The 71,247-nt window shown below is 45.3% G+C and overlaps 3 protein-coding genes across 7 annotated transcripts in view; all 3 read right to left on the reverse strand.

Annotated features, from left to right (window-relative positions):
• Positions 1–30,070: 30,070 nt before the first annotated feature.
• LOC110289580 (large ribosomal subunit protein eL42-like) lies at positions 30,071–33,686 on the reverse strand. The gene has a single exon (XM_021155858.3). It carries the CDS (start codon positions 30,431–30,433, stop codon positions 30,113–30,115), a length of 321 nt encoding a protein of 106 aa, XP_021011517.1. The 5' UTR covers positions 30,434–33,686; the 3' UTR covers positions 30,071–30,112.
• A 116-nt stretch (positions 33,687–33,802) lies between these two features.
• Phyh (phytanoyl-CoA 2-hydroxylase) lies at positions 33,803–58,156 on the reverse strand. 2 transcript variants are annotated; one of them, XM_021182987.2, is made up of 9 exons: positions 58,005–58,155; positions 54,979–55,037; positions 46,528–46,638; positions 44,723–44,891; positions 43,317–43,398; positions 41,177–41,358; positions 36,411–36,560; positions 34,713–34,847; positions 33,803–34,224 (listed from the first exon to the last, which is right to left on the reverse strand). In XM_021182987.2, exons 1-9 carry the CDS (start codon positions 58,077–58,079, stop codon positions 34,171–34,173), a joined length of 1,017 nt encoding a protein of 338 aa, XP_021038646.1. In that variant the 5' UTR covers positions 58,080–58,155; the 3' UTR covers positions 33,803–34,170. The 2 variants fall into 2 exon arrangements, with proteins under 2 accessions (XP_021038646.1, XP_029329680.1); XM_029473820.2 differs by lacking the exon at positions 36,411–36,560 and having other exon boundaries at positions 58,005–58,156.
• Positions 58,157–69,257: 11,101 nt separating this feature from the next.
• Positions 69,258–71,247, reverse strand: part of Sephs1 (selenophosphate synthetase 1) — a 23,438-nt gene continuing 21,448 nt past the window's right edge. For all 4 annotated transcript variants that reach the window (XM_021153644.3, XM_021153650.3, XM_021153656.3 and 1 more), the window contains exon 9: positions 69,258–70,522. In XM_021153644.3, the coding sequence (XP_021009303.1) occupies positions 70,308–70,522 (215 nt within the window). In that variant the 3' untranslated portion in view covers positions 69,258–70,307. The remainder of the gene's footprint in view (positions 70,523–71,247) is intronic.

Below are 71,247 nucleotides of genomic sequence, written 5' to 3' on the forward strand. Positions count from 1 at the left end.
GGTGCAGCAAGGAGGAAGACTCTACCCTAGGCCGGAAGACTTTACCCAGATCGGCAGAAGACCAACTATGGCAAACACTTAAGGCCTATTTGGCTTGCTCAAGCCTCCCCCTTTTTTGTTTTTTAAAGATGAGCTGGATGGGGGCACAGACTTACTTGTTTTCCATAATCCCATCTAGGGTATAGAGTAGCTAGGTGGGAGTGCCCATCTAAGGTCCGTGTCTATATTGCTCATTCTTACCCGTCGTGGAGGATAAACACTTGTGCACATTTTCTAGGCACTTCATTTTGCTTGTTCTTTGAAATATTGCCTTGCTATGTAGATTAAACTGATCTCAGACCCACTCAGTAGTCCAGGCTGACCTTGAACTCACAATTCCATAGTCTAAGCATCTCGATTGCTTGGATTATAGGCCTGCATCGTGGTGCCTGGTTCCCATACACTTCAGGACATCTCTAGATTACTTATAATGTCCAATACAATGTACATGCTATGTAAGTAATTGTTATATTAGCCAAGGAGTAATTTGCTGAGGTTGAGATCAGATCTTTTGGGTTCAGACTTCATGTTAGAGAACCTGACCTAAGATTGAACTCAAGTTAACTAACAGGCTGGTACCTACACGAGTTTCCAGGTTATTCCCCAACAAATCTGCACCTCCAGGTTACAAGTTTACCCCTGGCACTTCATTTTCTAACAACCAACAAACAGGAGGAAAACAGAAGTTAAGTTTATGGTTTGGCCAATTATGTTAAAGGCCTTAATACCCTCCCCCACCCCCAATCAGTAGAAGCTGGGCTCAGGGCTGTATCTTCCCATTCTACTGCATTAAAGATGCTGGTGTGGCCCACGTTTTAGCTTAAATAAAGAGAGCTTAGTGAGACCACATTAAAATCAGCTTCTTGGTGGTCTTTTGGGGTTCACGAACACTTCCTGGCACAACAAGTTCACCTGCAATTTATTTTTATCTTATGTTTATGAGTGTTTTTCCTGAATGGAGGTCTGTGCATCGTATGTGTATAGTGCTCAAAGAAGTCACAAAAGGGCATCAGATTCCCTAGAACTGGAGTTTCAGTTGTGAGTAGCCATGCAGATGCTAGGATTCGAACCAATGTCCTCTGAAAGAAGTAATCAGTGCTCTAAACTGGGAGCCGTCTCTCCAGATTTCTACCCCCACACAGACAGACAGACACATACAGAGAGAGACAGGCAGAGAGAGAGAGAGAGAGAGAGAGAGAGAGAGAGAGAGAGAGAGAGAGAGAAGCACTGGCACACACTTTGCACACTTTGCTGAGTCAGAGTCTCAACTTGTAGCTCTGGCTGGTTTAGAACTCATTATGTAGACCAGACTGGTCTTGAACTCATACAGATCTGCCTACCTCTGCCTCCCAGTGCTGGGACTGATTGAGTGTGCCATCACACTCAACACACCTACAATTTTTAAAATGTATGTTTGAGAGGCTAGAATGATAGCTCCGTGGTTATGAGCACTTACTGCTCTTCCAGAGGACCTGGGATTGACCTACATGGTGGCTCACAACTGTCTGTAAGTCCAGTTCCAGGGGGTATAATGACCTCTTCTGGCTTTCCCAGGAACCAAGCATTAATGTGGTGGTGGTATATAGACACACATGCAAGCAAAATACTCATACAAATAAAATAAAAACTTTGCAAGGAAATATGTTTTGAATATTTTTAGAGTAATTGCAGATGCAACACTCTGGATCCAGAAGGTTAACTATATGTGTGACTTCTGGTTTCACCCAGGAATGTCATTTAGAAGGCCCCAAGATCCATCTTTCTGCAACAAAACTCGTAAAGATCCAACACTCCTGTCTCCCAGTCTCAGTGAAAGGGTAAATGCCTAACTTTAGAGTCATAAAAGTCAAATTATCACCAGGGGTCGTGGCACTCGCCTTTAATCCCAGCACTCGGGAGGCAGAGGCAGGCGGATTTCTGAGTTCGAGGCCAGCCTGGTCTACAAAGTGAGTTCCAGGACAGCCAGGGCTATACAGAGAAACCCTGTCTCGAAAAACAAAAACAACAAACAAACAAACAAACAGTCAAATTATCACACACAGATGTCCTGTGCTTCTCCCATGAGGCTCTTTAAACCCGTCCAGCACTTTGGTTTTGGTGCAGTTGCTTCAGGCCCACTCAAATGTTTCAATAGTCTTGAATAAAGACTAAAATTGTTGGATCCATTTTAGCTTTAACAATAACATTGACTCAGTATGCCATCTAATCCTCCAAGTACATTGGGCATAACTCATACATCATGTGGTGTCTTAGTCAGGGTTTCTATTCCTGCACAAACATCATGACCAAGAAGCAAGTTGGGGAGGAAAGGGTTTATTTGGCTTACACTTCCATGCTGCTGTTCATCACCAAAGGAAGTCAGGACTGGAACTCAGACAGGTCAAGGAGCAGGAGCTGATACAGAGGCCATGGAGGGATGTTCTTTACTGGCTTGCCTCCCCTGGCTTGCTCAGCCTACTCTCTTATAGAACCCAAGACTACCAGCCCAGGGATGGTCCCACCCACAAGGGGACTTTCCCCTTGATCACTAATTGAGAAAATGCCTTACAGTTGGATCTCATGGAGGCATTTCCTCAACTGAAGCTCCTTTCTCTGTGATAACTCCAGCTGTGTCAAGTTGACACAAAAATAGCCAGTACATGTGGAAATGACCCTAAGGGAGTTTGTCCATGAAAATGAGATGCCCAAATGCCCTGGCCCACCCTACCTATTATAAACATACACAGCCTTGTCTGTTCCTAATGTCATTACATGGAACATTACATGGCTCCTAATGTCACAATGCATGGCTCCTAATGTCACAATGCATGATTCCTAATGTCACAATGCATGGCTCCTAATGTCACAATGCATGGCTCCTAATGTCACAATGCATGATTCCTAATGTCACAATGCATGATTCCTAATGTCACAATGCATGGTTCCTAATGTCACAATGCATGGCTCCTAATGTCACAATGCATGGTTCCTAATGTCACAATGCATGATTCCTAATGTCACAATGCATGGCTCCTAATGTCACAATGCATGATTTCTAATGTCACAATGCATGGCTCCTAATGTCACAATGCATGGCTCCTAATGTCACAATGCATGGTTCCTAATGTCACAATGCATGGTTCCTAATGCCAACAATGCATGGTGTTCTTTCATTTTTCTTTATTCTTTTTCTTTAGTCAGGGTCTTACTGTGTACCCCTAGTTGTCTTGGAACTCAATCTGTAGATCAGGCTGGCCTTGAACTCAGAGACCCACCTGTCTCTGCTTCCCGAGTGCTGGGATTAAAGGCATGAAGTAGGAGTTGTATCACAAGAGGAATTCCTGACACTTATAACCAAGAAGTTTCCAGAATTGAGCCCTGTCTGGGAAGACATGAGCATCTTCCCTCTATTCTCCATGGAAGGGAAACATCTTAAATGCAAATGTGGGTTAGAGCTGCTTACTAGACTCGTGTTGTAATAAAGACATTATAAATTTGTTTTTGTTTTTGTTTTTGTTTTTTGAGACAAGGTTTCTCTGTGTAGCCCTGGCTGTCCTGGCACTCACTTTGTAGAACAGGCTGGTCTTGAATTCAGAAATCCACCTGCCTCTGCCTCCCAAGTGCTGGGATTAAAGGCATGCACCACCACGCCCGGCAGATTATAATTTTTTATTAATCATTTTATTTGACATTCTTTTGGAGCTGTGTTGACACAGATGGGTATGTAAAATGAGATCTCCACATGTCAGGACATTTCTAAATCCTACCTGGTGCCTTATCTTCCTGTGAAAGCAATCCATTTCCCTAAGTGCTGACCCACAGCCTCACAGAACATCTATACAGCACCTTTCCTCCATTCATTTCTTACTGTGATAAAATATCCTGACAGAAAGCAATTGACAGAAGAAGGTTTATTTTATCTTATAATTCCAAGTTATAATCTGTCTTCTTAGGAAAATCACAGTGGCCAGAGCCTTAAATAGCTAGTCACTACAGTCAAGAGCAGAGAGAATAGACCTGCACATTTATTGCTCAGCTAGCTCTTTCTACTCTTGTGCAGTCCAGGGACCCAACCCTGGTAATGAAACTTCTTATAATCAGATGATGTCTTTCCACACTAGTTAAGGTAATCAAGAGCATCACCCACATGACAGGTGGTGGTCATGCACACCTTTCATCTCAGCACTGGAAAGGCAGAGGCAGGTGAATCTCTGTAAGTTTGAGGCCAGCCTGTGAGTTCCAGGACAGACAGGGCTACACAGGGAAACCCTGTTTCAACTTCCCCCAAAAGATAGTCACCCTCGAACATGCCCACAGGATAACCTGTCCAGTCTCTCAATGGGACTGTCTTCCAGGTAACTATAGGTTGTGTCAAGTGGACAAATCAAAGTAACCATCACAGGACATAAGCACTGTTATAGCTACACAAGTTACTCATATATGAAGACACTTCCTGGCCTGGCAAGATTGCACATAGTAACTGCCACAACTCATGGGAGGCTATGGACGGAGGATCCTAAAATCAGGCCCAGCTGGGAAATTTAGCAAGAGTCTGTCTCAAGCTTGTTTATTATTAAGGGTGACCAAGGGTGACCCTTGGCCCAGCCTTTCAGAAAATTGCTTGTGCTTACAGAGAGGCTTGGTTCTAGATGGTAAATGTCTGTCCTATGCCTGGGAAGTATTTTTAATTTTTCTCTGAATTCACAGGGTCATTTTAGCATTCACAGTTCTCCTGAACTTGTCCTGTACATTTCCTGTCTCGGAATTTCTAAATGCTGTCTCTAAATTTCTACCCGCTGTTCCATCAACATCTCATTTCTTTACAAAGACTCACATGCAAGTTAGTCAAGAGCATCTTTATGTATGAAAATGCAAAACTGGAGACAACCAAGATAGAAGACCAAGGGGCACCCTATGGCATACCTACTTGAGAACAGAACATGCATTTATTAGAAATGTTCCCTCTTTCTCTCCCTCCCTCTTTCCCTGTCTTTCCCGCTCCTTCCTTCCCTCCCTCCCTCAGACACAGGCCTGCTTTCTGATCTCATGATAGGGTTTATGGGGACTAGACATGACTGTTGGCAGAGCCTCCAGAGGAGCACATAAATAATGTCTGTGGGTAAAAGGCATCTACCCAACTGACTAGCCCTGGCCTTCCAGGAATCCATGAATGTGTGGCTTATGCATGGAGTTCTCCTCAGATCTGGGCAACCGAGCCAGGGCTGTGTCTAGATTTTGCTAAGCCAGGTCCAGCAAGCAGGGAACTGAAGGAAGCCTGGGCCTGACTGAGCCATGCCAAGGGGAAGAAAAAACACAGGGTCCACTCTTCTCCTCCTGGGCATGGCTTTGAAGGCCACCCTTGTGCAGAGACTCTGCTTGGTAAAGTCCTAAGTGGACATACATAACCAAGGAGATTGGAAAATGGCCACCCTGACCCCTGATGACCTCTGAGTCTTTTCCCCTTTTAAAGGTCAAAGGCATCTTACTTGGAGAGATTATGTTCTATAACTTCCCAATTTCTGCTACCCTCCCCCTCCTCCTCCTCCTCCTCCTCCTCCTCTCTCGTACAATACATCCTGACAGAAGTTTCCCCTTGCTCCTCTCCTCCTAGTTTCCCCCACCCCACCAGCTCCCCTCTCCCCCAGGCCCACTCCCTCATTTTCCTTCAGAAATTCTTTCCCCAGCTCCCCTCAATAAGTGCAGAGGCTCAAGGATCCACTCATTGCTTTCTGGCCTGCCAGTGGCTCCTTCTCCGCCCAGGACATCACCCACTGACCCCTCCTCTCCGGTATCTCCCAAAAGAACAAGCAGCAAGCACGTCAGGGCTTTTCAACTTCTCTTTTCCAGTCACGACCGATGCCTCAGATTCCACATCTCCCAGCATTTAGATGTCCTGGACCTTGGACAACCACTGCCTCGCTCTGCTTGAGTGAGGATTAGAGATGCAGTCAACACAAAACAGATTCTAAAACGAAGAAGCCTTTAAATCTTGATTTTATTTATTTATTTCCTATGTGTGTGTGAGCGCACACAGACGTGCGGGTGGGCATGTGTGTGTCACAGCTTGGGTATGGGAGGTCAGAAGACAGCTTTCGGCCATCAGTTCTCTGAGCTCCACAGTGTGGATTGACTGCCACAGTTTTGTTTTTGAGTTTAAATTATTATAAATACTTTTAGCCATATCCTTGGTATTAACATTTTAGGTAAAATGGCTACATTGTAAATCCAGTGGACTCCAGACCCAGTAGTGGGTTTAAAGCCACTATTAGCCTCTTTTTTCCCCCAATATACATGAAGAAGGTATTTTTTAAAAATATTTTTATTAGGTATTTTCCTCATTTACATTTCCAATGCTATCCCAAAAGTCCCCCATACCCTCCCCCCACTCCCCTACCCACCCACTCCCACTTCTTGGCCCTGGCGTTCCCCTGTACTGGGGCATATAAAGTTTGCGTGTCCAATGGGCCTCTCTTTCCACTGATGGCGGACTAGGCTATCTTCTGATCTATATGCAGCTAGAGACAAGAGCTCCAGGGTACTGGTTAGTTCATAATGTTGTTCTACCTATAGGGTTGCAGATCCCTTTAGCTCCTTGGGTACTTTCTCTAGCTCCTCCATTGGGAGCCCTGTGATCCATCCAATAGCTGACTGTGAGCATCCACTTCTGTGTTTGCTAGGCCCCAGCATAGTCTCACAAGAGACAGCTATATCTGGGTCCTTTCAGCAAAATCTTGCTAGTGTATGCAATGGTGTCAGCGTTTGGAAGCAGATTATGGGATGGATCCCCGGATATGGCAGTCTCTAGATAGTCCATCCTTTCGTCACAGCTCCAAACTTTGTCTCTGTAACTCCTTCCATGGGTGAAGAAGGTATTTTTTACTGTTAAAAATTGGATATAAGCCGGGTGTGGTGGCGCACGCCTTTGATCCCAGCACTTGGGAGGCAGAGGCAGGTGGATTTCTGAGTTCGAGGCCAGCCTGGTCTACAAAGTGAGTTCCAGGACAGCCAGGGCTACACAGAGAAACCCTGTTTCAAAAAAAAAAAAAAAAGTTGGATATAGTTCCCTCTCTGTCCTTGATTTTTACAGCACACCTACTGTGTGAAACTGCATGTACCATGGTCCTAGGGCCTTTTTGTTCAGATTCTTCACACACACATACACACATAAACACACACACTTTTTTTTTTTTGATACAGAGTTTCACTATCAGTCTTGGCTAACCTAGAATTTACTATGTAGACCAGGTTGGCCTCAAAGTCAGATCTGCCTGCTTCTGCCTCCTGAGTACAGAACCATGTCTTTACAATTGTAAGTCGTATATTTATTACACTGTTGTGTGGCTGAGCCAGCATGCTTCCTTGTGGTCTCCCTTCCCCCCAGCCTGGAACCTGCCTGCTCTAGGGTGGAGCTACCGGCTCATTCGTCCTGCCACGCCCACTGCTGGAACCTGACCTTGCTGCCTGAAGGCACACACGTGTTCGTCCTGCTACTGGACCCTGAGTTACTTGGCGGGAAATTGGGTTCCCTCCCCCTTCCTTTATAAACTGAGTGTCTGGAAATATTAAATTGAGTCTTGATCCGAATGTTGTCTTGACTCCATTGTTTCTTCCGCCCTAACTAGTTACCTCTCTTTGCAGGGAACTGCCATTCTCAGTTGAACCGTTCGTGTTGTGGACCGCGGGCGGGCCGCAACAGTTGGCGCCAGAACTGGGACCTGAAGAATGGCAGAGAGATGCTAAGAGAAACGATTGCTGTGTGGAGCTCCACAAGAAAGGAAAGAATCGTCGTATCGGAGGAGCATCGGAGCAACGGACAGGTACACATGCTAGCGCTAGCCTAAAAAATTTCAGTTTTGTAAAATGTTGCCGGGGATGCGGTAGGATACGAACAAGTTTGAAGCAGTGCTGACCCAACACTGGTTCTGCTTGGGGTCAGCAGTTCGTAAATCGGAACTAGATACGGAGACAGGCGGTGTGCCGCAGTTTTTTTAGAAAACTGCTTAGGTGGAAGAAAGAAGGGTTCAAAATCATGGATCAGGCAATTGTGTTTAGTTTTCAGGAGTTGCTTAAGGAAAAAGGAGTAAGGCTTGAAGTACAATTAGTAAGAAATTTTTTAGATAAGATAGATAGCTGTTGTCCATGGTTCAAAGAAGAAGAAACGATAGATTGTGGAACCTGGGAAAAAGTTGGTGAGGCCCTGAATATCGCTCAGACAGATAATTTTACCCTAGGTCTCTGGGCGCTTGTAAATGATGCTATAAAAAATGCAACTTCCCCAGGGCTAAATTGCCCTCAGGCGGAGCTTGTGGTATCTCAGGAGGAGTGCCTATCAGAGAAGGCCTCCTCAGGAAAAGATCTTCTTAACTCAAAAATTGATAATTGTGGAAACTCTGATGATGGACTGAATTTTAACAAAAATCACTCAGATAGAGGAATGGCCCATTACCCTAATGAGAATTGGTCCTCTTGCGAATCTCCCGCTCCACCCACAGTCACCACTTCGGGAGGTGCTACGCATAGGGACACACGGCTAATTGAGTTAAAGTTTGAGATTAAGCTTCAGAGGCTGAGTCTCTTAAGATATTTCTAGTTTAGATAATGATAAATGTGGTTCCTATCCTAAATAGTAAAATTTAAGATAAGATATAAAGCAATGCCTCTTTATTAAAGCGTTTAAGCTTGCTTTAATAGGTATTCATAGGTATTAATTGATATCCAAACTTCGTAATATGATAGTAATGCTTCTAATATTGATTTTAACAGTGATAAATTGTTTTAAACATAGGTTTTGCTTTCCCAAAGTTGTAGGTATTATCCTAACCTTGCACAAAAACTTAAAAATTATGGTTAAAACTGCCATTGTTCCATTGACTGCAGCTTGCAGTTTGATTGCAAATTTAAGATTAATGCTCAGATTACAAAGTATTTTACCTTTGAGTCAATACAGGGCTCTGGGCAGCCCCAGAGCGGCTTGTGAACTTTCTTTTGTTTTGCAAACAATGCCTAAAAAAGTTTTTCCCTGTGTTCAAGAAAATTTCTTTTTAACAGTGTTACAGATCTATTCAGATGTTTAAAATAATGCTTAAATTCAAAGATTTTTGCTTCTAGTAAACTGGTAATCACTAGAAAATTTTGCCTCTACGTATGGCTAATATAGCTTTACATTATGTAAGAAAAATGTTTATTGTTTCTGCTTCTTTACGAGAAGCCAAAAGTTTTAATCTTTCAGTATATATTGTTTCCTAAGTGGAAAGTATTTTATTAACTAATGCTTCTCAAGGGAAGTTTACCTTAAATCCTTGCTCTCACCCAAAAGATTCAGAGACAGTATCCTTTTGTTATTTGGTGTTTTGGTTTGCTGCAAAAGGTTTTACAAAAAATAAAGAAAGCTTTTATAATTGTTGTTAATTGGTAATTAAAAATTAGTTGTGCCCAAGACAATTCTTTGGCCAGAAAAAAACATTATTGTAAAGTCATTTTTCTCATCCTCCCAGCCAATCGTTAGCCCACGTGGGCCCAACTAGCTGCTGTGGAGCGGAGTCTTAAGACACACAGTTGCCCCTATTCCAGCACAAATAATCTGGTTGTGTGCTGTAGATGGTGTTTTAAAATGCTGAACAATCAAACCTTAATTTATATATTAATAGTCAATAGAGCTATATCTCTGAGCTCATAATTACTTAAAATTGTTCGTCCCTCAGATACTACTAATTCTCAAATTTACAATTGCTTATACATATTTCTAGTTAATAGATAAATAAATTATGCACGTGTGACTCTTAATAACTTTTCTAGCCTTCTAGTTACAACCTTTCCTTAAGAAAAATAATTGAAAGTGCAATTAGTCACTGCCCCTTTACAGCCAAATATTTAAAATGTTTTGTCCAAAAAGTTATTAATTCAAAAGGTTAGATATTGTAAAATTTTAAACTTTAACCTCTTAAAAGACAAAAGAGAGAAATTGTATCCCCATATATACTATTTAGTGCATTTCCATGCACACTATTTAAAACATACCTTTATTTTCAAAATTTGAGATTAAAATATCAAATTTAATAAGTGCTTTTTAGTATCTTAAAAGGGTCTACTTATTGGCTTATAGATTGATCCTAAAACAGCTACCTTATTAGGAAAGGGAAAAACAAGTTCTCTCCACAGAACTCTACAGAAGCATATTGGTAATTCGTGTGCTGAGCTGACAGGTAAGTTAACTCAGTGTCCTGATTAAAAGGACTAAAAGATTAAATTCATGTTTTAGATCCATCCTTGCTTGTCATTTTTCCAGTTTAGACTAGCTTCTAGCCTTTTAACTTTATGGCAATAGTACATCAGAGACTGTATATTCAGACTTAGTAAAATTAGTCATTTAATAGAGTCATAATGATTTTTCACTCTTCTTCAGTGTGACCAGCCATTCTAACTCAATCTTAGACTGGTCTAATATTCAGTTCAATTATTAGAGATTCCTATATTCTAAATTACCTAGCAAAGTTAATTCAGAGCATTTCCCCCAAGGTCACCAAAGGCTCACCTTGCCTTTACCTTATTTGTCCTAAACTTTTTGCAAACTGACATTAAAGGTCAGTCTGCAGCGGAACGCCACAGGCCACCCCTTTTATTTTATTTTATTTTTTTGTTATCTAATGGGGGGAAATGTGGTCTCCCTTCCCCCCAGCCTGGAACCTGCCTGCTCTAGGGTGGAGCTACCGGCTCATTCGTCCTGCCACGCCCACTGCTGGAACCTGACCTTGCTGCCTGAAGGCACACACGTGTTCGTCCTGCTACTGGACCCTGAGTTACTTGGCGGGAAATTGGGTTCCCTCCCCCTTCCTTTATAAACTGAGTGTCTGGAAATATTAAATTGAGTCTTGATCCGAATGTTGTCTTGACTCCATTGTTTCTTCCGCCCTATCTAGTTACCTCTCTTTGCAGGGAACTGCCATTCTCAGTTGAACCGTTCGTGTTGTGGACCGCGGGCGGGCCGCAACACTTCCTCTGAGACAAGAATCCCTAGTATTATTTTCTTTTAGATTAGTTTGCTACTATGATTCATATTCATGTAAGCACTGATCAAAAATATAATTATTATGTATTTAATGGTGAACAGATAAATTATGTTAAATAATCACTAAGCATTTCTTCGTGAGACAAGCGTAGTCATCTGTGGGTTAGGTTGTGTATGGGTCCATGACCATTCCTCACTGCTAGACTGAGAAAGGATTGGGTGAAAATAGTTTTCCTAGTTTTTGTTCATGGAAGAGCCGAGGAAGCTTTTTCTCACAAGTTTGTAGACAGTGGAGCAAAAACTTATTATAAATAATGTCGCATGGTTTAGTTGGATTAAGTTTTCTGAGTTACACCCCTGAAATCTCAGTCACCAATCTGTCATCAAATAGTATTTGTAAGGACCTATGCCAACTGCCACAGTCTTGCTGGGCTTCTTGGAAAAGAGGGTCACAGTTCTCTTGTAGGAGGGGTGGGGAAAGTCATGGATCCTCACCTGAGAAGCCAGTCACTTCTCGAAACCTGTCCTATGAGATTCTGCCCTCATTGCATGTGATCCTGAGAGACTGGCTGAAGGCTATTGATGCTGAAGGATGAGGAGAGAAGTTCCACCTGGGGACAGCCCTAAGGAAACCACTGCCTGCTGGGTGCAGACCTTCCAGTGTGGCTACTTGAGATCAGCTCCTGCCTGTAACTCTCCCTCATGGCTTTGAAAGTAAACATAATAAACTTGTGTGGACTTTTGTGGAATTGTACCTCAGTTTCTCCTTGGAACCCACGGGGGGAAGATCTTAATGACAATCTATCAGTCAACAACTAATTAGGTCTTTTAATGATGAAGAAATAAAATAATTGAAAACAACATAGTTGAAAAAGAGTTTGCTACCTGTGGCTAAAATAATTTTCTTTGAGATCTTCTTGAATAAGAAGAAAGATGTCATCAAGCCTTCTAAAACTGGACTGGTGGCATAGCTCAGTGGTTACGTGTTTGCCTAGAAGGTGTGGGGTCCTAGACTTAAGTGTCAGTACAGGAATGGGAAGGAGAAAACTCCTCAAATTATTTACTAAACATTAATAAAATGAGCAAAAAAAATTGTCATAACCATGCCTTACATATTTCATCGAACACTGAGTTACATCATTTTTCCAGGGGCGGGGGGAGGAACCCAAGAACATGCCCAGCAGGCAAGTGCTCTGCCACTGAGCTGCATGCCCTGGCCGTTTCACTGAATAAACCTTGTCACCTAACCACACTGAAGAGTCCACCTTATCATAAAGTCACATCAACCCACTCGACACTGTCACCAAAACACAGAACGCATTTTTCAGGTAAAACAAATCTGCTCACCCATTTCTCATGACAACCGTCTTTTTCTAAACACTTCTTAGGAACCACAAGAGAAAGTACATGGGTCTGGCCAAGAGTCCAACCCCCGACCCTGCCTCTCTGATATGCTCTCTGCTTTCCTCTCAACGGACGTTCTCAGCGGCAGATACGCTTAGAGGGTTTTATGTCCCTGATGAATGAGTCTCACTGAGGTTACAGATTTGGGGCTGGAGAGACAGCTCAGCACACTGCTCTTACAGAAAACCTGGGTTCGGTTCCCATCACCTACATGGCAGCTTACGACCACCTGCAGCTCCGGCTCCAGAGGATCTCATGCCCACTTCTGGCCTCAGATGTGCACTGCACACACATAGTCCCTGTCCACACATGTACATAAAATGCTAAGTAAATAAATCTTAACCTCAAAGGTCCAGAAATTTAAAGGGACTCCTTATCTCTTTTTCCCTTTATTTTTAATTATGGCAAAATGCATATAAAATAAAATTTATCAGGACAGACTAGAGAACCAGTAAAAAGCTAAAACAACCTGGATTTTCCATCACTACTGAGCATCCCTTTTTTCTATAGAGTCTCCCTGTGTAGCCCTAACTGGCCTGAAATTCACTATGCAGACCAGGTTGGCCTCCAGCTCACAGATATCTGCCTCTACTGCTGCCTCTCCCTCGCTTGTGCTTACACTGGGACTAAAGGCATGTGCCACCACATCCCGCTAAGCGTTCTTTTTTTTTTTTTTTTTTTTTTTGGTTTTTCGAGACAGGGTTTCTCTGTATAGCTCTGGCTGACCTGGAGCTCACTTTGTAGACCAGGCTGGCCTCGAACTCAGAAATCCGCCTGCCTCTGCCTCCCCAGTGCTGGGATTAAAGTCGTGCGCCACCACGCCCGGCCCCGCTAAGCGTTCTTTATTCTGGCATTCCAGTTATATGAGAAAATACCTTTTCTTTACTGCTCAAGCCTGCAGAATAGATTTACTTTTGTAACTTACCACCAAAAACATCACTAAAGACTGAATACATTTTAAATGACTTGGCAAGACGTGACAACATTTTTTGTCAGCTGTCTCTCGGTGCTCTCCAAACACATGGCTGTCCTGTTTTCTCCTCTCCGGCACATCACATGCTGGCCATGAACTCCCTTCTCCACATACTTTGGTGAGCAACTTTCTCTATAAAGAAAAAACTTTAGCAATTTGCCGGTTTTTCCAAAGGTCCTTCTTTTCCATGCCTCTCTCCCTAATTCCAGGTAGACACCATCTTCCTTTCCTAGAACTCCCTCTTCTTCTTCTATTTTTTTTTTTTCGAGACAGGGTTTCTCTGTATAGCCCTGGCTGTCCTGGAACTCACTCTGTAGACCAGGCTGGCCTCGAACTCAGAAATCCTCCTGTCTCTGCCACCCAAGTGCTGGGATTAAAGGCGTGCGCCACCACGCCCGGCTTGAACTCCCTCTTATCTTTCCCTTTGTTCACACTTTCTTTCCTTTGTGTTTCTCCCCACAGCCTGCCTCTTTCTCTACACAAGATGTCATGGGGTTTCCCCAACCCTTCTTCCTGAGCACAGCCAGTCCTCATCCTGGTCTGCTGCTCCCAAGGGTCCCAAACGGTGCCAAACACGTGGTATCAGTAAATATTTGCTGGCAGAGATTGATCTGGAGACATTGGGTAGAAGCCGGGATAAGGGGAACTCTGGCCAGGCAAAGCTGGGGGACCGGGCTGGAAGCTGGTGTGTGGCGTATGCACACATGCCCGAGGAAACGCATGAAAGGGCGTCTGTGAACAGCGCAAGTGTTAACTAGGTGAGTGAGTGAAGGCTTGTGCGAGGCAAGCCTCCTGTGAGAGGAGGTATGAAAGGGAGATTGTTCGAGGGACTGGGGACGTCTTTGAGATGGTTGGCATCAAGACTCTGAGACTGGTCAGAAGCACGCCAGGAATGTACAAAAAAGTTCCTGGTCCCTCACCATTTGGACAGTCGGAGACCGTTTCCTTGGCTGGCTTTGGCCCTCATGAAACCCTCATTCCTAAACCGTTCATTATGCTTCTCCCCTCTCAGGGCTGAGCTCGCCACATCCCTTTCAAGGAATGAAAACTTACCAAGGTAAACTGTCCCAATAACAAGCAGGTCACCTCTGTGTGTGCAGCCCAGGTGTTCTTGAAAAATAAATGATGACTTTTCTGTCTTGCCATTTTAACATTTACTAGCATGTATTGATTACACACAGTAACATATTTCAATATGTTATTTTTATATGTTTACCTAGTGCAATTGTATTCATTCCTGCTAACCCTCTTTTGTCCCACTGAAAATCTGGTTTAACCTGAGGGCCCACAGATCTCCGGGTACCGTAAGACCCTTGGGTACTTGAGGGCATATAGCTTTGAAGGTTCCATCACAGCAATGCGGGATCCTACTTCCCATGGTTTAAAGTTTTAAATGGAGTTGTTACTGACATGGATAGCATTATATATTTTCACTGTGAGAAGGTCGGAGTTCTTTTGCTTGCTTGTAGTCAGGGTCTCCTGCACCTCAGGCTGGCTCCCAACTTGATATATGGCTGAGCATGACCTTGAATTTCTGTTCCTGCTGCCTCCTCCTCTCAAATGCTCAGATTACCCGGGCGTGCAAGAACCACCACCCTTCCCAACTTTCTGCAGCTCTCAGTAGCTTCTGGGTACACAGGAGGCCAGGAACCATAACATGCATCCCAGACCTCGCTGTTTCTCAACCGGGAAAACATGGGCTGGGACCCATATCACGGGACTGTGCTCTGCCTCTCCTAAGGGGGCACCTTGGGGCACCCCAAGGTGCTGACATGCATCTCCACAATGAACAGTGTAAGCTAATGTATAGCGCTACCCATTGGCAGGTGGGCAAGATAGTCTGGCTAAGTTATATGAACTAGCTAGAGACTGCCCAACAAAAGGTGGAAGCCTTAAACTTCATTAGCAGCCCCTGTGCCATTTATACCATTGGCGGGCCTGCAGAACTGAAAGATCCTGACAGAATGTAAAAGGTCACAGAAGCCCTGAAATTGGCAAGATAGATTTCATTGTTAGCAGAACTAGCTTTACTGATTTAGAAAAATAGAGGTGCACAACGCTCTGGCCACTCCTTGAACCTATGTGTCTGTGTCTTAGTCAGGGTTTCTATTCCTGCACAAACATCATGACCAAGAAGCAAGTTGGGGAGGAAAGGGTTTATTCGGCTTACACTTCCATACTGCTGTTCATCACCAAAGGAAGTCAGGACTGGAACTCGAGCAGGTCAGGAAGCAGGAGCCAATGCAGAGGCCATGGAGGGATGTTCTTTACTGGCTTGCCTCCCCTGGCTTGCTCAGCCTACTCTCTTATAGAACCCAAGACTACCAGCCCAGGGATGGTCCCACCCACAAGGGGCCTTTCCCCCTTGATCACTAATTGAGAAAATGCCTTACAGTTGGATCTCATGGAGGCATTTCCTCAACTGAAGCTCCTTTCTCTGTGATAACTCCAGTTGTGTCAAGTTGACACACAAAACCAGCCAGTACAGTCTGCCAAAGTTTTGACCGCTCCTTGACCCATGTGTGTGCCCACTGATGAAGCCCATTGCCAGGTGTTTGTGATATTGGTTGCTGAGAAAGAGTCAGAAAAATCTCCCCAGCAACCACAGCCCGGCCAATCCTGAGTTGCTACACCTGCACCAGACTCTCTCCTTGTACCCCTCCCATACCCATTTCTTGAGAATAGACATTGTTTAGATCTGGAAATCCCCTACTCCCTCCCTTCTCCTTTCCCCCCTGAGGGCCTATAAAAACTGGGACCCCTTTTCCCTCAGGGTCGACTCCTCTACCCCTGCGTGGGATATGAGTCGTCCCCAGAGCTCTGGCTTTTCCCCGAATAAAGCCTCATGTGGTTTGCATCAAGCTTGGTCTCTTGTGAGTTCCTGAGTGTCCGCTATTGTTCTGAGGCCTGAGCCAGGGGCTCCTCTCAGAGTCTTTCAGAATGTCCTGCTATAAGTTCCACATGCTAGGCAAGAGCTCTACCACCAATCTCCAGGTCCCAGACCCTATTAATTAATTAAAAATAAAATTGAGAGTTGGAACTCGGGGGTGGGGTTGGGGGTGGGGAGTGCTTTTAAAAGTGCTAGCCAGTGTGCTCTGGAACTTGCTGCTGCTTCTGAGCTTGCTCCCACCGCCTTTGGCATCTGTATCACCTCACCAGCATGTCCCAGGCTGACAAAGCTGCTGAGGAGGTGAAGCACCTCAAGACTCAAGTCAACTAATAAAGAGACGCTGTTGTCCATCTACAGTCCCTTCAAACAGCTGCTGTGGCCGATGTAAATACAGGCTGGCCGGGGCTGTTGGACCTCAAAGCCATGTGGGATGCATGGAACAAGGTGAAAGGGACTCCCAAGGAAAGCACCATAAAGACCTATGAGCAAAAGATAGAGAGCTAAACAAAATATAAATGACCAGATTTGGTGGCCACTCACATGTGTGACCTGTGGGGACATAATGCCTTGGGGTTGTTTTGTTTTGTTTGGCTTTTCTTTTCCTTCTTTTTTTTTTTTTTTTTTTAATAAGATTTATTTATTTATTACATGTAATGTAGCTGTCTTCAGACACTCCAGAAGAGGGCGTCAGATCGCGTTACAGATGGTTATGAGCCACCATGTGGTTGCTGGGATTTGAACTCTGGACCTTCGGAAGGGCAGTCGGGTGCTCTTACCCACTGAGCCATCTCTCCAGCCCTTGTTTGGCTTTTCAAGACAGGGTTTCTCTGTGTAGCCCTGGCTGTCCTGGAACTCACTTTGTAGACCAGGCTGGCCTCGAACTCAGAAATCTGCCTGCCTCTGCCTCCGGAGTGCTGGGATTAAGGGCATGCGCCACCACGCCTGGCTGGTTTTTTTCTAATGTAGACGATATGGCTCTGATACATTAGGGCCAGAGTTAACCACTGCTCTCCTCCCTGTGGAGGTTTTACCTGAAATCGATTAAAAGTACATTTGTTACCCTAAACAAAATAAATAAAATAAAATTGAGACCTCCATCTTGTTTTGTAGCTTAGACTGGCCTTGAACTCACTATTCTCCTGCCTCTTCCTGATGAATAGCTTATACTACAGCATGAACTACCAGACCAAGCCCGAGTTTCTAAAACAGTATATGTGGAAAAGGCCTACAAGGTGGCTCAGTGGGTGAAGGTACCCACATGATGGAGAGAACAGATTCCTGCAAGTCGAACTCCATGTGTATATGATGATACACACACACAAACACACATGCACACACGCACACTCACACGTGTGCACACACACAAATGAACAAATAAATGTAACTAAAAATTTTATAATAAAAATTTTGAAACGCAAATAGGTGGTAAAATACATGGAACATAAACTTGGCCATTTGCCCATATTTATGTGGAAATTTTCATGGTGCACATTACATTCACATTTCTAGGTGGCCAAGCCAACCACTTAATCTTCAGACCCCTTTCCACATGCTAAAACAGAAGTTCTGTACTCACGGACCCTCAGCTCCCACTTCTGCTGCTGTAACTCAGGAAACCACACTCAGCTGTCTCTCTGCACTATGAATTTGCTGGAGGGACCTCATATAAATGGACTCAGACCACTTGTGATCCTTGGGTGAGCCTGGCTTACTTAGACACAGACAGCAGCCTGTAGCTTCATCCAGGTGGTGGCATGGGTCAGAATTTCCTTCCATTTTAGGTTGAATAATATTCTATTGTGTGTATAGGTCACATTTTTGCCCCACTCACCCACCAAGGGACAATAATTTTGCTCTGCATAGTGAATCATGCTGCCATATGTTGCGGTATATCTCCTCCCAAATATGCCCGGGCAATGAAAACACGACACAATTAATATGAATACATGCTGCATGCCTAGATTGGGCAGATCTACCGCTACACTACCATCTTCCACCTCTATAAGACCCCTTAGAACTTGCGGTTTCTCCAGGCTATGTGCTTCTGCTCCACTTTTCTTCTTCTTCCTCCTCTGCATCCTCTCCCTGTTCAGATTTTCTCTTCTCCCTTCCACCTTCTGATCCACCTTTCCTTTTATCGGCCCAATCGTTAGCTCTCCTTTATTTTACAAATTAAGTTGGGAAGCAGTTTTACAGGAAATCACCTGAGTGCTGACTCATTCCTGTTTTGCAACGGAATTAACATAAAATATAATTAGCCCCAGGGCTATCCACAACAGCCATAGGTATGCAAATACCTTGTGTGCCTCTGACTTCAGTTCTTTTTAATTATCTACCCAGAAGTGTGTCAGGTGTCTTTGATCACTCTCTACATTTGGGGCGGGAGGGGGGGGGCGGGGAGGAAGGGGGGACAGGGTCTCTCACTGAACCTGGAGTTCACTGCTTTGCAGGGTGGCTGGGCAGCAAGCCTCAGGAATCAGCAAGTCTCTGCCTCCCTGACACTGGAAGCAGAGGCATGAGCCACTGTGCTTCTCTTACAAGTGAGTTCAGGGAATTGAAGTCAGGTCTTGATGACTGCACAGCAAGCACCTAAGCAACAGAGTCATCTTCGGAGACCTGGATCGTGTATTTTTGAGAGAGTATATAATCAGAGTGTACCAGGCACACCCTGAAACCAAACCAAAGTGGCTAATTGCCCCTCCCCTTTATGTTGTTCCCTCGGGTATTTTAGATACAGTGATAAGAAAAGGAACCTGGCTCTTAATTCTCCTTTTCCTAGTTGGCAATACATATTCCTAGTGGGATGATACACATGTCAGCCCGGAGGTTAACAATTCCAGCAACCTCAGAGGTAAGCCTTGGGGGTGGGGGTGGGGGTGGGGGCAAAGGCTCCAGTGGCAGCTTCAGAGTTCTGAGAGGGTACGCCATGTTATGAATCATGGCCTCTAAAATCCCTCACTGCCACATCCTAGAACCTTACTGCATTTGGAGACAGAGCTTTAAAAACTTTTGTAGTCCAGGTATTACTGCCGGAAGCGGGTGTGGCCGCATGGGCCTAGATGGCGCCCTGGCCCATTGCCAGGCCCACGAACCCCACTTGTTTTGTTAGACCTAGTGGGGAAACCCCCACCCCATTCCCGATTCGGCGTGCACCCAAAAAATCACGAAGGACCATCTCTTGCTGTAATTACATGAGGACGTTTAATTACGGAGCTCTGGACCGACATGCATCCCACACAGGAGATAACGGATGTCGGCCACGAGGCTCGAAAGCTAGGAGTTTTTATGGAGTAAGGGGCTTAGGGGTGTGGAATTCAGCATAGCGACACACTATTGGCTTATTCAAACATTAACAGAAGGATTACAGAGCAACAGGACTTTGTTCCTGTGGGCTGGGGGCTTATCTTTGTTCACATAGCAACCAGTTGATGTATGACTTTTACCTGGCGCCAAGGGGCAATAGACAGAGGGGGAGGTTCCGGCCAAATGGTGGGGACTCAGACAAGATAGCCTTGCCTGCGTCCTTGAATTCTTTTCATCTTCACAGTTAAGATGTTCTTAGGAATGCCTTAACAACAGCCCTGCCCTGGCAGGCCTGGGGGCTGTTCGCTTTGTTCCCAGTCCCAGGCCTGGGCAGTGGGCTCCTAAACAACTCACAGTTTACAATATTTTACCTTCCTTCATTCCCCTCTTCTTCTACTAAGTAATTCTAATCTTAGAATTTCAGAAGTCTATATCTCTGTGCGGAGAATACTGCATTTACTCTATTTTAACATGGGAACAAAAACAGAATAAGAAGGATCAGTAAACAGAACTAGGCAGGGACCCTTTTAGCGAGGCTTGAGGGTCTGGGCATGACACAGGTGCACGTAGATCAGATCTCTGGCTGGAACTGGTGAGATGTCCTTGGGGTACCCAGCTCATTCACTGTAGCCAGTTGTGACCAGACTTCTTTCTGTACCACCTGCAAGCCTTTTAACTTAGCATACAGATCATTATTATAACATAGGTTTAAACACATCATTTAAGACTATGATGGGCATAGGAGCCCCATAAAGGATTTTAAAAAGAGTAAGACTGAATCAAGAGGGAGTATTTCTAGTACGTTTAAATAGGGCATAGGGAAGGAGCACCAAGTCTGTGTCAGTCTCTGATTAATTTTGTCAAGGTCTGTTTTAGAGTTTTATTTATTTTTTTTAATCTGTCCTTAGCTCTGAGGTCTGTACACAATGTAATTTTCATTTGACCTCTAAATACTTGGCCACACCCTGACTTACCTGGGCAACAAAGGCAGGGCCATTATCTGACACTATTGCTTTTGGCACTCCGAACCTTGGAAAAATTTTCTTTAATAATCTTCTTGATGACTATGTGAGCAGTCTCATTTTTACAGGGAAAAGCTTCTACCCATTTTGAGAACGTTCACAAAAACCAGAAGGTATTCATACACATATTTTTCTCAGTAAAGTCTATTTCCCAGTTGATGTCAGGTCTGTCTTTCCAAGGGAGGACTAGTTTTTTTCTTTTAGTTTTTACTATTTTATACAGGGTTTCTTTTACCAGTCTTAATTTGTCTATAACTTGATAGTCTTCAGACTGCCAGGATCATTGCTCTTTGGGATGCCTGTTTGGCGGTTAGATCTGCCATCTGATTTCTTTTGGCCACAGCATCTTAGGTCTTTCTCTGCAGATGTTAACAGCTCTCTTTGTCTGTATATTGTTCCATACAGTGGCAAAAGCATACCTGCTGTCAGTGTAGACTTCTCTTTTGTTATTTATAGAGCTTGTATCAAAGCCACAAGTTCAGCTTTCTGGGCTGAAGTCCCTTCAGGGAGGCTGCTGGCCTAGATCACTTGCTTTTTGTTCACCGCTGCACTGCTGTCCCCGCCTTCCGCTTACCTTCAACCGTGAGGCTACTGCCATCCGTGTACCAGTTCAAACCCTCAGGCCAAGGCTGATCTGATCCTTCAGATCATTTCCAGTATCAGTTCCTTCTGCCAGAATGTCAGAGCAGTGATGAGTAGGTGAAGTCTCAGCAGGTTAGCAGGGGAAGCGAAGGTCACTTGTTCAGTCAACAAAAAGCTCTGATAATGTGTCCATCAGTCAGGGGAACGGTTGGATAATGTTTTCCAGAGCGTTAGTCAGCCATCGGTCAGGGAGGCTGAACCACACTTTTAGGGCACGTGCCAAGTTTTGTCTAAGAGTCAATTTATCTGCGTCCTTGACCAGAAGCCACAATATGTAGACAAGCAGGCCATCTTACAGCCACCAGATCTAATTTTTTTATAAGTATGCCACCGGTCTTTTTCAGGGTCCCAATCTCTGAGTAAGAACCTCTTTGGCAATACCTTTGTTCTCAGTCACATTTAAGAGTCCCAAAGTTGGGGACAACATTAGGGCAGTCTCAATAGCATCTAAGGCCATCCAAGGTTGTTCTTTATTTTTTTATACGAAGGGCTGTTTATCTCTTTAATTTAGCAAAACCTGAAATCCACAGTCTGCTAAGGCCCGCAGTGTCCAGGAACTTTTTAAACTTGCTTTGCACTGGTCGGTGGAAGAATATGAAACACAGTCTCTTTTTTAGCTGCTTCAACAGGTAGGCCACCAGTCTCTTCTAAGGACTGAGCTTCTGTGTTAGCACCCCTTTTGCTATCTCTTTACTTTTAGCCACGAACAGGTGAAGGGTTTGGTCATGAGGGGGGCTCCTCTTCTTTTTGTTAGGGCAGTCTCTCACCCAGTGCTCTTTTTTTTTTAACAGTAAACACTTTGATCTTTAGCCAAAAGCTTTCTTTTGTTGCCAGGTACTAAGTTTTCTAGTTTCCCTGACTTTTGTGGCCAGCATTTCATTTTTTTTTAATCTTTTTTAAAAAATTTTCTGGCTCCCTATTTCTTACAGATCATTTTTAAGTGCTAGCATTATTAGCAAGTGTCACTTTGCTAGGTTCTAGTCTTTGTCATTTACCTCTCTTTGCTCCTGTTTCCTAACTGTAATAGAGATCTCATATAATGTCTCTCTCTCTCTCTCTATATATATATATATATATCTTTTTGTTCCTCTTCCTTGTCTTTGCTTCCTTTGGATGTTATCTAATTATTACATCTATATTTTGTCACTTATCTTCTCTCATAGTTTGCCTCTACCCTGGTTTATCTTTCTGTCTCACAGCACATCTCTGATTCTGACTCTGGTCTCTGTCTTTGTCAGCCTCATTTTACTGGTTTCTCTTTTAAATATCTCTCATTCAGAGTATCTCTCTCATTTCAGACCTCTCTAATTTCTTTTATCTCTATTTTTACCTCTCCTCACTGTTAACCTATCTCTTCTGAGTCTGCTGAAGCTTTGCTCTCAGCTCTTCTTTGCAGACCTCTATCCTTCTTTTGTTTCTCTTCCTCTGCACTTTCTTATCGACTTATGCTAACTTTCTTACTGACTTACCCTGTCCTTCTCTTAACTTCTGTAACTTTCTATTACCTCGGTCAGATTGTTGGGACACTTTCTAGTCCCACAGAGACGAGACCCTCATCAGAGCCTGGCAGTTAGACTCGCAGGTGCTCCTTACCTTGGACAGAAGCCCCAAGTGGGTGGATGCCTCCCTCACTGGAGCTTGGAACAGACTCACTGCCAGCAGCTCAGGGCGGTGCCTGAGAAGAGAAAACATGTGGGGCAGAGAAGGGAGTGCAGCTCTCACATCTGGCTGCACCAGACCACTGATATCTCAAAATGAAAGCATTTTTTCTCTGTTAACAAGAGACAGGATGCAGGGGACAGGGGAATGAGAAGCAACCAGGGAACCTGTGGCGCAACCAGAACTGGTAACACAGGTGGGACTCAAACCCACAATCTCAGAACTGAAAAACCAAGACACAAATTCAGCGGTTCCACACTTAGACACTTAGACAACAGACAACAGACAAGACTCACACAAACAAACGTACCTCCAAGGGGTCCTTCGGGGTTCTTGGGTGTCACGCAGATCTCGCTTGGGCCTCCAAAATGTTAGACCTAGTGGGGAAACCCCCACCCCATTCCCGATTCGGCGTGCACCCAAAAAATCACGAAGGACCATCTCTTGCTGTAATTACATGAGGACGTTTAATTACGGAGCTCTGGACCGACATGCATCCCACACAGGAGATAACGGATGTTGGCCACGAGGCTCGAAAGCTAGGAGTTTTTATGGAGTAAGGGGCTTAGGGGTGTGGAATTCAGCATAGCGACACACTATTGGCTTATTCAAACATTAACAGAAGGATTACAGAGCAACAGGACTTTGTTCCTGTGGGCTGGGGGCTTATCTTTGTTCACATAGCAACCAGTTGATGTATGACTTTTACCTGGCGCCAAGGGGCAATAGACAGAGGAGAGGTTCCGGCCAAATGGTGGGGACTCAGACAAGATAGCCTTGCCTGCGTCCTTGAATTCTTTTCATCTTCACAGTTAAGATGTTCTTAGGAATGCCTTAACAACAGCCCTGCCCTGGCAGGCCTGGGGGCTGTTCTGCTTTGTTCTCAGTCCCAGGCCTGGGCAGTGGGCTCCTAAACAACTCACAAGTTACAATATTTTACCTTTCTTCAGTTTACTGCCTTGCCCAGGTATGCGCAGTGAAAAACCATACGTATTCCTCGTGATCCAGATCTGTCAGCCTATCGGTGACCGACCTGAGGTCGTGCCTGGAATGTGTGTGTGTGTGTGTGTGTGTGTGTGTGTGTGTGTGTTCTGATTAGATGAGGTGAGGCAGAGCGAGGTGAGGTCAGGCACCTCCAGGATAGGAGTATAGCCCTTGCCCTAAGTAGTAGAAGTTGTTGTAAGTAAGAAAAGCTGCAAGAAGGAGTAGAAGAAGAAGCTGCTGGGGAAGAGAGCTGTAGGGGAAAAAGCCACAAGAAGTTGCTGTGTGAACCCGCCTTGGTGTCCATGTTGTTCTTGTCTCCGCGGGCGGCAAGGACGGTAACATATTACGACACATACCTCCCACCAACTGGGAGACAGAGGCAGAGAAGGAATCTCTGTTTGAGGCCAACTTGATCTAAATAATAAATTCTGGGCCAGCCAGGGCTACACAAAGAGACCCTGTCTCTAATAATACAATAACAACAATAAAGAGCTTGTTAAGATAAATAAAGCCCCAGCCCAATATACCTGTGCCCTCATAAGAAGAGGAAATGTAGCCGGGCATGGTGGTGCACGCCTTTAATCCCAGCACTCGGGAGGCAGAGGCAGGCGGATTTCTGAGTTCGAGGCCAGCCTGGTCTACAAAGTGAGTTCCAGGACAGCCAGGGCTACACAGAGAAACCCTGTCTCGAAAAACCAAAAAAAAAAAAAAAAAAAAAAAAGAGGAAATGTTAACATAGACACACAGGAACAGAGAAGGCGGTCATCCTCAGGACAAGGTGAGAAGCTGTATTCATTATTTTTCTTGTCACTGTTATCCTGGTACAAGATACAAAGTAATCTAAAGGGTTTAATTGAGCTCACTGTTGTAGGATACAGTTGGCTGGGAAGGCTTGATATAGCCGGTCACATTGCAGCTGCACTCTGGAAGCAGAGAGTAAACAGGAAGTCCTTAGGAGGCTGTGATAGTCTGAATAGTAATGACCTCCATAGGATCATAGATTTGAATGCTTGGTCACCAGGGAGTGGCTTTAAGGAGGTATGGCTTTGTTGGCATAGGTGACTGCTCACTAAAGGAAGTGTGTCACTTGGCTGTGAGGTTTCAAATACTCAAGCCATACCCAGTGTCTCTCCGTTCCTGTTGCCCATGGATCCTGATGTAGAACTCCTTCTCCAGTACCATGTCTTTCTGTGCACCTCCATGCTTCCTGCCATGATGATATTGGACTGAACCTCTGAACCTGTAAGCTGGCACCACTGAAATGTTTTCCATTGTAAGGTTTACTGTGGTCATGGTGTGTCTTCACAGCAATAGAAATCCTAACTAAGACTTTAAAGGTTCCACAACCTTCCCAAACAACATCACTATATGGGGACCAAGTGTTCAAATAAGGTACACCTACAGGGATCACATCACATTGGTCCACAGCAGAAACCTCCCAAGGAACCAGCTAACACCGCAAGCTCAGACTTCCTGCCTCAGGAACTGAGAAAACAGATGCTTATGGACATCTGTTAGGGCAGCCTCAGAAAACTGCTCCATGTGTAAGTCATGAACTTGGCCACCATATTCAACAGTAAGATGTCTACTCTGAAGCAGGATCTAAAATGTGCATGCATGCCTAAAACAAAGCACCCAGTCCTTATATGCACAAGCCTCTGTGGCCCTTTCTTTCCCATTTTTAAACTTTTATTCACAAAATTATGGTCCACTTCTGAATTGGCCCATGCTACAAGCTAGATCCCAGAGGTTAGCCTAATGCCAGGTGACCAGAGTGCAACATTAGGAAGCTAAGACAGACTGTCTGGGAGGGGCTGAGTGTTGGAGACCATACCGTGAGAAAGCAAGCCTTTCACAGTCTCCCACCCTAACAAGCCAAATGGCCTTGCGCTAAGGAGCCAGTCATCACCCACTCCTCCCTATTCCCTTCCTGGCACCTGAGGCAGTAAAAAGTTGAATTATAGTCCCCTCTTCCTGACTCCCAAGACTTCTAAGGGCATGAGTTATGTGCTGAGCCCAGCCTGACACCCAAGGCTGTTAAGGAGGGATCTACATTCCAGAGATAAGACACAGAGTGCCTCCCGCCTGCAGCCTGAATTCTGCCTTCATGTCCCCAGATGCCCACTTCTTTGTTCTTTGTTAATTCCCCCTCAGCCCCTCCCTATTTCCCCTTGCTGTATGCTTATAACCTGGCGTTTCAGGCTAATAAACTGAGACCTTGATAGGAACCTCTTCTTGGTCTCCGCTTCTCTTTCCCTTCTGCCCACTTCTCTTCCAGGTTTGCAGCCCCCCCTCACACCCATGAATAACTGGGTCCTGCTGGGTGGAACAGCTGAGAGAGTGACATCTGCTCAGGGAGGAGCCGCTGCCCTTAGAGACCTGTGTGCTTCTCTTCAGCATGCTCAGAATGGGGTTCCATGCAGAACAGTGGTGGATCTCAGCTGTGGGGCTCAGCGGGGGGCCATGTGTCCCATGAGTACTGCCATGGGCAATGCCATGTTTGGCAGTCCTCTTCCTCTTTCCAAGGTGACCTTGCTCTGGGTCAGTCTTTGTTCCAGCATGGTGTATGGTCTTGAGAAAGACAATGGCATCTTGGTTCAAACAAAAATAGAAGAACTGGCAGGAGCTGGAGCCTCATTGGTGTAGTGTTTATCTAGCGTTCAGGGAGCCCTAGGTTTCATTCGCAGCACCACATAAACCAGGCTTGGTGGCATCCAGCGGTTATCCCAGCACTAGAGAGGGGAGGCAGGAGGATTATTAATTCAAAGTCATAACAAGTTTGAGGCCAGCCTAGGATATATAAGAACCTGTCTTTTTAAGTTTTTTTTTTTTTTTTTTTTTTTTTTTTTTTTTTTTTTTTTTTTTGCTTTTTCGAGACAGGGTTTCTCTGTGTAGCCCTGGCTGTCCTGGAACTCACTCTGTAGACCAGGCTGGCCTCGAACTCAGAAATCCGCCTGCCTCTGCCTCCCGAGTGCTGGGATTAAAGGCGTGCGCCACCAACGCCCAACGAACCTGTCTTTTTAAAAAGAAAAAATTTTTTAGGGGGTTGGTGAGATGGCTCAGCAAGTAAGAGCACTTACTGCTCTTCCAAAGGTTCTGACTTCAAATCCCAGCAACCACATGGTAGCTCACAACCACCCGTAAAGAGCTCTGACACCCTATTCCGGAGCATTTGAAGACAGGTACAGTGTACTTATTTATAATAATAAATAACTCTTTGGGCCAGAGCAGCAAGCAGAGACTGAGCGAGCGGGCTGACCAGAGTGAAAGGGGTTGACTGGTAGAGGTCCTAAATTCAGTTCCCAACAACTACATGAAGGCTCACAACCATCTGCACAGCTACAGTGTACTCATATACATAAAATAAATAAATCTTTAAAAAATTTTTTTTAAAGAAAGGACCTCCCAGCACCCCACCCCCAACTCTGCAGCAGCCTATAGGCAGCCTGTGGCTCACACCTGTCCAGTAGACCCTATTCCTAGGACTTTGACTCTATAGCCAGGAACCCAGGTATCAGGCAGGAAGTGGCCATCATATCCATCTCCGCAGCTACCAACCCATTCTGTCCCTGCTTTGGCCTCTGCTATGACATCCTAGTGCCCTTGACATCCTGTCCTCAAAATTTTCTCATTGTGAAAGTCTGTTGTTCAGACTAAAGGATCCAGTTGGAATTGAAGTGATGGTCATCTTCCAGTACACCTCAGAGCTGGTCCTTTATGTGTTACCAGTGACACTTCAGAGACCCCAGGGATGAGTGGTTTTTGTTGGTGTGTATTAATTGTGCAAAATAGTAGTCATGGATATGCATTTGGAGCATGTTTATAATGTACTTTGATTATATTCTTACACCTTCATTATCCTCTCTTGGCTCCCCTCTGGCTGCTCCCTCTAGGGTATGAATTTTAAATGCTATGTCCAATTTAATCTAGATTAAAAGTTGGCCACATTGGGGGAGATAGGAGAAAGGAGCCTCAGCAGGCCACAGACTTTTTTCGGGGTTAGGGACAATAACAACAGCCCAGCCTTCCCACAGCCTCTGAAGAAGTAGCCGTGAGGCCCCAGAAGTGTTGTTGGTGCTGAGGTGCATCTTGCTGGGGCACAGATTTGCTCACTGATTTTGTACTTTGATTAGAACTAAGTGGGCAAACTACAGCCTTCAGGCACATCTGGTAGGCTGGCTGTTTTTGCAAATAGTGTTTTTAGCTCCCAACTTCCTACCTGCGCCAATGGCAGAGCAGAGTCAATGAAGGCAAAGCTGAGAGCAAAGCTGGCTATGGCTCTTGATAGGTACAGATGCCTGAGCTAAGGCAGAAAGACCCACTGAGCTGTGAGTTTTGCTTGCATTTCTGAGGGCCGGTCACTGTCCCTTTTGCCTGTTTATTGCTTCTGTTTACAACAATGTGTTCTTGTTTCCAAATTGGTCATACATTCATGTAGTGAAAGAGTTAATTACTGGACACCTGAACTCTCCATGAACTCTTCAGCTCAGAGTTCTCTTACCCCTCCCATCCAGAGATAGTTCCCGGAGCACTCCTGAACTTTTTACCCCAAGGTACCCCCTCCCAATTGGAAACTGCTCCAGGAACATTTTTTAGATAAGGGGTCTCCTGGAAAAAACCTAGTCCTACCCCTCCCAACTGAAGACTATGCCAAGAACATTTTTGAGATAGGGGCCTCCTGGTACTGTCCCAGAATGTTCCAATAGATCGAGTACATTGCCAAAATATAGGACACGACCCCTTGGTTATGTAAAGCCCCTTGGCAGAACACCTTGGTGACGTAAAACTTGTACTTTTTCCCTGGTTATTTCCTATAAAAGCTTGTGAAAAGTTTGGGCTAATTGCCGAATCTCCTCTGCGAGTTTCGACCCCAGATATCTGGTATATGTGCTTTTTATGTTCTTTCTTGTCATTGCTGTAGTATTAAATCTTGCTCTCTATACATCTTAAGTTCGGTCTCAGTGTCTTCTTGGGTGCGCGGCTGACCCGAGGCTTGAGTAAGTGCCTCCCTTTGGGAGTTTTGGAGTCTTTCAGTAGTACAACTGAAATCGGACACATAGGAAGGTTCTTTTTTGTTTTATTTTGTTTTGTTTTTGTTTTTCGAGACAAGGTTTCTCTGTATAGCCCTGGCTGTCCTGGAACTCACTTTGTAGACCAGGCTGGCCTTGAACTCAGAAATCTGCCTGCCTCTGCCTCTGCCACCCGAGTGCTGGGATTAAAGGTGTGTGCCACCACACCCGGTCCCCATAGGAAGGTTCTTGTCTTAGTCAGGGTTTCTATCCCTGCACAAACATCATGACCAAGAAGCAGTTGGGGAAAAAAGGGTTTATTCAGCTTACACTTCCACATTGCTGTTCATCACCGAGGAAGTCAGGACTGGAACTCAAGCAGGTCAGGAAGCAGGAGCTGATGCAGAGGACATGGAGGGATGTTCTTTACTGGCTTGCTTTCCCTGGCTTGCTCAGCCTGCTCTCTTATAGAACCAAGACTACCATCCCAGAGATGGTCCCACCCACAAGGGGCCTTTCCCCCTTGATCACTAATTGAGAAAATGCCTTACAGTTGGATCTCATGGAGGCATTTCCCCAACTGAAGCTCCTTTCTCTGTTATAACTCCATCTGTGTCAAGTTGACACAAAACTAGCCAGTACAGTTCTGTTCCCTCATCTTCCCATCACACAGCATGTTCCAGGAAAATGACCAACCTCAAGGAGAGTGACAGTTTCAGGGACCAAATGTGTCCCGACCTGCAGAATAGTGAATGGTGAACGAGGACTGGGAACCACCTGGAAGAGAATGGGAGAACAAGAAACCCAAAGAATGCCGGGCTTGGTGGTGCACGCCTTTAATCCCAGCACTTGGGAGGCAGAGCAGGCGGATTTCTGAGTTCGAGGCCAGCCTGGTCTACAAAGTGAGTTCCAGGACATCCAGGGCTATACAGAGAAACCCTGTCTCGAAAAACAACAACAACAATAACAACAACAACAACAAAAAAACAACAAAAAACAAAAAAACAAAAAAAGAAAGAAACACAAAGAATGGACAGCAAGTTACAGAAAACTCTGATCAAGCTGACAAATTTTATTTTTCCCAGCCTCCCCCCCCTTTTTTTTTAATTTCTGAAAGCTTTTAATTTATTCCCTCCCAAAAGACCAGCTGCAATCAAAGGGTTTGAAAGGTCAAGATTTTATTGTCTTCATAACAAAATCGGCTTAGAACGGGATCACTTGGCCCTTTCTCTTCTTGTCTCCTCCTAATTCAAAATGCTTGCATCTCTTAATAGCCAGCATCCTCTTAGATCTGCAGCTGGGCTCAACACACTCCAGTCTCAGCACAATCTTCTTTGTAGTTTTAGCCTTTTTGCAGAAAATAGGCTTAGTTTGCCCACCATAGCCACTCCATTTCCTGTCATAACGTCGTTTTCCCTGGGCATACAGAGAATCCTTGCCCTTCTTGTACTGTGTCACCTTGTGGGGTTGGTGCTTCCCACATTTCTTGCAGAATGCCTGGCGGGTCTTAGGCATGTCCACCATGTTCGAAGGAGCGCCCAGGCAGGTTTTATACCCAATGGAAGCAGGATATGGGGCGGGGCATGGAGCAGGGCTGCTTAGTCTTCTGGGGAAAGCACCTGCTCCCAAGAACAGAATGCTGGCTGGGTACAGAAAGGACAGAAGAGCTTGCTAGGTACCTGCCCACTAAAATCTATAGCTACTTGTTCTACCTGACTTTAAGATCTATCGCAATTTGTTCTCCGCTGAGCTAGTTCTTTCCCACAGAGGTCTCAACTTTTCCCAAAGAGATCTCAACTAAGCTAGTACTTTTCCAGTAAGGCCAAGACTTTGTGAGTAAGCACGTATGGTTGACAAGTTAACAGTTAACATTCAAACAGGGTCACTCCCTACACAAATGTACTCCTGGATCTCTCAGAACAGAGAGAAACTTTTAGATCAGTTCCTCTTGAAAAGGTCAGCTTAGGGACTGTGAAAAGGTCATGAAACACTCGCCCCTCTGGAAGGGAGAGGCTATTTAACATTTCTCAGACTAAAGGGCAGGAACCGGCCTGTGGGTGGGGACACTTTCCACAGGACAGACTGCCCACCTTCAGACAAGGGAAGTCCTTGGCCCTAAAGACCAATCAGTTTAAAGGGTGCACTGTACCGCCAATCATATTGTGCCTAGTTGCTGATGCTCTATTCTGCCCTTGGAAACCGTATAAAAACTTGCCAACTGGGTGCTGAGGGTCGCTGCCTCTCCTTCGGGTCTGGGACAACCCCAGTGCACTGGAACAATAAATTCCTCTTGCTTTTTGCATCGATCCTGGCTCCACGTGGTTTACTAAGGGGATCCCCAGTAAGCTAAGGCTCCCCGGAGTCTTACATTTGGTGCATGGGCCAGGAAGTGACTCCCTGTGGGAAAACACTGGAACAGTGAATCAGAGGTCTCAAGCTTTTAGCGTGGTTCCTGTTTGTCTTTCTGTTCATCAAAATCTGAGTCCGTAAGTTTGTTTGAACTTTTGCTTGCAAGTGTAGGGAGGCTCAGAGAGCTTATGGTGTCTGGTGCAGTGAACTGTGACAGGCAGATGTGCCTTAACTTTGCAAAGTTATGGACTGAAGGATGCTTCAGGCCCCCTGGAGAGAGCCGGGAGGGCTCTGCTCCTTCTGGAAACCACAAGACAATGTCCCCGGGAGCCAAGTCTTGCTATAACCTGGTTTATCTGGCTCCTACCGTATGGGCAGGAGCACCTGGTGTCTGTAACTGGGCCCATGGAAGGGGCAAACTGTGTGTTTATTGTCTTTATCTGTGTTCTTGTACTTGGACGCCCAGCCATGACAGGGTTGAGCTGTCTGTGTGGTTGATTGTTTTTCTTTGTTTGTTGTTATCTATGTTCTTGGACTTAGATTGACAAACATTTTTTTGGACATTGGACAGACTGAAAAACAAGTTAGTTACTCTCTGTTCCTCTGAATGGCCCACTTTCGTAGTAGGGTAGCCACCTGTAGGGATCTTCAAATTGCAGGTGATCAAAGCAGGAAAGGAGAGAGTCTTTGGGCCAGGATCCCTCGGGCACCCAGACCAAGTGCCCTATATAGTTACCTGAAAAAAAAAAAAATCCAGTGGAGGATACCACCACCCCCCCTTGTTGGTAAAAGCCTTTCTTTTTCCAGGACCCACCTCACAGGCTCTGGCTGTCAGGAAGAAGGAAGTCTGGGAGGAGAGATCTGGACCTGAGAAACTTCTGGTCCTCTAAGACTCTTCAACAAGAGAGTTGTTACTCTGAGACCCTCCTCCTCCAAATCTCCCTACCCTTGCCCCCCATGGCCCCACCAGTGCCAGTACAGGTTCCGGGGTCCTCAGCCCATAGGAGACCGGGGCCATTGTACCTCCCCACCTTTACCGGTCGAGGAGTGGGAGGAGACTCCCACCTTCTCTGCTCTGCCATGAGGACATAAAGTCTGAGAGCGACCTCCCCTGATACCATTGTGGCTCTCCCACTAAGGGCTGGTTAATCTCTTTGAGAGTGTTTTATTTATAATGCAGGAAGCCAGAAGCCAGGAAGAATACCCCCTCAGACACAGGGGGCACCATCGATTGACCAGGCTGTCATGGACAGTGGGCTTTCCCTGACTAGACCTGACTGGGACTTTACATTTGACCAAGGTACGTGAGGTTAAGCAGAGACCAGATGAATTGCCCGCAGCCTTTCTAGAGCACCAATACACACCCTATGACCCCAGCAGCAAAGAGCATAAAATTGCCGTGACAATGGCTTTCATAGACCAGGCTAGTAGAGATATCAGGGAAAAGCATCAGAGGCTAGAAAGACAGAATAAGTCCTTGAAGAATTTAGTTCAGGTTGCTGAGAAAGTCAACCATAACAAGGAGACAGAGGAGGAAAAGGAGCAGAGAAAGAGAAAAAGGAAAAGCGACAGGGAAGGAATCTACAGAGTCCTGACTCTCAGGCTAGACTTAAAATATACAGAAGAAGAAAGGACTCAGATTGCTAGCCATCCTACCAACTATTACCAAGAGAAGGTAGAACAATGGCGCACACAAGAAGGGGGAACTATACTCCCCAGAAAGCAAGCAAAAGACTTACTAGGCCAAATGCATCAATGGACTCATTTAGGGGATAAAAAGCTTGTCCAAGCAGTTAAGGGGCCTAAAGTATATATAATGGACCTCAGGCTCTGGTCCAGAGCGATAGTAGAACAGTGTAAGGTATGTTGGCAAGTGAATGCTTATGCAGCCAAGAGTGAACAGGGCAAAAGACCTAGGGGAGAACGGCCTGGAGTTTATTTGGAGGAGGACTTTGCAGAAGTTAAGCCAGAAAAATATGGTTACAAATACCTTCTGGTATTTGTAGATGTTTTCCCTGGATGGGTTGAAACATACCCCACCAAGCTAGGTACCCTTGTTTTCATTCCTCAGCACCAAAGGATAGTAGGGCGATGACTAACCTGTGTTATGGAAGGTGTTGGGCTGGTGGTGTCTTGCAAGGAATTGTGTGTGAGAAAATGAGGTTCAACCTTTATCACCTCCATGGTTCTCTCCTGCACACTGTAGCTGTGAATATCCACTGTATGCTCTAACTGAGAACAACACCTCTATGGTAGGAAGCTGGTAGGAGGTGGGCTCATGAGGGGAGGGATGTACAACGTGAGGTAGACTGAACTTCCAAGAAATCATTTCTGCTTGCATAGAAAGAAATTGGGGGGCTGGAGAGATGGCTCAGCAGTTGAGAGCAATGACTGCTCTTCTGAAGGTCCTGAGTTCAAATCCCAGCAACCACATGGTGGCTCACAACCATCCATAATGAGATCTGACTCCCTCTTCTGGGGTGTCTAAAGACAGCTACAGTGTATTCATATATAATAAATAAATAAATCGTTAATATGCCTACATTATACTCAGTCACCTTTATTAGTTACACCCTAGGTTAGTTTTTCTTAAAACAGTAATACTTCACTCCATTAAGACAATAGTACCACATTAATTAAATTCATGAATCCCTAATACATGCATCTTGATCTTGTTAACAGGTGATAAAAAGATAACATCATCTCAGTTAAAAAATTTTTTTTCCTTAGATGTCTTGCTTTGCTTTGATGTCCTCTTTAAAGGATTTATAAGGAAGAGCTAACTTTTTTCATTTTGTTTATGGGGGAAAGAGGAGGAGATAGCATCCTTCTGTGTAGCTCAGGCTGTACTCGAACTCTCGATGCTCCTGTCTCAGACTATCATCCCAGTACCTCACTCTTGAAGGGCTGTTTCAAATGTTTATTCTTTCTCCTTTTACAAGTCGGCTTCGAAACATCCAAGTGTCCTAAAATAAGATCAAACAGAGTTTGTGGAATACTTCCATTGGCCTACCCACCATGATTAAAGGGGTTCAAAAGCCTTTATAAATGATTAAGTAGGAAAAATATTAATAGTTATATTGATTAATAGATAAACTACATTCTGGGACTCCAGTCAAGATAGTGTAGATGATTGGTGACACGGGGTGTGACTTCTGTGTGCCCCTTGTATTAACAGCCCTGAGTCATCGCTGATTCTGTCTTTGAGCCCTATGCCGGCCTTTGTGATGACAAAGAAAATAAAACCAGCTTTCCAAATCGAATGTGCCCACCCACGGGGATTGATTGAGTGGTCTGCAACAACAGGGACTATCCACAGCTAAAGCTCTATGTTGCCCTTCTTAGTGGGTTCAGCCACAGCTCTGAAGTGAGCGGGAAACAGAAGCCTGTCTGCTTTCAGATTAACCCCGAAGGAAGGGACCCCTAGCGTTTCCTCTGTGATCGCATGCAGTACCTTAAAGTCCATGACTCCTTGGAATCCATACTTTTTCTCTGCCATCTCGACAACTTCCTTTGCAATATTTTCTTGACTGGTGCCGCTCACATCGATAAACTGGCAGTCAGAGCTGCCAAAGTGGCAGGAAATTGCCTGTAGAGAAAGGACCGACTAAGACTGGAGAGGAGCAGTTTGTCGATCCCGTTTTGCCCGAAGCCAAGCAGAGCCCTCTGAGAACGGGACTGTTTCACTTGGATTTGATTTCTCAATTGGAGAGGTGGTCTACAGTATCTTACACCAGTCTCCTCCCAAGGCTAAGTGAGAAATTATAAAATATTAAAAATTTTCAAACAATGTTTGTGTGTGTTTGTATGCATGTCGCAAGAGGACATACATACCCATGCGGGAGTCAGAGAACACCTCTGCCTCCCAAATGCTGGGATTAAAGCCATGTGCCACCAGTGCCCGGTGACACTTCTTTTTAAAAGATGTATTTAGGAAGTCTAGTCCTTGAAGAGATCTTCAATATTTTTGGGCATTTAAATTTTTCCACCAGCACTCGGGAGGCAGGGGTAGGTGAATTTCTGAGTTCGAGGCCAGCCTGGTCTACAAAGTGAGTTCCAGGACAGCCAGGGCTACACAGAGAAACCCTGTCTCAAAAACAAAAAAAAAAAAAAAAAAAAAAAGAGGGAAATGTGAGTGAGCTCTTCCATGTGCATTCTGTTATGAAACAATGGTGAATATTTTTCTAGAATATTCAAGACACTAGAAAAAATAGAAAGGGTAAATTCATGATTTCAGAACGTATATTATTTGTACTGTAATGACTACAGCCCACACTTGTACGACTCTCAGGGCCATCCCTGCCTCTTGTTTTAAAACATTGGTGTAGTAGGCAGCACGGCTGTTGGATTGTGAAGTATTAGAATATTACTTAGCTTGATAGCTGGAGTTTTGCCAACCCCTCAGTTTTGTCCCAAGACAGCGCCTCTGCCTCCTTTGCCTAATTCCAAGCTCCAGACAAGCTAGAGGGAACGTAAGTGAAGAGAAGGCTATGTCTGGCACCTTCTCTTTGCCCTCAAAGAGCAGCAGGGCTGGATGAGAACCATGTGACAAACCATAAAACCCCACTTAGACCCAAAGGAGCCCTAAGGTTTGCAATGGACCCCTGTGTTCCCATAGGGAAGAGAGGACTCACAGGACTGGCAGATCTACTGGACTGGTGGAAGTGAGAAGCAGGGGGCATTTGTGGGGAATTTTTAATGTCGGCAGCAGTGTAGGAAGTTGTATACACTCTTAAGGTAAGGAATAGGAGTGCCTGCTGAATCTGATTTCTGTGTAAAGTTTAGAACTCAGTATTGTTTAGGATCAATGCTATATTTCTCAATAGTGAAGATATTATAAACTTGCTTCCTGTTGTGCCTTAGAGTGAACATTATAAATTCCAAATGATTCTCCTTTGGAAATTCAGCCATTGTCTTTGCCTTAGAAGCAGCTGAGTGCAGAAAAGGACACTGCTGTTGAGAACTCTATGGACAGTCACGGCTCAGGCCTATAATATTTTGTTTCCTCCTAACAGAGTGAATATATATGCATTTCTTGGTCAACAAGCTGGTCCCTCAATAAGAAGCCCTGCAGTCTTTGCTATCTTAATGTATCTTGAAGGCTTTGTTCTAGACCACTCATCTCTGGAGAGGTAGCCATCTGAGTCCGTACTTTCCGGAAGCCTTGAGTTCTGTTCCGACCAGATCCATGGATGAGCAGAGGGTGGAAGAAAACGGTATCGCCCTTTTCCATCACTAGGTGGACCCGGGGGCTGTTGGGGTCATAGTCTTGGATGCCATGGTACATTTTGTTAACCCCTCCCTAGAACACATAAGAGAAGTCACATTCATATTCAAGGTGCCACCGTGAACAAGACTTCATCAGTAATGCAGCAGGGGAAGTGAGAGTCCTTGAACGTCTCCAAGGCAGCTTGTCTAAGTTAGACTCTAAATTTATATATATATATAAATATATATCCGAGAACTACAACTGACTTACATGGCTAACACGGGTGTGGTGCTTAATTTTAATATTAACTTGATATGTTTTCAGGATCTCCTGAGTAAGGAGCCTCCCTCCCCTGAAGAATTAGGGGGCAGCACTAGGTAAAATGGGGCTGCCAAAGGACTGTCTATGTTTTGGTGCTTTGCTGTCTCTGCTGCTGCTGCTGCTGCTGCTTCTGCTTCCTTTGATAATGCTAGAAGCCATGTTTCCAGGTTTCTACCCTGGACTAAGGAGCAAGCCCTCCAGAAACCTTCTAGGCTTTAGACATCAGACAGGGACTGCTGAGCCACTCAGCCCGGTCAACTGAGCAGCAACTACTGGGGCCTCTCCTGTGTGAGGCTGCCACCGTGGCACTGATTATTTTGACTGCTGAAGCACTCAGCTTCGAAGGACAACTGTTGCTGCTATTTTATTTAACGTGCGTTGATTTAATAAATTATATACATAATACCCATCCACTCTCAGTTCTGGCCCTCTACCGAGCCCTGACTAACTGAACAGGCAAGCAGACCTTTGTCTTGTGCATGTCCAACCTGAATCGGCAATGTTCTCACCTAGCATGGCAGTCTCCTTATCCAGATTTTCCTGCATATCAGGAGTATCATGGGGAAGCCAACTTTCCCCCCCCCCCAAATCAGGAGGGAAATACAAAATATTTGTATCACACCCAGAGTAGACCAAGAATAGGGAAAAAAAAAAAAAAGGTCAGGGAATGGGAGCACATAGCTATAATCCCAGCCCTGGGGGCGGAGGCACGGAGCCCCACACATACATCAGCCCACGGAGGTGCTCCTCAGCTACTGTCTACCATGCTTCCTATTTGTACAATTGTTGTTCTTTGACAATTTCACACCCAAGTGCACATGTGCATTCACATACACATACTTACACACATACACGTGCGCATACACACACACGCACGCACACACGAATTTTAGCCATTTCATACCCCTCTCTCCTTTCCCCACTGTGCCCTTCTTGCTAGCAGGCTTTCTCCCACTCCATCACCTGTCTTTCTGTGTGTGACCCATTGAGGTCATTGGACTTGCCTGGAACTCATCAAGCTGGCTAGGCTGGTCAATGAACCCCAGGGATCAGCCTGTCTCCACTGTCAGCAGAGATTTCAAGTGTTCCCACCATGCTCAGCTTTATTTCTTTATTTTAAAAAATGAGTTCTGGGGATCAAACTCAGGCCCTCATGATTGATTGCAAGACAAGCCTTTTATTGCCTAAGCTATCCTCCCAGCTCCAGCAGGAATTCTTGCTAAGACTATCCCAGATTCCTTTTGGGAAATGGCCTTTTGCCTATGGGCTACTGTTGCAGTTTTAACCCAGGGCTCTTTTCTCCCAGCTAGGTGGGTGTGTGACCCTACCCAAGCTAAGCTGGCCAGGAAGTGCTGCTGCTTGGGAATCCTCTAGACCATTCCTTTTGGCTTAAGTCAGCCAGAGCCCAGCTTCATGAGGAGGGATCGCCCATGCCACAGCGCATGTGCAGAAGAAGCCACAGGAAGTCTCATGGGATTTGTTTCTCTCCTTCCCTCTGTGCGGCCCAGTGAGTCCGGGCACTGTTCAGGCTTCACAGAAGCATACTTACCTACTTAGCCATCTCTGACCCTAAATTGATAAAGTGTACAATCTCAGGTTTACCATCATTAACAGACTAAAGGATTTTCATAATAATATGTTACATAGTATCTTTTTACAAATCCCAATATCCCAGGCTAGGTTGATGGCTCAGTGGGTAAAGGTGCTTGCTGCCAAGAGGGACCTCCAGGACCCACAAAGTGGAAGAGAGTGGATTCATGCTATGCAATGGTGCACACAAGAATGCCTGTACACACACACACACACACACACAGAGAGAGAGAGAGAGAGAGAGAGAGAGAGAGAGAGAGAGAGAGAGAGCAGGACTCTCCATTTCCACCAGGAGCTCAGTCCCCCGCCTTTACTGTGGAATATGATCTACCCTCTCACCTGAGAGTTCAGGATCTTCTGGCCTGAGATCTGAAATGCTGAGAATCTCTCTCCTAGTTCTCTGGCTCTGGCTTCCCAAATTTTCAGTGCATCTTATATCATCCCCCAAAATATCCGTTCTTGAAGAAATTGTTTGCTCTCCCTATTCATAGAAGCAAACACCTTTACTAGCTCCCCACAGCAAGTGCTGAGTGGGTTAGCGGACCAGGGTGCAGCCGAGCAGCCAAAGAAAGCTTGGCAATTAAAGAACTGAGCTATTAAGACACGCACCATATCAGGGAATCCTGAAATCAGTGTGCTAAGCAAAAGAAGCCATACGAAAGAGTGAATACTATAGAACTGTGTCCATACAAAAGAGTGAATGTTATAGAACTGTGTTTACACAACATCTTAGAAAGTGCAGAGTAGGGAGGGACTGGTGAGATGGTTAAGCGGTTAAGAGCACCGACTGCTCTTCCAAAGGTCCTGAGTTCAAATCCCAGCAACCACATGGTGGCTCACAACCATCCGTAACGAGATCTGATGCCCTCTTCTGGAGTGTCTGAAGACAGCTACAGTGTACTTACAAATAATAAATGAATAAATAAATATTAAATAAAAAAAAAGAAAGTGCAGAGTAATCTGAAAAAATAAAAATGGAAAACAGCTCAGTGGTTGTTTCTGATAACAGGCAGAGAGAGGAGTTTCTCTCTCTCTCTCTCTCTTTCTCTCTCTCTCCCTCTTTCTCTTTCTCTTTCTCTTTCTCTTTCTCTTTCTCTTTCTCTTTCTCTTTCTCTTTCTCTTTCTCTCTCTCTCCTCGCTCCTCCTGCTCTGTTGCTCAGGCCATCCTGAAACTCCCCATCCTACTGCATCACAGCCATTTGTCATTATGCCAGACTTGAGTATGATAACCAACATTATGTGCACTCTCCAAATTATATACTCTATATAGAACTCTAGAAGGGAGTTCCACCATGACCCTCAATGCTCAACTCAGTCACCAGGGCTCTGTAGCACAGTGGTTTCCCAACCTTCCAAATGCTGCAACCCTTTAGCACAGTTCCTCATGTTCTGGAGACCTCCAAGAAAATTATTTTCATTGCTACTTCATGACTATAATTTTGCTACTGTTAGAAACTGTGATGTAGATACCTGTGTTTTCCAATGTAAAAAGGTCATTGGACACCCCCAAGGGAGTTGCCACCCACAGGCAACTGAATGTTTTGAGAACTAATGCTCTAGTTCTCTATTGGTTTTTGCAACCACATGTGACAGTCTGGCTCTCTTTTCACTCTAAGATCCACCATCAATTGGTGAGTAAAACTAAGTTGTCATTTACCACACATGTAGGGCTGAACTGTTTAAGAATGGCCTTTAGGAAAGTATGTAGCACTTACCCAAGTCCCCCACATTGGCTTGGCTTTCAAACTCATGTAGGAAGGAGATACCATTGGATATTTTACCTGACATTCTCAGATTTGCTCTGATTCTAATTGTGTATCTCAAGATGATACTCTGCTAAGAAAGGAAGCACAGCCTCTTCCCTAGACTCCTCATGTACACTGATCAAAATTAAAACAGCAAAGGCATCTGGGAAGACTCAGTAGGGATGCTGAGGAGATGGTCATTCCAGCATGAGGACCTGAGCTTGGTCCTCAGAACCCATGTTTAAAAAAAGAAAGAAAAGCCAGGCGTGGGGGTGCACACCTTTAATCCCAGCACTCAGGAGGCAGAGGCAGGCAGATCTCTGAGTTTGAGGCCAGCCTGGTCTACAGAGTGAGTTCCAGGACAGCCAGGGCTACACAGAGAAACCCTGTCTCGAAAAACCAAAAAAAGAAAAAGAAGAAAGAAAGAAAGGAAGAAAGAAAGAAAGAAAGGGAGGGAGGGAGGGAGGGAGGGAGGGAGGAAGGAAGGAAGGAAGGAAGGAAGGAAGGAAGGAAGGAAAGAAAGAAAGAAAGAAAGAAAGAAAGAAAGAAAGAAAGAAAGGAGAAAAAAGCAGCTGGAGAGGTGGTTAAGAGTACCAGCAGCTCTTCCAGAGGACCTGGGTTCGATTCCAGCCACCCACATGGTGGTTACCACTATCTGTAAACCCAGTTCCATGGGATCTGACCTCTGCAGGCATCAGGCACACATGTGGTGCACAGATGTATATGCAGGCAAAACACTCAGACACATAAAATAAAAATAATTTTAAAAAGAAAGAAAGAAAAGAAAAGGTCGGGTGTGCAAATGTTTGTTTCAATCCCCATGCTGGGGAGGAAGAGGGAGGGATTCCTGGGGCTCACTGGACAGCTGGTCTAGCCTACTTGGTGAGAGACTCTGCTTGAAAAAGATAGATGGCACCTGAGGAATGCACATGTATGTGCACAGGGGTGCACATGTGCATACACACATATACCACACACACACACACACACACACACAGAGAGAGAGAGAGAGAGAGAGAGAGAGAGAGAGATTGAGCAGTTATGCAGACTTACCTCCCACTTGGGGTAAGCATGTGGCTTCAGAGTGCCTTTGTGGGTACCTGGGAGCACAACCAGACAACCGTTGTTTCTGTCAATGTGCTCCATGGCTGTCCAAGCACAAACAATTAGGTTGCTAGGTCGGAAGGGGAAATAGTGCAGATCCTGATGCAAGGGATGCCGGGATGTCTTCTTGCCTGCAAGAGAACCTGCTGTCAAAGACAAAAGTCTTGGGATTTTGTCATTGCCTGAAAACCTGGAATACTGACCTAGCTAACCAAAACCAAAGGAATGAAACAGTGTGTCTAGAATCAGTCTGAAGAGATAAGCAACAAAGTACCAAAGTATCAACAAGTGTTCCACATCCTCTCTTTCCTGCCAGGTTCCACAGGACGGGTGGTTAGTGGTCCTTGCCTGCAATCACACAGTCTCTGTTACACTGTATTCCTGGGTCACTTGGGATTTGTCACAGGGCAGCATTCAATAAGGAGCACACTACAGCTGGAGTAATGATATTAAGGAGAATGCTATAGAGCCACTCCCTAGTTCTCCCTTTGAAGTGGCTGAAGGCTCTCTCAGAAGTTGTCCTCAGGGAGATGACAGACATGTATCCAGCCGTTGCCACACTCCCTGGCTTTGCCCTTGGATCATCTGTTCCTGGGCTCTTGAATAAAGAAACATGGTATTCTTATGCTTTTTTTGGTTGGTTGGTTGGTTAGTTGGTTGGGTTTTTTTTTGTTTGTTTGTTTTTGTTTTTTTGTTTTGTTTTGTTTTTTTTTTTTTGTCCTGCTATCAGAAGGAAACATGAAAAAGCAAATGGCTCTCATGGCTGATTTCTTCTGCCAGCAGGATTTCTCCATATGGGTCAAGAGCCAACTGCAGTATACAAATGTATACACCTGGATGCTATTTCTGGTATAGTGAGTTCTTTGAATATACATGTAAGCAAGTCCAAGGTGTCGTAAGAGTTCAGGTGTAATTTAAAATAATAGCTTGAATTGTGTTAGTCCACATAATGCTTTCAGGACAGGGATGCAGACACACTGCCACAGCTAAGAGCAGCTTAGAGTCATCGCGGCTTTGTGGGTAAGCTATTTGTCTTGCAAGCATGAAGACCTGAATTCAATCCTCAGAACCTATACTGGCTAATCTATGTCAACTTGACACAAGCTAGAGTCATTTGAAAGGAGGGGAGTTCAACTGAGAAAATGTTTCCAGAAGACCTGGCTGTAGGGCATTTTCTTAACTAGTGATTGACCTGGGATGGCCTAGCCCATTGTGACCATCATTGTGTGGTGGTCCCAGATCCTACAAGAAAGCAGGCTAAGTAAGTCTTGTAAGCAGGACCATGACCTCTGTCTGAACTCCTGCCTCCAGGTTCCTGCCTCACTTGAGTTCCTGTCCTGACTTCCTCTGATGATGAACAGTGAGAAGGAAGTGTAAGGCAAATAGACCCTTTCCTCCCCAACTTTCTTTGGTCGGGATGTTTCACAACAGCAACAGTAACCCTGACTAAGACAGAGCCCATGTAGAAATGCCAGGCCTGATAGCGCATACTTACAATCTTATCACTGGGGAGACAGAACAGAAGGATCCCAGGGCTCCCTGACTATCCAGCCTAGCCTGATTGATGAGCAGCAGGCTAAGGAGAGATCCTGCCTCCAGGGAGACAGGCAGAATTCCCACGGACACCAAGGTCGTCAACGTACACACCCTCTCATGGGCATATAAGCACAGGCACATGTGGCAGCACTTGTATACAGGTGAGCACACATACATATAGTTTAAAAATAGATTGAAAAGTTTAGACATGCTGTGCAGTGCTGGCGCACGCCTTTAATTGAAACCCTGTCTCAAAAAACAAAGAAACAACCCCACAGTGACTAGGAGGAGTTTATGATATACAGTCTATTGTTTGCTAAGTGCTTAGCCTGTCATGTGACTATTTACAATACCCCCACAGTCACTATGTGAAACCAGTTACTCTTCGGTGTTGCTATAATATAAATTGTTTTAAGAGTTAAATAAAAGTCCATACATTCCCTAATCTAAACTTTGATAGTTGTACACACGACATGGTTTAAATATCAACTTTACATATTTAGTCTAACAATACTTTCCTTTTGTTTTTCCCTAACAAACAAGATTCCTTTACCAACATCTGGAGGCTTGTTGATCAGCATCCCATGCAGAGCCATAATATTGGGTCCCGTGAAACACTCCACATACTTCAGAATCTAAGAAAAAAGCAGTTAAAAAAAAAAATAAAATGCCGGGCGTGGTGGCGCACGCCTTTAATCCCAGCATTTGGGAGGCAGAGGCAGGCGGATTTCTGAGTTTGAGGCCAGCCTGGTCTACAAAGTGAGTTCCAGGACAGCCAGGGCTACACAGAGAAACCCTGTCTCGAAAAACCAAAATAAATAAATAAATAAATAAATAAATAAATAAAAATAAAACAACTTCACAGGAAGTCAGAAGCATAAGTAAATGGCATCACGTAGGATGATCCACAGAAGAACCAAGATGGCGGAGCAGGCTGAGGCAGAAGGATGTGGAGTTTCAGAGCCAGTTTTAGATAGAATAAGACTCCATCTAAAACAGTAACAATAACAACAATAACAACAACAAACAATGGGGCTGGAGAGATGGTTCAGGGGTTAATAGCACTGGCTGCTTTTCCATAGGTCCTGAGTTCAATTCCCAGCAACCACATGGTGGCTCACAACCATCTGTAATGGAATCTGATGCTGTCTTCAGGTGTGTCTGAAGATAGATACAGTGTACTCATATACATTAAATACATAAATCTTTAAAATAACAACAACAACAAATTAACACCAAAAATGCAGGACTGGCAGTGTAGTTCAGGAGTTTATCAGCATTGTGTGACAGCCATATTTTGGGTTCAGTGAAAAACTCCACATATTTTAGAACCTAAAGTAGGGGGTGGAGCAGGGCAACACCTTAACTAGGGTATACAAGGCCCTGAATTGGGTAAGCAACATCAAAACAAGCAAACAAACAAATTTTATAATGCTACTGACAGAGCCATTACAATAAATAAATTGACAAGTAACAGTTTTATAACTGTTGGTACCCTGTTATTGAGTCTTAGATGAGGTCTCTTGTTCTTCACAACAAACATAATTAGCCCAGTCCATAGAAAAGCCTTTCCATCATGGTGCTATGGAGAGTTGGAGTGAGATAATTCTTCATTTGGAATGAAGGTGATTGTAGAGTCTCTGTGCACTGTAGGATCTCTGGGTCCCACTGATAGCATCCTTGATCTCTACCCATTAGAAGCTATCAGCTCTCCCACCCCACCCCAAATGTGACAACTAACAATGTCTCCAGATGCCAATACAATAGCCAGTGTGGGGCAGAGTCATTTTCACTTAAGAGCATAGCTCCAGTATCCTATATAGAGAGGAGTTGGAAGGAGGCAGACCTGCCATTAAGCTGATGGGAAAGGGGCATGGGGCTGGATGGTGTGACCTGAGCAGATGCTGGAGACAGACTTACAAACTGGCCATTAAGCAGGAAGGCAGGCCGGGCTCTCACCTCGGGGAGAAGGCAGTATCTGAAGAGCTCCTCATCTTCTTGGAAATCCTGGATCTTTGAAACAATCCTATCACTTAGCATATAATCCTGTTTTGCAAGGGCCACGTCTCTCATTATAACGATCCCCGGTGGTTTCACCTCCTCTCTACAGATTCTTTCAAACTCTGCTCTAGAAATGAGATTTACAAAGAGCGTTATTATGTGGGCTTCCAAATACCTGGCTGGCTCTGCTGAGAACTTTGCAGATTCTGGGATCGCTTCTCTGATCTAGTAGAGTAAATGCTTGTGGGGAGGAGGAAAATGTGGCCAGAAGTCCTGCCTTCTACCTGGAACTATTACCTCAAAGTACATCCTCCACAGCAGACCAGTGGGGAAACTGTGTGTGTGTGTGTGTGTGTGTGTGTGTGTGTGTGTGTGTGTGTACGCGCTCGCACAGTCTAGACTGGCTGGCCACTGAGTGCTCCTCTCCCCAGGGCTGGGCTACAGGTATATACTGCCATTCATGGCTTTTACATGGATGCCAGAGATTCGAACTCAGGTCCTTATGCTTGCACAGTGAGCCCCGTCTCTGGCCTGAGAAGTGACACTGTAATAATAGAGGCTGAGCATCCTTTACCCAAAGTGCTTGGGGGCAGAACTGTTTTGGATTTCAGATTTTTTTTTTTTTAAGACAGGGTCTCATTTTAAAGCCCTGGGGATACTGGAACTCACTCTGTAGACCAGGCTGGCTTCAAACTCACAGAGATCCCCCTGCTTCTGCTCCTTGAGTGCTGGACTCAAAGGTATGTGCCACCACACCTGTCTTGGATTTCAGATTTTAAAAACTAAATACTTGTAATATATGCATAATGAGATAACCTCATGATGGGACCCAGGTCAACACAGAATTCACTTGTGTTTCCATTACAACCTGTACACAGGCCTAACGGCATCTTATGCATCATTTTTGCCCGTTTTGACTTCTACCCTTCACGAGAGGTTGTGTGAGGGGTTTTCCAGCTACTGCTCCATGTTGTCACTCAGGGAGGCTTTAGATTTATTTGATGTTAAAGGTTGAACATCCCTAATGCAAAAACATTGGAAAAGCAAACATTTCTGTAGCACCTCTGGGTGCCGAACCCTGGTCTGAGCACCTGACACTGACTTCCCTTATTTTGTTCCCACAACATGAAGACACCAGTAGACTCAAAATGCCCCATTTTAAGAACAGGGAAACTGAGGCATATGCAGATTGCCCAAGCACATTATGCGTAGGACTAAGACCCAAGCCAGAGAGTCTGGCACTTGAGTTTCCATTTCTAAACACTCCCAAACAAATCATCCTTAAAAAAGAATCTCTGAACTCATCTGGGGAGGCGGCTTAGTGAATCAAGCACTGCTGGCTCACTCAAGGCAAGAGTACAGAAAGGGGGATGTGAGAGTGTGGAGCTATATTCCCTTCATTACTTCTGTGAGATATACATAGAGGCAGGAGGGCTACAGAAAGTCCTCAGGCCAGTGAATAACAACAGCAAACAAAAAAGAGACCTTGTCCCAAGCAGGGAGAACAGAGGGGACAGACAGACAGTGCGGCTGTCCTAGGACCTCCACATGCATGAGTTGAAACCCACACACATCAGTTCCTGGACACACATCTCCCCCCCCCCCCACACACACACACATAAACTGTGAACATGCAGAAGCTAGTCTAAACCTGTGTTACCATTGCATTCATGTAATGCAGCTTTTTGCACTTGATCTCAGCCAAAAGGCTGAGACGCGATATAATGCAGCTTTTTGTAAAATCATAAACAGAAGTATTATACCGAAAACGTTGAATGTCATCATCAGATACGAGATTTTTAATGACGAGAAACCCATTTTCTTCATAAAATTTTCTCTGCTCCAGGCTGAGGACATTATTATCCAAAGTATACCTAAAGAAAACAAAGAACCTCCAAGTAAGTCCCCGTTTTAAATTACAAGCTAGCAGTATACCTGAAAGAAAGAAAACTAAATTCAAGGCTTCAAATCCCTAGCCAGAAGAATTATTCAAGGCCCTAGTCAGAAGGTTTACAGACTTAAAGCCATAAACATAAGAGAGTCGGGCGGACCCAAAGGCTGTAAAGTTATCCCAGGAACCAACTAGCCATTGAGATAAAAAAAAAAAAAAAAAGGCTAGCCGGGCAGTGGTGGCACATGCCTTTAATCCCAGTTCTCGGGAGGCAGAGGCAGGCAGATTTCTGAGTTCGAGGTCAGCCTGGTCTACAGAGTGAGTTCCAGGACAGCCAGGGCTACACAGAGGAACCCTGTCTCAAAAAACCAAAAAAAAAAAAAAAAAAAAAAAAAGGCTAGTAATCTCTGGACAAGCTCAGATGAATAATGGGCCACCTGCTGATATGGTTTGAGCTTAGCCAGATGCCCTGCCAACCAAGATAAACACCCTCCATTTAGAGTTACTGTCACATACTGCTCGCTGATGTTTAAACTGCCCACTTGTGTGTAACTGTGCCAATTTCCCCTAGTCCCCCACTCCTTTCCCATATAAACCCCTAACTTTTGAGCCTTAGGGTCAACACCTCTGTCTCCTGCGTGAGATACGTGTCGCCTGGAGCTCCGTCATTAAACTACCTCGTGTGTTTACATCAAGATGGTCTCTTGTGATTCTTTGGGTGCACACTATCTCATGACTCGGGTAGGGGTATCCCCACGGAGGTCTTTCATACCAAGAATCTGTCTTACTATACAAATCTAACTGGCCTGGAACTTGCCAGGTAGACAAGGCTAGCCTTGAACTCAGAGATCTGCCTGCCTCTGCTTCTTGAGTAAAGGGACCAGAGATATGTGCTCCCACAGCCTGCCTGCATTTGTACTTTTCAACTCAACATTTCTATGTGTATGGCTTTAATGAAGTAGTGAGGACAAAGTTTAGAGTGTTAAGTCCAAAACATAGGGTACAGTCACCAAAAATGTGTATTACTGAAAAAAATATTAACCAAGGAATTATATCTGTGCAATAGATGTTAAAAATGAAGGGCAGAATACTGTGGTCACACTTGTTATAATAGGATAAAAATCATATAAAACAAAACACAGAGGGAGAGGAAGGAGAGAGGGCGTGTCAATGTCAGTAGCTGAGCAGTTGCAAAGCAATTTTGTTTTAAAACAATGGTTGCCTTTCAGCAATGATTTAAAATTCTGAATTTAAAAATTTCTATAGTGAATAAGTGTGGAGAGCCAGAGAACTGCCATGAGAGTAGTGTGTGTAGCCAAAGTCATGCGAGCAGTGTGTGTGGCCAAGGTCAGAGAGTATCTTGTGTAGCTGAAGTCATGGGAGCAGCATGTGTAGCCGAAGTCATGGGAGCAGCCTGTGTAGCCAAGAAGAACTCCTATCTTTGTTTAGTTTGTAAAGGGATTTTCTCAAGAGGCTTTGTTTGTTGAAGTGCCTATAGGCTGGAGCTGCAGAAATAAACTTTGAGCCTTGACCAGAACACTGTCTTGGCTCCATTCTTCTCTGGCCCATGGCCTTTTCATTCCCAGCACTCCTTTCAGGTGACCCTGCTCAACCTTAAGCCACTGGATGGCTACAAATAAGCATTGTCTTTCAAATGGAAGATCAATTCAATTAAGTATATGTGATATGTATAATATAAATATTTCTTAAGTTAGGGTCTCACTTTGTAGCAGTCTTGAACTTGGAATCCTCCTGCCTTAGCAAAGTCTGGGATTCCAGGAACGTACCACACCCAAATCATACATTTTAAATAGTCTAGTCAGTACACTCTCAGAAGCAACCAAAGTAAGAAAATACACAAAGTCAGATCAACCCACCCACTCCTTAAGGTTGGTGTTGTGACTTTGTCTATGATATTCATATCCCTTTCATATTCATATTGCTCCCCTTAAAAACAAGGCAATACACATGTCAGGTGCTGGCCTACAGTTGTCTCAGCTGCTCAGGAGGCTGGAGAGACCTAGGCTCAAGACCGGGTGAGACCTTGCTTCTTACACACTATCTCTCTCCATGTGTGTCTCGTGTGTGTGTGTGTGTGTGTGTGTGTATGTGTGTGTGCGCGCATCTGTCTGTCTCTCTCTGTCTCTGTGTCTTTCTCCCTGTGTCTCTTCATCTCTCTGACTCTCTTATCTCTGTGTCTCTCTCTTTCTCTTGTGAAGAGCCGCCCTCACATTCACCATTACAAGATGGCGCTGACATCCTGTGTTCTAAGTAGTAAACAAATAATCTGCACATGTGCTGGGGTAGTTTTCCACTCCATGTGCTCTGCCTTCCCCGTGACGACAACTCGGTCGATGGGCTGCAGCCAATCAGGGAGCGACACGTCTGAGGCGGAGGACAATCCTCCATAAAAGGGATGGGGTTTTGCCATTCGCCCCTCTTCTCCTCTGGCTCCTGAAGAAGTAAGCAATAAAGCTTTTGCCGCAGAAGATTCCGGTTGTCCTGAGCATGTTCTTGCCGGTGGGGACAAAAGCTCGGGATAAGTGGTGCCGAAATCCAGGAACCACCATCACACCTGCGCATGGAAGATCCCTCGTTTGAGGGGCGGGACCAGAACTGCAGGATACATTACAGCTTTATGAGGTATGTCTGGCCTTGAACTTTCTCTAGTGTTAGAAGTCTTTTTGTTCCTTTTCACATGTCAACAAGTGGTTAAGGCAGGGTGGAGAATTCTGGACGAAATTCAAGACAGTCTATCAGAAGTAAAGTGGGGAGAGAGTAGGAGCAAAGAGGAAACATGGTGCACCAAATAAGTATACAGGCCTTTCCACGGGTCTTGAACCCGAGGAAAAGTTAATGTCAGGGAAGAATACCTGGGGAGAGATTGGAAGGAAAGAGGAGAAAAAAGGTGAGTTTAAGGAGCCAGCTCTTAGTAGCTGTGAATCAGATGAAGAACTTAGCCCCTCTGAGGAAACAGACTTGGAGGAGGAAGCAGCTCGTTATGAGAGAGAAAAGTACCAGCCAGATAAAATGCGAGCTAATCAGTCAAGAAAAAAGCCAAAAGCGGCTGGCAAAGGCCAGCTTGCGGCTCGGCCTCCAGGCAGTCAGCTTCAAGGTCATAGTGCACCTCCGCCCTATGCGGAGCCCCCGCCCTGCGTAGTGCGTCAGCCCTGCACAGAGAGGAAATGCACAGAGAGGCAGTGCGCAGACTCGTTCATTCCAAGAGAGGAACAAAGGAAAATGCAACAGGCATTTCCGGTCTTTGAAGGAGCTGAGGGTGGGTGTGTTCACGCTCCGGTAGAGTATATACAGATTAAAGAGCTTGCCGAGTCGGTCCGTAAATATGGAGCCAGTGCTAATTTTACCTTGGTGCAGTTAGACAGGCTTGCCGGCATGGCACTCCCCAGTATGGGCAAATATATGGAAGGGAGAGCTCTATGGCAAGAGGCTGCACAAACGCAGGCCCAAGCAAACGCTGCTGCTTTGACTCCAGAGCAGAGAGATTGGACTTTTGACCTGTTAATGGGTCAGGGAGCTTATACCGCTGATCAAACAAACTATCACTGGGGGGCTTATGCCCAAATTTCCTCCACAGCTATTAAGGCCTGGAAGGCGCTCTCCTGAACAGGCGAAGCCACTGGACAACTAACAAAGATCATCCAGGGACCCCAGGAGTCCTTCTCAGATTTTGTGGCCAGAATGACAGAGGCAGCAGAGCGTATTTTTGGAGATTCAGAGCAAACCGCACCTCTGGTAGAACAGCTCATTTATGAGCAAGCCACACAGGAGTGCCAAGCGGCCATAGCCCCAAGAAAGGACAAAGGCTTACAAGACTGTCTCAGGGTTTGTCGCAAGCTCGGGGGACCTCTCACCAATGCAGGCTTAGCGGCCGCCGTCCTCCAATCCCAAAAACGCTCCATAGGCAGAAATGATCGGAGGACATGTTTTAACTGTGGGAAGCCTGGGCATCTTAAGAAAGATTGCAGAGCTCCAGACAAAAAGGGGGGAACCCTCACTCTTTGCTCTAAGTGTGGCAAGGGCTATCATAGAGCCGACCAGTGTCGCTCTGTGAGGGATATAAAGGGCAGATTCCTTCCCCCGCCTGATAATCAATCAGCTGATGTGTCAAAAAACGGGCCATCGGGCCCTCGTTCCCAGGGCCCTCAAAGATATGGGAACTGGTTTGTCAGGACCCAGGAAGCAGTCAGAGAGGTGACCCAGGAAGACCCACAAGGGTGGACCTGCGTGCCACCTCCGACTTCCTACTAATGCCTCAAATGAGTATTCAGCTGGTGCCGGTGGAGCCTATGCCATCCTTGCCCCCTGGAACCATGGGCCTTATTCTCGGCCGGGGTTCACTCACCTTGCAGGGCTTAGTAGTCCACCCTGGAGTTATGGATTGTCAACATTCCCCTGAAATACAGGTCCTGTGCTCAAGCCCTAAGGGCGTTTTTTCTATTAGCAAAGGTGATAGGATAGCTCAGCTGCTGCTCCTCCCTGATAATACCAGGGAGAAATCTGCAGGACCTGAGATAAAGAAAATGGGCTCCTTCGGAAATGATTCTGCCTATTTGGTTGTATCTTTGAATGATAGACCTAAGCTCCGCCTTAAGATCAACGGAAAAGAGTTTGAAGGCATCCTTGATACCAGAGCAGATAAAAGTATAATCTCTACACATTGGTGGCCCAAAGCATGGCCCACCACAGAGTCATCTCATTCATTACAGGGCCTAGGATATCAATCATGTCCCACTATAAGCTCCGTTGCCTTGACATGGGAATCCACTGAGGGGCAGCAAGGGAAATTCATACCTTATGTGCTCCCACTCCCGGTTAACCTCTGGGGGAGGGATATTATGCAGCATTTGGGCCTTATTTTGTCCAATGAGAATGCCCCATTGAGAGGGTATTCAGCTAAAGCAAAAAATATCATGGCAAAGATGGGTTATAAAGAAGGAAAAGGGTTAGGACGTCAAGAGCAAGGAAGGACAGAGCCCATCTCACCTAATGGAAACCAAGACAGACAGGGTCTGGGTTTTTTCTAGGGGCCATTGGGGCAGCACGACCCATACCATGGAAAACAGGGGATCTGGTATGGGTTCCTCAGTGGCCCCTATCCTCTGAAAAACTGGAAGCTGTGATTCAACTGGTAAAGGAACAATTGAAACTATGAATGACGGAGGAGAACAGAACCATATTTCTGGAGGGTAGTCTTTGTTTTAGGGTAACCAATGATAGTTCCTTGGAACACCCATGCCTTCTGTTACTTAATTACTCCTATGCTGGATTGGAGACGACTGTTAAGACCGATGATGGGTATAAGGCCAATGCCACAGTCTTATACGGCTGGTGGCCTCATGTCCACTCAACAGATGATGATCATTCCAATCCTCCTAGACAACCTCAATTGGCCCCCTTCTGTACAGGTATCCCGGCTGAAGGCACCCTTTTCCCTTGGACCAGCTGTCAAGCCCGGAGATCAGGTTGGGCTAAAAGAGGGATTTTTTCATTCTCCCCCCTTGAGGGTTATGGAAACTTTACCACTATGGACCCATGGAGATATGATATCAATCCCTTTGATTTATGGCTGCTTTGCAGTCATAATGGTAGTTGTACTGACCTATGCTTTATGTTGGGATGCTAGTCAATTTCACACAGCGTGGCGGCTCGCATACTCCGCTTTGTGCCGGTACCTGTTGATACGCTGGGAACCTTGGCCTTGTTCAGACAAAAAAGGGATTTTGGGATATTGGCCATTATTGTTAGCATTGTCGCTACAGTGGCTGTTTCCGTCTCCCTTATGGCCTCAGCCTTGGCTCTGTCTGGACAGGTCCAGATGACTGACACCATTAACACATTGTCAGCCTCGGTGACCACAGCCATGGATAAACAGGCCTCAGCTAATGTCAAGAAACAGGGAGGTCTCATGTTGGTTAATCAACGCATAGATCTTGTCCAGGAACAACTAGATGTATTATGGCAAATAGCTCAGCTGGGATGTGAACAAAAGTTTCCGGGATTATATGTTACTTCCATTCAGTATGAGAAATTTACTAGGGCAGCTTATTTGTCAAAAAGTCTTTCTCAGTATATGTTACAGAATTGGACGGCTGAATTTGAACAGACCCTTCGGGAATTGAGACTTGCCATCATTCAGGTCAACTCCACGCGCTTGGACCTGTCCCTGACCAAAGGATTACCCAATTGGATCTCCTCAGCATTTTCCTTCTTTAAAGAATGGGTGGGGGTGGATTATTTGGAGCTACACTTGGCTGTGGATTAGTGTTGCTTCTCTGGTTGGTCTGTAAGCTTAAGGCCCAAACTAGGAGAGACAAGGTAATTATTGCCCAGGCGCTTGCAGCACTAGAACATGGTGCTTCCCCTGATATATGGTTATCTATGCTTAAGCAATAGGTCGCCGGCCACTCAGCTCTTGCACCCCATGAGGCTAGTCTCATTGCACGGGATAGAGTGAGTGTGCTTCAGCAGCCCGAGAGAGTTGCACGGCTAAGCACTGCAGTAGAAGAGCTCTGCGGCATATATGAGCCTATTCTAGGGAGACATGTCATCTTTCAAGAAGGTTGAGTGTCCAAGTGTCCTTCCCCCAGGAAAAACGACACAGGACCAGACCAGGACCCCTCCGGGTGATAAGCCTGGGAGGAGGTTTTGTGTGCGGCTCCTTTACCTGCACACTGGGGATTTGACCTCTATCTCCACTCTCATTAGAATGGGTGGCCTATTGCTCTTAAATAAAAGAAAAGGGGGAGATGTGAGGAGCTGCCCTCACATTTGCCATTACAAGATGGCGCTGACATCCTGTGTTCTAAGTAGTAAACAAATAATCTGCACATGTGCTGGGGTAGTTTTCCACTCCATGTGCTCTGCCTTCCCCGTGACGACAACTCGGTCGATGGGCTGCAGCCAATCAGGGAGCGACACGTCTGAGGCGGAGGACAATCCTCCATAAAAGGGACGGGGTTTTGCCATTCGCCCCTCTTCTCCTCTGGCTCCTGAAGAAGTAAGCAATAAAGCTTTTGCCGCAGAAGATTCCGGTTGTCCTGAGCGTGTTCTTGCCGGTGGAGACAAAAACTTGGAATCCTCCTGCCTTAGCAAAGTCTGGGATTCCAGGAACGTACCACACCCAAATCATACATTTTAAATAGTCTAGTCAGTACACTCTCAGAAGCAACCAAAGTAAGAAAATACACAAAGTCAGATCAACCCACCCACTCCTTAAGGTTGGTGTTGTGACTTTGTCTATGATATTCATGAAGGTTGGGTGCTCCCCTTAAAAACAGGGCAATGCACATGTCAGGTGCTGGCCTACAGTTGTCTCAGCTGCTCAGGAGGCTGGAGAGTCCTAGGCTCAAGACCGGATGAGACCTGGCTTCTTACACACAATCCCTCTCCATGTGTGTCTCGTGTGTGTGTGTGTGTGTGTGTGTGTGTGTGTGTGCGCGCGCATCTGTCTGTCTCTCACTGTCTCTGTGTCTTTCTCCCTGTGTCTCTTCATCTCTCTGACTCTCTTATCTCTGTGTCTCTCTCTTTCTCTCTCTCTCTCAAACTGCTAGCCAATATGTCAATAACACCAAGATAGAAGTAAAGTAACTGTGACATATGATGCTTGGAGTTTTCAAGAGTTAAATTATGTATTTTCTTTCTCTGTTTTTTTTTTTTTAACTTCTTTTTGGATCTTAGCTATGTTAAGAAAACTTAGGTTCTCCATAGTTCCCCAAAGCAGTACTGGTAGACCATTTTCTGGAAGCAAAGTGGGTTCTACATGGGTTCTAGTTGGGTAGCTTGCTGCATGTTATGTTACCTGGTTGTACAGTGGACATTCTATCCCAGCTACTACTAGAAAAACTTTTACATGCTGTCTCAGTTAAGGTCAATATTGCTGAGCTGAAACACCACGACCAAAAGTGACTTGGGGAGGAAAGGGTTTATTTGGCTTATACTTCCACATCACTGTTCATTATTGAAGGAGCTCAGAAACTCAAACAGGGCAGGAACCTGGAGGCAGGAGCTGATGCAGAGGCTATGGAGGGGAGCTGCTTACTGGCTTGCTCCCCATGGCTTACTCAGCCTGCTCTCTTATAGAACTCAAGACTACCAGCCCAGAGATGGCCCCACCCACAATGGGCTGGACCCTCCTCCATTAATCACTAATTAAGAAATCCACCAGACTGCCTACAGCCCAATTTTATAGAGGCATTTCTCAATCCAGATTCTTAGATGCTTAACTCTTGTGTCAGGCTGCTGTAACACACTAGTCAGAACACATACAACAGTGAAGTAACAGGCAAAACTGAGATCTACTTACTGGAATTGTTCAGGGTGGAAACTGGCAGGGGAAGCCAACCCTGATACAGGCTGGGCTACCTAGGGGAGAATTAAGGAAAAGAAAGAAGAAGGCAGGAGACAACCTTTTTGCCAAACACCAGCCACAAATCCCCCAGTTTCTATGTGTAGCTCCAGTCAGCCCTAGTCCCAGGGTTTCCTTGTGCTAAGCTACTTAGCAAATAAGACACCAAAGGTCACACTTTAGAAGGGAGAGCACAGCTTGGGCCTCTTTGTGACTGCAGGCTAAACTGGAAGGAACTTGGACATCATTAGGGCACAAAAAGTCCAAGCCACACAGTGAAGTAAACATTGAACCCTCACTCAGTAACTACAGGTTAGGAACAGCCCGTTTCTGTTATCTTTTTTCTTTTTTTGGTTTCTCCGAGACAGGGTTTCTCTGTGTAGTCCTGGCTGTCCTGAAACTCACTCTGTAGACCGTGTGTTGCTGCTTTTGGAGTGTCAGTTCCACGCAGGTGTGGGCGTAACCCAGCTCTTGGAAGGCAGCGGCTGAGGCAAGCGGGTGGGGGGTTGAGTTTCATCAGCTTGGTCTACAGAGTGGGTTTCGGGCCAGTCAGGGCCACACAGTGAGAGCCTGTGGGTCTCAAACTCACCAAGAGACCCACAATGTCACTTCACATGAACTTGCCATCTACTTGTGTTCACTCATTTATTGAAACAGGATCTCACTGTGCACCTAAGGTGGGGCCTGGAGGTTTTATAGTCCATCTGATCTCAGTTTCTTCTGCCTTCATCTTCCAAGTGCTGGGGTTACAGGTGTGCATTGTCATGCCTGGATTGCTTTTAATTAATTAATTAATTAATTAATTAATTAGGGTTTATGACTTTTAGAGACAGAGAACATGCTACATGAGCTAGCCTTGAGTTTACTAATGTAGCCACGTATGATCTTGAACTGATCCTCCTGCCTCCACTTACTTCCTGACAGGTGAAATTATAGACAGGCACCACCATATGTGGTTTATTGTTTTTCTTGCTTTCTTTCTCTTCTGTTTTTTGTTGTTTTTGTTCTTTTTTTTTTTTTTTTGTCAGAATCCCACTATGTAGCCCTGGCTGACTGGGAACCTGGTATGTAGACCAGACTGATCTTGAACTCACAGAGACTGTCTGCCTCTGCTGAGATTAAAGGTGGCAGCCAACTATCTATTATTTATTTATTTATTTTACGTATTTAATGCATATTGGTGTTTTGCCTGCATGTATGTCTGTGTGAGAGTGTCAGGTCATTTGGAGCTGGATGACAGACAGTTGTGAGCTGCCGTGTGGTTGCTGGGATTTGAACCCAGGACACCTCTGGAAGAGCAGTCAGTGCTCTTAACTGCTGAGCCACATCTCCAGCCTCACAATTCCCACTCTTGTTCAACTTTCCCAACATAGCATTGCCGCAAGGACATATAGACCTCAGTGTTCCAAACTGGTCACCTTGGCCCTTCTCCACTGTTTCTTGGACTTTGATGATGTGGGAGAAATGTTAAACGATATTGAAATATATGACAGAGATGGGGGTGTGGGTGGGGTAAAGTGAAAAGAGACACAGAAGCTGTGACCCAGGATGATCCCAATTATGCAAATACAAAACATTCCTTATTCCCTAATCCACATCGCTTTTTTTTTTTAGACAGGGTTTCTCTGTGTAGCCCTGGCCGTCCTAGAACTCACTTACTCTGTAGACCAGGCTGGCCTTGAACTCAGAAATCCGCCTGCCTCTGCCTCCCAAACTCTGGGATTAAAGGCGTGTGCCACCACTGCCCAGCATCCACACTGTTTAGAAGCAAATTAAGGCTGAGGAGATACGGCCTCAATTTCTAGAACTCTACTTACATAATATATTCTCTATGGCTCTTGGTCAGCACTAGCTAATATCCAATACTAGCTGCTAGCTACATCTGGCCATTTAAATTGAAAAATGATTCAAGTTAAAAGTGTATACTTTAGGGGCTGGCGAGATGGCTCAGTGGTTAAGAGCGCCAACTGCTCTTCCGAAGGTCCCGAGTTCAAATCCCAAACCACCATGGTGGCTCACAACCATCCATAACGAAATCTGATGTCCTCTTCTGGAGTGTCTGAAGACAGCTACACTGTACTTACAAATAGTAAATAAATAAATCTTAAAAAAAAAAAAAAGAGTTCATTGTTTAAAAAAAAAAAAGTGTATACTTTGCCTGGCGTAGTGGTGCATGCCTTTAATCCAGCACTCCGGAGGCAGAGGCAGGTGAATTTCTGAGTTCGAGGCCAGCCTGGTCTACAGAGTGAGTTCCAGGACAGTCAGGGCTATACAAAGAAACCCTGTCTCGAAAAAACAAACCAACCAACCAAACAAACCCCTCAAGTCTGCACCTGCCCCTCCCAGGGGGATCGCAAGCATTTATCACCAGGCACTCGCTTCTGAAGTCCATTTCCGGGAACCAGTTCAGTCCTCAGGAGACTGGGGACACCTGGACCCTGGAGGGGGAGCTTACACAGCTAGTGGGATGGTGACAGACAGAGGGTAGGTGGAGATGGGCAGCTACCTGATGGACAGAGTCCTGAGCCTTCTCTTTTTGGCGACTGGCGCCTCCTCCTGACCTCTGAGAATCCCTGCCTCTGCCGGCCTTGGTCACAGGCAAGCAGCTGTGGGCCTCAGTTTACAGGGCAACTGTCCTTGGTGTTACTGGATGCAGGAGTCAACTCAAAAATGGCAATCCTCTTTGTGATGATGTCGTCACCTTTCGCTTTTTATTTCCTGCTTTACACCAGCAAGAAACCGCGGTGGTAAGAAGGCTCAAAATGCTGCGGGGGTGCACACCAGCCATCTAAGCCTAGAGAGTCCCACCAGAGAGCCCTTCCAGAAGACAAGGGCTCTCTGGGGATGCAGCCTCCACCCGGGAACCCTAGGGATGGAGACAGGGAAGAGATGGCGGCGCAGAGGCTCTCTTATGCCCTTGAAGCCACCACCAGGGCGGAGAGGCTCCTTCGAGCCTGTGAGCCCTTCCACAGCCCAAAGGATACAATCGCTGGGGCCGAGGGTTGGCCGAGGTGTCCCAGAAGGATCTGCAGCCGGGCGCCGGCGCGCGGAAGATTCATGGTGGGGGCCAACAGACGAAACTGCTGCGCCCGGGTCACACTTAACTTACCGCAAGGCCCCGCCTCCTAGTAGAGGGTGGAGTACTGTCCAAGGGCAGGACACGGCGCCACCTCCCCCGGGCTGGGGGTTGGGGAGCTGGGGATGAGGGGGAGAGCCTAGGCTGTCTAGAGTCCTTGCTCCCCGCCGCTGTGTCTTTGTTCTAATCTGCAAGGTCCGAAACTTTGCGACTGGGGCGATGCAAGTCGAGTAACCCGAGGCAGTTAGGGGTTCTAACTTGGTAGTTTTAATCTATGAACAACTAATCTATGTGACTAGTTCTCCCACTGCGGACCAATAAAAATGAAAATCATCGGTGTTATTCAGAAGAGACATTAAATTTAGCGTGAATTCATCCTAAAATATTAGAAAGTTTGGCTGTTAGTTTTTAAGAAGAGCGATCTACACGGTCTAGTATAATTTACATTACATTTTTGTGTGTGGTGTGTGGTGGTGGTAGTGGTGATGGGGTGTGTGGTGTGTGGTGTGTGTGTGTGTGTGTGTTTGCGTCCTTGTTTGTTGTGGAGATCAGAGAAATAATCTTCGGGGACGTTGAGTCTCTTTCCACCACCTGAGTTTTGGGGATCGAACTCTGATGGTCAGGTTTGTTCAGCAAGCTCCCTTAACCACTGTGTATCTCACCAGCCAGTATAACATGTAAAATTTCTTACGTAGCTAAAAACTGTTTTCTTTAATCCCAGCACTTGGGAGGCAGAGGCAGGTGGATTTCCGAGTTCGAGGCCAGCCTGGTCTACAAAGTGAGTTCCTAGACCACCAGGGCTATACAGAGAAACCCTGTCTCAAAAAACCAAACCAAACCAAACCAAACCAAACCAAACCAAACTAAACCCAAAACAAAACAAAACTGTTTCCCTAAAGTCTTTGAAATTCAACCACTACACACAATCTCAATCTCTTTGTCTCTGGGTCTCTTAAGAGAGTTACTTCTAGATTGCTTCTAGTTACTTCATAAACATGTTATTGTTTCTTAAATGCTTTCATCAGATAATTTGGTGACAGTGCCATAGTCCAGGAGAGACAAGCTAGTAACCAGCTGGCTACTCCTGCTTTCGGTTTGTGGAGATTTGCCCTTTGTGCCTTGACCTTTGCTCCCAGGGCCGGCTGAGTCATTTGCTCATCTCCCAACCTCTTTTGTCCAGCCTAGCAACCTGGTGGAAGCCTGACCTGCGTCCTGAGAGACCGGCTTAATTAGCCCACAGTTTAAAAGCAAGACTGACTGCATTTTTTTTTTTAACTTGGGAAATAGGTGTGTTCTCACTGCCCTCACCTGGTGCAAAGTGGGAACTGCAGGGAGAAGGAAGAAAACAAAACTGAAATCAGTCTGAATTTGGGTCACCTCTAGCAGAAGTGAAAGATTAAGACCGTCATTCTGAGGATGACTGGTTTCCCTAACCGAGAGAATTATGGGTTTGGGGCCTGTTTTAGGGTTTCTATTGCCGCCATGACACCATGACCAAAAAAGGAAGTTGGAGAGGAAAGGGTGCATTCGGCTTAGGTTTTTACCTATCCGTTCCTCATTAAACGAAGTCAGGACAGGAACTCAAACGGGGCAAGATCCTGGAGGTGGGAGCTGAAGCAGAGAACATGACAGGTGCTGCTTAACTGGGCTCGTTCTCCATAGCTTGTTCAGCCTCTGCTTTCTTCTAGAACCTAGGACCACCAACCCACGCCACCAGCCCAGGGATAGCACCACCCACCATGCCCTGGGCCTTCCCCATCAATCACTAGTTAAGAAAATGCCTAACATCTGAACCTTCTTGAGGCGTTTTCTCCTTGAGATTCCCTCCTGTCAGCTAACTTTAATCTGTCTTAAACTGACTAAAGACCAGCACAGGATGAAAGATTGTGGCACTCGAGACAGAATTTCCTCCTGGCTCTGTGTGTAACGTCTCCTAACCTGTATTTTTGTTTGTTTGTTTGTTTGTTTGTCTTGTGGTAACTGAGCTTATAACCCAGAATCCCCCATGAGAGGCAAGCACACTAACAGTAAGCTATCACACACAATAAACCAAAAATAAAAATAACAAGCACATAAGCAAAGGAAATGATTTCATAGCCAACCCTGAAAGAATTAAAGATGATATTTGCAGTCCTAGATTCTCTCGCCTGATTTTCTCTAAAGCCCAGATCATTTCTGAGCTCATCCTGCTAACGAGCTGTTCTTCCCAAGGTCACCAGCGGCCACCATGTGCTCATCTGGGGGTTCTGTCCCACCACATTCCATCCCATGCAATCCTCTGCATGCGGCCATGTGGAGTAGACCCGCAGTGGCTTCCTCTCCCTCCTTTTCTGACTGACCTTTCCTCCCTCTCCTGAGATCTGTAGTCAGTCCTTTCACATCTTCTTTCTGTGAAAACCAGCTTTCTCAGTCACCTCCTCCAGTCTCAGACTTTAAACTTCAGCCTTCAGGAGAAGATCTCAGATTTGTAACCCTATCTTGGAATGTTAAACTCCAGACTATGTGTCCAAAGACCTCTCTCTCTGTCTCTCTATGTCTCTGTTTTTCTCTCTGCTTTTTTATTTTTTTATTTTTTTCACTTTGAAACAGAGTTCCCTGGAACTCATTCTATAGATCAGGCTGGCCTTGAACTCAGAGCTCCACTTGCCTCTGCCTCCCAAGTGCTGGGGTCAAAGGTGAAGACCATCACCACCCTCCTTTGTGGGGGATGTGGAGGTTAACCTTGTGAAGGAAAAAGTGGAATGGAGAGAGAAGTACCACAGGCTCCCTCAACTCCTTGAAGAGTCCTGATCTGCTGTACTTGGGATTTGATCTAAGATGGCTCCCAGAACACCTGTGAGACAGCAAAATGGAACACGGGCCAGATGGTGGCTGCCCCGCCTCTTCAAAGAAGTCCTAACGGGTGATGACACTCCCCCCCTCCCCTTTTGAGTGACCTCATTAGGCAGGGCTTTCATTGGGGCATGGTGATGGTATGGCAAGACACAATTGGCTGAGGATTTAAGGGCCTGGCTCACTGTAAGCTTATGCACTGCACAATAAACTCACATCTGCACCCTGACGCTGCTCTGAGTCCCAGGATTTATCGCACGGCTCTGTCACCTCTCACCCCTCATCCTGAGCCCTCTTTCCAGATTCCTTCACCTCTGAGATTTATATACAGAATAAATCCATTTTTCCTCTGAGACTAGTTATTTATTAAGAAATGCCTAGGCCACTAGCGTTGGCTCATTCCCTGACTAGCTCAAAACTTATTTAACCATTCAAACTGCTCTCTGGCTGCCACATGCTTAGTCACCTGTCCTCAGCTTTATGTCCAAGTCCCAGGCAAATCCTCTTCATCCTAACCTGAGGGCAACTACCCGCGGGTTTATGTTCATCTCCCCAGCACTCCTAGGGAAATCTCTCCTTTTATTCCATCCTGACTTCATCTGTGTGACGGGTTACCTCTGCTCAGATCTCATGCTTCTGCCTCCTCAGTGGTCCCTGGCAAATCTCCCTTTATTTTACCCCGAGTTCATCTACCTTCCTGTTAGTTAGCTGTTACCTCTCCTTTAGTTTCTGACTGCTTTTTCCCTACTGGCCTCCTTCAGGGTCCTCCCTAGCATCTCTCTTGAATCTCCCTTTAGTCTCTATTTCCCAGAACCTCTCTCTTCCTGCCAGTGTCCCACCTCCCATTATTTTGCCTCAGTTCATTGACCATAGGCTTTTTAATTGACAGGTGATGCTTCTAAGAGATTCTCGCTACAGAAATGTCTAACACATCAGAAGGAAGCCTCTTGCTCCCTCTTTCTCTGTAGGTGCTGGGAATTGAACCTGAGTCTTCTATGAGAGTAGCCAATGCTCTTAACCATTGAGCTATCTCTCTACCTCCACCCCTTTTGAGACAAGATCTTCACGAAGCACAGGTAGGTCTTGAATTTATTATAAAGTTGAAGATGACCTTGAACTCCTGATTTTCCTGCTTCCCCCTCCCACGTCCTGAAATTACAGGCACGCACCATCCTATCCAGTCCCAGGCTTATGGGGTTTTTTTGTTTTTTTTTTTTTTTAATATTTATTTGTTGGTTTGTTTTATGTATATGAGTACACTGTAGCTGTCTTCAGACAAACACCAGAAGAGGGCATCGGATCACAGATGGTTGTGAGCCACCATGTGGTTGCTGGGAATTGAACTCAGGTCCTTTGGAAGAGCAGTCAGTGCTCTTAACCACTGAACCATCTCTCCAGCCCAAGGCTTATGTTTTCAATGCTTCTCCCCCAGAGGTGGCACTATATTAGGAAACAGGGTGTGGGGCCTACCTGGAGGTGAGCCCTTGGGGCTATACTATCTGTCTTAGTTAGGGTTTTATTGCTGTGAAGAGACATTACCATGTATCCCCGATAAAGGAAAGCATTTACTTGGGGCTGGCTTACATTCTCAGAGGCGTATTCCATTATCGTCATTGCGGGACTGTGGGTGTAGGGGAAAAAGGGGAATGGGAGAAAGCCCGTATCCCACCAGAGTTCCGGTGCTCTGGGTGGGTAGACACGGGGGGGGGGGACTGCGCACGCTTTCCATGTGGCCCCGGGTGGACATCTGTGTCAAGCCACTGACCCTCACACGGCAGGTTGTGGACAAGGAGCAGCTCCAGGTAACAGGTTCTCAGCCTCCGGCATCCCACGCTGAATACGGCGAAGGAGCAGAGAACAGAATAGGGGCCCCGGGGCGGCACTTGGCCTGGAGATAAGGGAAGAGAGGGCAGGGTTGGGGGGGCACTGAGTGGTTCCCACACAGGCAAGAGTCTTTAGTCCAGTCTGTGGCTGCAGTGTAGGAAGGCCTTCTGGCGGGCTTGTTAGGAGAAAGCCTATCCCCATTGTTCAAGTTCAGCGGGCCTTGATGAACAGAGACGGTCCATGGTTCTAGAGCTTTATTGTAGAAAGGCAGGGAGAAAGGAGAGAAAGTAAAAAGAGAGAGAGACAGGCCATGGTCACATGGAGGGAGAGAGAGAGAGAGAGAGAGAGAGAGAGAGAGAGAGAGAGAGAGAGAGAAAAGGAAGGCTAGAGAGTAAGAGAGGCAAAAGCTTATAGAGAGAAAGGTGGGGCCAAGCAGCCCCTCTTATAGTGGGCTGGCTATCTTGCTGTTGCTAGGTAACTATGGGAAGGAGTCTAGCCCAGAATGCCAGAAGCTTGGAACATTGTCTACGTGACTGATAGCCACAAGCCTCTCTTGGGGGTGGGGGCCTGGGGGCAGTAACTTCGACAGGAACCAGGGATCCAGGAGACATGATCGAATGCCTTCTGTCCCATGTAGGTGGAAATTACCACCCACGAGGTCCCACCTCAAGACCTGGGGTTCAAGACCTTAGCTTGACTGGAGACCAGGTTGTGTGTGCATAGCCCATTGCCCCACACATCATGGAGGAAAGCATGGCAGGGTGTGGGCAGACTTGGTGTGGTGTGGAGGAACTGAGAAATCTACATCTTGATCCACAGGCAGCAGGAGGGGACTGTGTGCCACATTGGGTGTTGCTTGTACATAGGAAACTTCAAAGCCTACCCCTACAGGACACACTTCCTCCAACAAGGTCACACTACCCAATAATTTCGTAGGGGCTAAGCATTCAAACATGTAAGTCTATGGGGGCCATGCTTATTCAAACTGCTACACTACCCGTGGTCTTTACTTGTCCTGCTATCTACCTCAGATCTGCCAAGAAGTGAAGAACACCTTCCACAACTTATCTAACTGGAACTGTGATACTCTGCCTAATAGAAGGAGGCCAATTTCTAAACAGGTCCACTTCTTTTCCACTGTCTCTGGTGGGTGGTGGGCTAGAAGGGAGGTTAAAGCTTTTAACAACCATCATCGAAAGCAGGTCTGAAAAATCTCAGCTATATCCTTACATCCTTCATAGTGTAAGGCAGGAAATTTAAGTTTGATCCCTAGACCAAGTTGGAACCAAGAAAGAAAAATAGTTGGACCCTGAAGCAGCCTGTTCCAGGAGCTTGGCTGACCACAGAACAGGTGATTACACCATCCGCTTCAGTGACCCTGTTCCAGAACCTGGCTGACCACAAAAGTTAGATTAAAATCTTGAGAACAATCTCAAGAAGCAGGGAGTTTCCCCTTGTGATTTTTAGTTCTATCTTGTGATTTTTCACTGGCATTTTTGATTTTCCAATAATGCCCTCCCTACCCACTTGGGTTATGTTTTTTTTTTTAAATACCCCCCTTCCCAGCTACTCAGGGTTGAACTCCTCTACCCCTGTGTGGGATACGGGTTGGCCCCAGCGTGCTGGTTCCTATCAATAAACCTCATGTGATTGCAGCAAGGACAGTCTCTCCTGAGTTCTTGGGGGGTCATGTCATCCAGAGACTTGAGTGAGGGTCTTCCCTCTTCGGGGGTCTTTAGTAGATGTTCCTATAGGAATCAGCTCTTATAGCACACAGTCTCTGGCAAACCAGTTCATTTAAGCTGCACTCTATAAACTCAGATGTGTGCCCTTCCAAATATGGGCTGATCGAGAATGGACTATGTTGTGCACAGCTCTGCAGTCAGGCTGACAGATAGGTCTGCAAAACTCCAGGGCCCATGTCACCAGCCTCTGTTTACACTTCTATCTGGGTCTTGGTTCCAATTAGATAAGAGACTGTCAAATACAAGGAATACTTCTGCTGCATAAAATTACAGAAGAGTTCAGCATCTTCAGTAATTGCCACAGCTGAAATACCAACATGGCAGCCATGGGTATGGCTTGAATGTAAAATATCCCCTATAGGCTCCCATGTGAACACCTGTTGGTGGACCCCTATAAACTGCGAGTGCTTGGCCAAAAACCATGCTCATGCTTAGCCTAAACATCAGTCAGTTCTGGCATTCTGGCTAAGAACTACTTAAAAAAAAACTTCAAAAGAAAAATTAAAATCTTTTTATTCTTAATTGTATGTATGTCCAGTCTAAAAGGATTAGGAAATAGTAAGAAATGGTCAGATCAAATCAGGATCAAATGTCAGCAGAACAAACATTAAACCCAGCTCGGTGCCCAGGATTAGATCACTTGCAGTTAAAATGGAAGCTCCAACCCCACCAGCTTTGCTGGTGGTGATCCACATGGCCCCTTTTCCGGTGGGCTCTACTCCCTGCTTGCAGCTTTCCTTGGGGTCTCCACTGAAGCCCAAGCTTCCATCCCAGAGCTTCAGACATCACGTCTGCCTGGGAACTGCCTGGAAGGTTTCTTACCCTGATGTAGTTTCCTGGCCTCCCAGGTCTTTGAAATCTAGTTGAAAGCTGTTCTACCCACAACAATCCAAGACATTTCCTCTGCACATTGCAAAACCACAACATGAAGGATGCTGAGTCTTTCTTGAGTTGCAGCCTGGAACCTTGGTACTAGGGCTGCAGTGACTTCAGATTTCCAGAATGGCTGAATGTAGGGGGAAACACTTTTCTTGGGGGTGGGGGGCATGAGCTAAAATGTCTTCACCTTTGGGGCTTCAGCCAATTCCTGAGATGTCCTTATGGCATCTTCATTCAAAGAATGCCCTGAGTTCTGCTGTGACAAACACCATGGATGAAAAGCAGCTTGGGGGAGGAATGCATTTTTTTCAGCTTCTGCTTCTGTCCCATTCATCACTGAGGGAAATCAGGGCGGGAGCCCTGTTAGCATCAGGTATGCTCATCATTTTCCTTTCACATCCCAGGACCACTGCCTTGAGGGCTGCATATGGAGGAGCATATGGATGATCTGAATACCTGAATAAAGACATTGTAACTGGAACTGGAGAGCTGGCTCAGCCGTTAAGAACACTGGCTGCTCTACCAGAGGTCCTAAGTTCAATTTCCAGCAACCACATAGTGGCTCATAACCATCTGTAATGGGATCTGGTGCCCTCTTCTGGTGTGTCTGAAGACAGGGACAGTGTACTCATATACATAAAATAAGTAAACCTTAAAAAAAAAAAAAGGATGTTGTATACTGGTAAATTTTTACCCACTCCCACTAACCACATCAGCAATTCACTTATGCAAGTGTCTCTTCCAATGATGTGTGCATGCATGCAGTTACTAGTAATAATATATATGCATATATATAGTATATATATATATGCATATATATATGTATCCATATATAAAACAAAAGGAAAGGTGGTAAAACAGACATTTCTAGTACCTGTTCTGGTTTTAATTTCTTCATAAAAATGTTTTTATGCTTACATTTTCAGAGTTATCGGGACTCTCAAGTGGTATAAAACACTGGAAGCAGCCGCACTGGGTTGGATGGACTTGCAGAAGATGGATGAAGGTCAGTGAGGTTTACAGCTGCTACAGCTGCCTGGGTATGTTGAATTAGCCTCACGAGTGAGAAGCATGCATTTCTGATTTTTTTTCAAATTGCTGACTGCACTTCAAACAAAAATTAGCACTTAGTAAACAGAGACATGAAAGTTTAAACTATTATAGTTTTATTTCTCAAAGTGGACCCAAACCCAGGAATATATCCTAGACATTAAATTTTATATAATTTTGCTTTAAAAGTGTGCAAAATATGCTTGGGTGATAAACATTACATTCTATATATTTCTACGTACATGTTTTATTCCTGAAATACAATAATGGTGGCCGCATCAGCCTTGTCCCACAATCACACTGTAATTACAGTAAACTCGTGACGTTTAATCTTGTTTCCATCAAGTTTGGTTTTTGCTGGTACTGAGGACTAAACCTTGGCCTTGTGAATGCTAGGTAAATACTCTACCACTGAGCTATATACTCTCGGACTTTTTAGGATCTTTTGTGCTGGAGGAGAGCAAAGCAGAGCTTTATTAGGTTGCCCAGGCAGACTTTGAACATGAGGTCCTCTTGCTTCAGCCTCCTGAGTATGTGGGATTACAGCCCTGTCACTAGACCCAGCTCCACAGACGCTGGACTTTGTTACAATGCTGTTGTCCTGGGCATTAACCTCTTAAACGGCAGCATAACCTAGCAAGGACCATCAGTGCCAGCCAGCAGTGTTGATATGTGAGGTCTATCATAGTAGGAAACTGTGCAGAGAAGGGTTAAGACCCACGTACCCAATACTCACTCGCCAGACAAACCACAAGTGTGCTCTTGTACAGCAAGTTTGGCTTCCAGGGGTTCTTGACTATATCTGGATGCCTAGAAATGCTGCCTGTTACTTGACCCAGGGCTGGTCTAATCCACCCACTCCTCTCATTCAAAAGGACTCTGGATTTTCACTGTGGCCTCTGATGTTTCATGACTACAATCCTTATGTGGATTCTTAATTAGAACGGGATATGTAAGTGTTGGAAGCAGAGTATGTTGTGTGAGCACCTGGTCAGATGTGAAAACGAGCGTTCAAGCAGGGTTTGTGTGTGTGCATGCGCACCATTAGGTCTCTCAAACACCTGCCTGTGCTAAGCATCTGTAAAAATAAACTAGTATAACTATTATTTCTGTTTCTACAGAATAAAATGAAGATCTAGAACTCTGACAATGAAATATTAATGTATTTATTGCTAGGTGCGTAAGTACACATACCACACGATGTACGTGCAGGTCACTGTTCTTTGCACATGGGTTCTGGAGACAGATGGAGCTCAGGCTTGTGAGACAAGCCACTGTACCCACTGAGCCATCATACACAGCTCAAAACAGAACAATTTTAAAGGCAATGCTGAACTCAGATGCAAGGGCCGCTCGTTCACGCATCAGAACAATCAGACACTTCCACTTATTCATTACAACTCATGCAGAATTTGGAAGACTTAGATATTTCAAAATACTGAGCCAAAAAAGAACAAGAATGTTGTTGCTTCAACCCAGCCTGTGGAAATAACCTGCTAAACGAATTATGAGAGGGTCTGACACCAGCAGCTCCTTTAGGAGCACTCTCCAGGGTGGAATTTTAGACTGGTACCAGAAGTCGGCTAAGAGTGACTACTGGACACATTAAGAGTCCCACGTAGACTTTGCCAAACTTATTAAACAATGACAGTCACTTGAGTCAAGGAACTTTACACACACACAGCCACAGTAAATAAAGAGGAATGGCTAAGACTAGAGTGACCCCCGACAGCCCCACTTTTTACCTCTCCCAACATTCCTTTTGAGATTAGTAGTTCTCAAGGGTTATTATGCAAAGCCCTACAGGGTACATTTTAGAGATGGATTACCTGGTTCCACAGCCAGAACTGACTCTGGGTCTCAGGAAAGTGCAGAAAGGCCTCCTCCACAAACACCCAGGTGATTCTAATGCATCGGTTTCCAAGTACCCTGAAAACACTAGTCAAGACAAGGCTTTTCCTAGATCACGAATCCATGGATCTCTTAAGACCCTGGCATTTTCTCCTTATATGAATCTTTAATTTGCTCAGAACATTTACCATCTAATTTCCTACCAACAGGCTTGCCTCCAAGAAAAGTAGTGGCTTTGGGGAACAGAACACACAGAGTTAGCTCCAATTTCACCTATTTAAAAAACAAAACAAAACAAAACAAAATAGAAGCAAGTCCAACAGTATGGTTTCTGCACTCAGAGGGTTCCAACATGTTTTATTTTGCAGACCACTGGTGCATACTTTCAAGGACCAACATCATATAGATTCCTATAGTGTCCAATTAGTGTCCTTCTGTGACAGCTTCCTCTGTTGGGGCCAGACTCTGGTGGCTTCAGTTCCAGTAAGAGGTGCATATACAGGAGATCCTGGGGACACAAGCACATGGCAGCCTCTTCCTTCCGCAGTTCCACTGGTCCAGTGGCGGTTTTCTGGTGTTCCACCTTGAGGAGTGAGGTTGGGTGAGGTTGCAAAGCTCAGCTTTGGGGCCTGTCCTGTTAGTAGGAAGCCCTGTGAAACCTGAAGACTTGGTGCTTTTTCTCTTTTGAAGTCAGGCGTTTGAGGACCCAGTGCCCTTGTGCTTAAAGACGGGAATCCCCCAGCTGCTTAACAGATAAGGAAGATAAGGAAGCCTGTTTTTAAGAAACACAGATAACACCTTTGTAGATTGCCTATTTGTTCTAGAACTACAAAATTTAATTCAAGAAAATATAGGTCCCATGAAAGACTTAAAAGTTTATAAAACTAAAAATCTAGTCTCCCCCAATAAATTGTATTTTAGGCAAAACCCTCCCAAATGCTTCTAAAATAATACTAAAAAGGGCATCTGATTATACAAGAGCAATTAAAAAAATTAAATATTTATTTGAATAACAACTTTTATGTTGGAGCTGCAATGTTGACAATGCAGGTTTTTAACACAAATCACAGAATTCGTGCACAAAGAAGTATGGGTGCCAAGACAAGATGTGCTAGGACTTGGGCTAAAGAGCTGCTGATTTTAAACAAGAGGCCTGGAATCACGATACAAAATATAAAATGTATTCAACACTACCATCCACACAACAGTCCTTAGTATTGATTATATTTAAAAATTATTTGCGAAGTAAATTAGATATTGAATATAAATGAGTATCATACATGAACGCCCGCATCGGAAGGCAGTTCCTCGTCGCGCTATGGAACATCTAAAGAACACTGAAAAAGTATCCTTTTCCCTATTAGTAAGAACCATTAACGGTATTACTGCAAGTCTCAGGCAAGCTTTGTTTGTTCTAAAAGAACATTTCCTTTTTGTGTTCCAAGTGCATCCCATGCCAAGCAAAGCACCTGCCATACTGAACTGAGAGAGCTACTGGATAAGAAGTCCCTCAGGTTATTAGACTCAACTTTACAAATCAAACACTCGAAGGAGCCACGCAACCCTCTGACTACGGGGAGACCATCATGTCACTTACCATTCTGTCTTTCTAGAATGTCAACTGAGACACTTGAAAACAGACCAGACTGAGATGAGAGGCAGAAAGGAGAAGACACAGAAGGCTAGTGGCACTCCTCTCAGCAATGCCCGTGTGGCAGAAAAGCACCTTTAGAGAGCGCCTATGCGGCAAGAGACACACAGCTAAAGATTCAAAATGAATCAACAGGATTGGATAACAGTATCACTCTCAACTTAGAAGCTGCCTGGAGGTTGGGTGCGTCTTCAGTTAATGTAACAGGAAAAGGCGGCCATGGATTTCATTTTATTAATTGCATCCACTCATTTATACCGACCTAGGGTCACCAGATGTGTAGACACAATGAGATTTTGTTGTTCTTAGAGTCTTTAATTGAAGTGATGATAAAGGAAATAGATCTATTTAAAAACAAAATCAAATAGCTCTGTCTGGATTAGGAGGTGGCACCAGGTGTGGGGTTCACATTTTGCGTGGCTACTTGAGGTGCGACTTCAATAATCCGAGGCTTGTCGATGATCCTGGCTGTGCGGTTGCCCTTCTCCACTATCCCAATAATCCATGCTTGGTGCCCTTCGCCGTATTTGGGGGACTTGATCTCTGCACAGAACCGAGCTGCTTGCTCACGGGGTAGACAGATTAGCAGGCCTCCTGGAAAAGAAAGAGAAGAGTTACTCTGTATGGCCAGGAGAGCGGGCAGCTTCCTGGGCCTCCAGCAAAGCTGACACTCTGGGAATGAGTTAAACCATCTGTTGGCAAACTGTTACTGTAACGACCTAGCTAAGGTCAAACTGAAAATGGCCTGTCAAAATCACACGGGACAGACCTTCCACTCCGCATGACAGAGGAACAAGGTGTGTGGGGTCCAAGTCCCACCTTTGACTCCACACTAGGAGATGCAGACAAGAGAAGGCCCCTCTCACTGTGTTCCCTGCACGGGCTCCTCCAAGAAGGATGCTTTAAGCTTTATTTGAAACTTAAGATATCTGGGACTGGTCTTGACTCTTAACTTTCTGCAAAACAAAGAAACATACCAAATTTCCTTCCTGTTTCTAGCTTGGGCTGACCTCATACTTGAAGTCATCCTTTTGCCTCTGCCTCTTAAACACTAGGACTACAAGCATGGCAAGACACACCTGACTCTTTCTTTTTTTTTTTGAGACCGACTGGGCTTTTCTATGTTATAGAGGTCAGCCTCAGCCTTGTAACCATCCTGCCTCTGCTTCCTGAGGAGTGGAAATGCCATGCTAAACACCAAATTTAAATGCTAAACAAAACAAAACAAAACAAACCCCACAAAGGCAACAAGCCAGTTTGTTTAATCTTATCTGTGTTGCTGGAATTCAAGGATTAAGTTTCCAGAGAATCAAACTCGT

The sequence above is a fragment of the Mus caroli genome, unplaced genomic scaffold (genome assembly GCF_978045245.1).
Source record: "Mus caroli unplaced genomic scaffold, Mus_caroli_1 scaffold_2, whole genome shotgun sequence".
NCBI lineage: Eukaryota > Metazoa > Chordata > Mammalia > Rodentia > Muridae > Mus > Mus caroli.

Coding starts and splice junctions, on each gene's coding strand:
- LOC110289580 (XM_021155858.3), bottom strand. CDS start 30,433: ATGGTGGACATGCCTAAGACCCGCCAGGCATTCTGCAAGAAATGTGGG.
- Phyh (XM_021182987.2), bottom strand. CDS start 58,079: ATGAATCTTCCGCGCGCCGGCGCCCGGCTGCAGATCCTTCTGGGACAC. Junction 46,639..54,978: donor TTCCACCCTGAACAATTCCA/GTAAGTAGATCT, acceptor TGTTTTCTTTAG/GTATACTTTGGATAATAATG. Junction 44,892..46,527: donor GATGACATTCAACGTTTTCG/GTATAATACTTC, acceptor TCTCATTTCTAG/AGCAGAGTTTGAAAGAATCT.